Raw genomic sequence first — 58232 nt, forward strand, 5'->3', positions numbered from 1 at the left:
CACATCTCGTGAGAGTAATGTTTACTCGCCTCCATCAACGTCTCAGAGAAAGTGGAAGTTTTAAAAAACTTACAGTCGACAATGGACGACCCCGCACAGTTGCAACCGCAGAAGCTGAAGAAGCAGTGCTCCACGAAATCGAGGATAATCCTTCAACGAGTACAAGACAGATTGCTGCCACTTTAAACATTAGTCAGCCAACAGTGTTTAGAATACTGAAAAATCAGCTTTTGTACCCGTATCACATCCAGCGGGTACAAGCACTTTTGCCAGACGACTATCCTCATAGAGTGGCTTTCTGTCGATGGTTACAACAAAACATTGTAGAAAATCCTCCTTTTTTATCAAAAATACTTTTCACGGACGAAGCTAATTTCTCCAGGAATTCGATAATGAATTTCCATAATAATCACATTTGGGCAGATGAAAATCCACATGGAATAAGTGAAAGTCGCCATCAACACCAATTTTCACTGAATGTTTGGGTTGGAATCATTGAAGACCACTTAATTGGTCCTTTCTTTTTGCAACAAAGGTTAAGTGGAGAAGTGTATCGGCGTTTTCTTCAAGAGGAGTTGCCAACACTATTAGAAAACGTCCCGCTTGACTTAAGGTACCAAATGTTTTTCATGCATGATGGCGCTCCGGCGCATTTCAGCTTAATTGCTCGACAGTATTTAGATAGAGTATATCCCAATCGTTGGATAGGTCGTGGAGGTATACAACCCTGGCCTGCGCGATCTCCCGATCTAAATCCAATAGACTTTTTCCTCTGGGGCCACCTCAAGCAATTAGTTTATACCACCCCCATCGAAAATGTTGAAGAATTAAGAAATCGTATTATTGCAAATTGCGATATTATTCGAAACACGCCAGGGATCTTTGAACGTGTTCGCCAGTCAATGCGTCGCAGGACAGACGCATGCATTGCAGTTGGAGGAACTCATTTTGAACAACTCTTATAGCGTACGTTTCTTAGTCCATAGCTTTTCATTACCTTCATCAATTTACTAATGTTTATTCTAAGAATTTAATTAATGTACCTAAGTTTAATTAAAACTATTTTTCAACAGGTAGTACAGTTAATGTCATGTCAAAATTCCAAATTACCGTATTTACTATTCTTCACCCTGTAAATCGATAAGTAGGCATTTTATTATGTTTATTCAAGTTTTTTCAAACGTTTGCATTAAACTAATTTTTTTATCGAAAACGGAGGGAGATACGAAAAACACCCAAGAGTTGAAACAATTCCATCTTTAGTTGCGTCATCCAAAAAATGTACAGGAGGTTCAAAAAATCTACTAGGTGCTATTTTTTGTACAAAAAACCTAACCCGCTTACCCCGTGGGCACGTCCCTGGAATAACAAATCAACTGTCATATGTCAAAAAGATACATCATTAAGATATCCAGAAATGGTGTGAATGACATTGCAAACAGCAAAGGCATTTCTTAGATATTAATAAAAAATCGATTTTTTAAGAAAATTTGAACACCCTGTATCTCGGAAACGAAGCACTTTCGGACATATGTTTATAGGAACTTTTCCCAAAAAATCCGGCATTTCATTTTCGTGCAATATTAATGAATCACCCTGTATATATATAGTATATATATACACATATATATACATATATATATATATCTATATATATATATATCTATATATATATATATATCTATATATATATATATATATATATATATATATGTAGTTCTAGAGCATCAAAGTTTATTTCCTCTATTTATACTTTTATCACCTGCTTAAAGACATTAGTCATGCTGGTCTGATGGATCTCGTCTTAGTCGTAATATACTTTAGAAAACGCTGGCAACTAAAAATAATAATTTATGTCCCTATATATTGCAAATCATCAAGTTCAAGACAAAGCTCATTTTCTAATGCCCCATAAAAATCCGCGCCTGCAGTTAAAAAATAATTCATCAACGTTGCCGCGATTGACGGATCTAGTCTTACTAGTATATATATATATATAATCTTATAAATATATCTAGTCTTACTAGTTATATATACTGTATATATGTATATATCTATATATATATATACTATGTCTTACTAGTTATATATATATATATATATATATATATATATATATATATAACTAGTAAGACTAGATCCGTCAATCGCGGCAACGTTGATGAATTATTTTTTAACTGCAGGCGCGGATTTTTATGGGGCATTAGAAAATGAGCTTTGTCTTGAACTTGATGATTTGCAATATATAGGGACATAAATTATTATTTTAAGTTGCCAGCGTTTTCTAAAGTATATTACGACTAAGACGAGATCCATCAGACCAGCATGACTAATGTCTTTAAGCAGGTGATAAAAGTATAAATAGAGGAAATAAACTTTGATGCTCTAGAACTAGAACTTCTTTGCATAACGTCAAAAAAATTAACTGTTAAAACATTTTTAACTTATACGCTGCAGCTTTTATTAGAATCCGCCAACAAATAACTGCAGAGAAAGAAAATAACAAAATTTGAAATGTCAAATTGTATGTAGGTACTGACCCAAATTTAACATTTTTAGCTTATTTATAGCGCTCTTTTCCAAAATTAAAAATTTATTTTTTTTATGGTATGTTTAAAATTAGAAAATTTAAATAAAACAAAGTCAATTTACCACTAGATGGGTTGTGATAGAAATCAAGTAAATACGTCAAAAAATGAACACTTATGTTAGAATATTCTCGTTTTCTTTTTAACACATCTTTAAAAAATAACACACATCAATCTTGATATAGAGGGTTGTCGTTTAATTTTATATTTGACAAAGTTCTGTCAATTACCTCCTCACCTCCAGCTAACCTCCCTTTGATACATCAATAATATATTTAAAGGATATATTGTATTTTCAAAAAAATGGACTATTTGGACTTAATGAACAGTTTATTATCATACATTTTTACTAGTAAATCGCTTCAACTTGCATCCAATTTTTTTTTTTGGTGAAATAAAATGGAAAAGTTTTTGCCATTTAAAATAATGTGTGACATAATGAGAGTAACCATTTGGCCTACTAAAGTTTAAGTTGATAAAATGTCTTTTATTACCACACATTTTTTTTGGACACTGTTGAATAAACATTTTACATGCTGCTTACAACGATGTGTCACACGATGGAGGTTCCCATATCATGGGGAGTATGACATATCAAAGTGAGGTTAACTGGAAGTGAGGTGTTTGACAGAGTTTAGCAATTCTTGAAGTTTAAAATATTTCTTGAAGCAATCTAAAATGTTGCCTATTGACCACTACGCTGACTCATCACAGTGGAAATTTAAAATGAGTATATTTTCTCCACAAGCTGAGATCTCGAATCTGTTTGTTTGCCCAGTTGCATTTCTGACGATATTCGATTCTCACGATATTTGTATACGTAGCAAGAAAGAGATAAGTCCTTTTAAAATAAAGATATTAAGTCTTTTAAAAAATACAAAACATAAACATCAATATCCATCTGATTCAACTTATTATTAAGTTTTTAAGTTGATAAACAAAAATATAAAAATCCTATAATTCTTTTAGGTAACGTGAATTATATTTTGGAATCAGACATATTTTGAACAAGTTTGAGATATTTTTTTTCTTAAATGAAACCTCTTGTATATTTTTGCATTTTCAAATTCACGGAATAATTTTGTACATATTTTATAAATAATATCCTTTACCTATCTTCAACTGTTTACGAAATAATTATGTTTAACTAATAATTATAATACTTTATTGCAATAGAAATTAATAAATTATATTGCACATTCTTAAAATTTATTTTATCAAATGCTGGAAGTGACCGCTATTAAGATAATTTTAAACCAATTATATAGTTCATTCACGATGAAAAGGCCAAAATCATTTAAAATTCAGGTATTTTTTCTTTATTTTATTTTTCGGACACGTTGATTAGCATTGTCGCTTGCGCGTTTTTTACAATAAAAATTTTCTATACAGGGTACCTCAAGTAGAAACTATGGCGTCAACATTAATTTTTTTAAATGGATTACCCTGTATATGATATTTTACAATTCTACGATATACCCTGAATACTTTTTGCATAGCACACCATAAAAGTCAGCGGTTTGTGAAATTTGACGTAATAGACTGGTGAAACATACCTATTAAAAAATAAAACTTTATACAATATTTATTTCAACTGATGTTCAATTTTTTGTCAATTCAATGCATTTTTGATCGACAAGTTTAATTTCTTGTTAAATTCTTGGCTTTAAATCATCAATATTATTTGGTCTATTCACATCAAGTTGGGATTTCAAATATCTCTATTAAAAAAATATAATGGGGTTACATCGGGTGGCCACCATTTGTTAGAAAAAGTTGCATCCAGAAATTGTCGAACAGCAATGGCAAAGTGAGGAGGTCTGTTAAAACCATATCTCGCTCGTTACTAGGTATGTCAGGCTCTTGTGGATCAAGGAATAAAACAACTAAAGCAGGGATAAGTCCAAATTATAGAAAGTCTAAATAGCGCTTTCCGTTGTGTTGTATCTTCGAAAAAAAACGGTCCAAAGATTCGATATTTCACAATACTTGCCCACATATTAAATTTATGATGTGGTATTGTTGGGTCAAATGAGGACTTTCGGTTGCCCAATATCTGCAATTTTCCCTGTTAACGTGAGTTGGATTAACGTGTTAACTTGAGACCCCTGTAACTAACATTTTCATTGCAAAGGACGTATTGAATCAAATGGACAACAAATTAAATATTACAATACAAATCGTTTATTTGTCAAAAGAAAAAAAAGAATACACTTTATGAAAACAGAAGACAGCATGACAAAAAGGACGGTTCATCGATTATAAAAAAAAACCGCTTCACATGCTCCTTATATTAAGGAAAGCATATGTAAACTATCCTATACATAACAAACAAAACAGCTAAATATTTCTAAATAATTCTAAATAATCATTAGTATTTAGTCTATGAAAGATTTATAACGAGCAGTAGTCGCAATAAATCTAGAATTAATTTTTATTTTCTAATGTCTTATGTTTCTTTAGATATATGGTATGCTATACAAAAAGTATTCAAAATATATCATAGAATTGTAAAATATCATGATATTCCATTTAGAAAAATGAAGGGTAACGCCTTAGTTTCTACTTGGCACCTTGTATAAAATTTCATTTATTTCCTTAAAATTTTTATTTAAAAAATGCCCAAGTGACAATACTAATCGATGTATCCAAATAAAAAAAGAAGAAAAAAATATCTTAATATAAAATTAATATGTTTTTTTCATCGTAAATGCACTATATAACCAATCATTTTAATTACCTGTCTCTGTAAATATTTGTATATATAATCTTTAAATAAGTGTTAATTATTTAAAAGTTTCAAGTGGATTGTTAATTTAAAATATTTACAATACACTAAACTCAGACTTAGAGAATCGAAACAATAGCTATCCTGTGATGAGGAAACTAGAACACACAACGAAGTTTGAATAATCTTGATGTCTAAATATTTGAATAGAGAACCTGTAAGTCAGTAGCAATGTAATTAATATGAATATCTTTCTTGTATTTTGTAATTTAATTAAAAATAACAACCTCCATTTTGCTCGGCCGGCAGAAGGTAGTCTTTCAAAGAACACATAGTATAAATCCATTGAAAATAAGTAGACTGAAGTTTTGAAATAAAAAATTGATTTAAAAAACTCTTAAGTGTTAAAATTAATTAAAATAATAAAAATACAAACATTTGAAAGGAACTCATTCAGATTATTGTAAACACTTCCAAGGAGAAAATTGCAGACCTTCTCCCGAAATAGCTTAAAGAAAAGAGAAAAGCGCTGTTCAATGTGTTCCAGTAAACGATTACAGATTTTAATTTTATACATTATTGATTTGTTAATTAACGTAGAATGGGGCATTTGCAATACTAAATTAGCAGCATTATACAAAATCTTCTCCTTAAAACTAACACACTTTTGAAAAGCCAAGAAGAGAGTGCTGACTACACAAACCCCAAAATCTTATGCCGTTTAATAATCTCGACTCGACCGGACTGAAAATACACCTAAGTCGACAATCTCAAATTGCATTCTGTGACGTCATCAAAATCGTGACAAAATACTTCTTCAAATGACTTAAATGTTGAATAACGCCTATTATTATAATGTTATGAATTAATCAGAAAAGTACATATTTTCTCGAAGACGGTGGGATAATAAAAGACCAACTTCAATTTTAATTCGATAATTCGAAAACGTGTAAAAAAGTATTGTTAGAGTAGAACATTGATCGCCCTGAATCCCGGCTATTACTTAAAATGCAAACATTTCAAACGATTGTGACAATTCCTTTTTTCTATTACTTTAAAATTAATAGATATTTTTATATTTTGCACATGTAATTATCAAAACATTTAATAACTAATATCAGCAATAATTAAAATATTTAAACTTCCAGTACGTAATTTCCAATATATAACATTTCTAAAACAAGAGTACTCATGATTCGATATCTTTTACTCTGATTGATCAATTTTTTTTGTGAGAAAAATATTATTTTTAGAGTAAATTTTTTTTTAAAATTAATCTAAAATCTTGCAAATAACTTATTACCAGAAAAAAATTCTAAAGAAGTCAATTTACGAGTAATAAATACAATGAAAAATCAAGCTACGTCAATAAATGAGTCGCCATATAAATTTACTTCATATTTAAGCCAATAATATTCCTTATTTTCACGGTAATCCTTAATTACCATAAAGAATTATACCTAATATTCTATGAAAGAAATGAACCAATAACCAAATTATCACAGATTTACGAGATTAATATATTTAACTAATTTAAAAAAAAAAAAAGAAATTAGTAGTTTGTTTAGTTCGCCTTCATTAAGAAAAAAAATTCATCAATCCGAACACATAGACTTTTATGGGATCCGACCTCTTCCCTTAATATTGTGGCACACCTATCTGATACATATAGCCGTAATGAAATATAAAATATTAGCGGAAGATTTTAAAAATATAGCCCTATTTTCTGTTTAAATTACTTAATTATCGTCAGCTGCATTATCGTCACAGTATAGACCTCTTTGATTACTTCTTAATTTTTTGTTGTTACTCTACGTTCTTCTATAGTTTCCATTTGTATTAATACAGAAATAGTTTATAGGTAAACATAAAAGATTAACAAAACCTAATTTTGTTTTGCAAAATGGCAATATTTGATCTGGCAACATCGGTGGATCTCGCGTTATGCGGTGACTTTAATTATATACAAGGTCGGATCTCGAGTTTCACCATATATTTAGTGGATCTCGGGTTGATATATATACATGGTATATATAAAGGGGTTGAAAAAATCTACCCCCCTCATGATCCCATTAATTGAACCACTTTGTTAAATATATAAACAAATTATTGCTTCCATATATTAAGGGCTTCAGGTGGATCTCAGGTAGTCCACGATATGATCGGATCTCGACTTGATAGAAAGAAGATATATATATATATATATATATATATATATATATATATATATATATATATATATATATGTATATGTATATATATATATATATACCTTAAGGTTCACCTTAAGGTCAAAAGAAAGAGAGTAAGAGTCTCAAATTTGAAAGATTACCTCAAACTTCTTTGGCTGGCTTGCTGGCTGGTGCACCGCTAATAATATGGTCTTGAATACTAGTAAATGTAAATGCATACTTTTCTCTGGGAGTGTTTTCTGGTGTAAAAGGCCTTGGTATAACTTTGGACGCGCAGTTAAATTTTTCTCTTCATGTCACAACAACTGTATTAAAGGCTATGCAAATGCTGGGTTTTATTGAGAGGTGCACCAGAGATTGCTTCTATTAAGCTTCTCTACTGTGCACTAGTTCATCCTTACCTAGAGTATAGTTCATGTATTTGGTCACCTCATTATAACAACCACATTCAGATGACTGAACAGGTTAAGCACAAATTCTTAAGATACATTGCGTTTAAAAGGAATGTTCTACTTTCTATTATCTACCACACTCTCCAAACACGTCGGAAACATCGTGAGCTGTCAGTCTTCTATGACATTCTCATTTTAAGACCGTTGAAAGCCAATGGTTCTGTGAATTTATTCTGTGATGTCAAAATATTTAAGTCCAATTGTACCCTATCTATTTTTAAGGTTTTTATCAGGTAATATTATGATTCTTGTGCAATGTGTAGTGTAGGTTAGGTTTTTCTTCTCTTGTTTTATATGTGTTGTTAATTGGGCGATTGCTTGTTGGAAGAGAAATAAATAAATAAACAAATAAATATGCTACCGCAACATCATTTCTTAACATATTATATCGCAACAATATCAATAGTAACTAACAACACCTCTCATACGTTCGCAAATGTACCAAACAAGCTACGATAAACTGCTGTACCAAACAGCTCTCTCACAAAGTTACCGCAGCAACGTAAACAAAAGATTACCACAGCAATCTTTTGCCATCATAAACATTACACATAACAATAACTCTACTAACCTAGGATAACTCAGCAACCTCAACTACAGATAACTGCAGTTATCTCTATTTTTCTTTCCGACATTGGCTCACTGCACTCGTCCTTATCATCTTTTTCACTAAAATCAAACATCTCTTTTTCCTGACAGGAACAGCCCATAACTGATCGAAAAACGCATGTTTTTTAATTAAATTTTCGGTATTGTATAATGAGAATTCATCAGAGAGATAAGCAGAATATTTTTTAAGAGTCCTGTAAATACTATGCTCTACTGTTGGTGGTCCCAGAAAGTGGTTCTGATTTAAAATGTTTCGTGACCTCCAGGGGATACGTGCTTTGTTGATTTTCTTTAAACGATTTTAATGAAACAAAATTATAAGTTTAGTTTTGTTGTGGAACAAAGTGATTTGTATTTGAATTAGTATAAAATTTTTTAAAGATGTTTAATATATTATTGTAGGTTCTCAGTACACCATGGATGTAGCAGCGCTTCAAAAAATGCTAGCGGATGACACTGTAACAGGGAAAGTGCCTTTAGTAGTAATAGCAGACGCAGGGACTCCGGTTACTGGACACGTAGACAATATCGTAAGAATTAAAGAACTGTGCAAGGCGCACGATTGCTGGTTGCATGTCAGAGGCCATAATTTAGCTGCTCTTACTTTGCCCAACCACTCAAGAAACGCACCGGTAAGTTTGACTCTAAATTTACAGGATTTCTCATAATAATAATAATAATACAAACGTTTATTAGTCACTCAAAGAGCATTTTTCAAAAAGCATATTTCAATGCAAATAAGAAAAATAAGAATATTATTCATTACCCTTAACAATATACAGTGGACCACAAAAGTGATGGTACAATAGACAATTTATATATAAATTTTATTTATAATTTTTATATGAAATAAAAATCAATTTTTACTTTTATGTATTTATTTTTTCCAATGCCCAACATCATAACATAAACCTATTTGCATAATATATCTAACACACAATAAACAAAAAAATAAAATAAAATTTTCTATAAAAATTTAATCCACAAAAGTCAAGGTACTCTTAATTTGTGTAAATCAAAATATGCAAGTATCTTTTAAATTTATTGTTATTTTGTTATTTGCTAATAAGAACATTCCTCTAATACTATTCTGGCATTCGTTTTCAGTATTCACTAAAATATTTCTTCTTAACTTTGACTGGTAAATACAGTGATAATCATGGGAAGAACCGAATTAAGTGTCAGTGAGCGGAAAATTATTATTAATTTGCATAGAGAGGGAAAATCATACACCAAAATTGCAGAAGTGATTAAAAGAAGCAGGTCCACTATACAAAAAGTAGTAAATCGTTTTCAAAATGAAAACAGAATTGAAAATAAAACGCGAACAGGGCGTCCTCGGAAGCTGTCAGAGCGCGAATCCCGGTACATATTAAATGAAATTAAGAAGGACCCAAAGAAAAGTGCCATACAAATATCATCAGAGTTAAGAGAAATGTTTGGAGTATCTGTTCATGAAGAAACTGTTCGCCGGAAACTTAACCAGGGTGGATACAAATCCTGTAGTGCACGTAAGAAGCCCCATGTTAGCCATATTAATAGAAAAAAGAGACTGGAATTCGCTGAAAAGTACAAGTCTATTGAACTTGATTTCTGGGATAAAGTTATCTGGTCAGATGAAAGTAAATTTAACATTTTTGGGTCCGATGGTCGTGTCAAGGTGTGGAGGAAACCCGGTGAAGCTCTTAATCCGAAAAATACAATCAAAACAGTGAAACATGGAGGAGGTGGAGTAAAGGTTTGGGGTTGCATGGCAACTTCAGGTGTAGGAAATATTGTTTTTATCGACGAAACAATGGATTAAAAAGTATACTTAAATATTTTAAAAGAAAATTTACGTGCCAGTGCTGAAAAATTAGGGTTGCATGAGAACTATTACTTTCAACAGGATAACGACCCTAAGCACAAAGCTTATACAGTACGTCAGTGGTTGGTTTTTAATACTCCCCATCTGCTGGAAACTCCTCCCCAAAGTCCCGATCTTAATCCTATAGAACATTTATGGGATGTTTTGGGGAGAAAAATTCGGCAACATGTGATTCATAATAAATCAGACTTAAAACAGGTAATTTTAGAAGAGTGGCCAAAAATATCCAACGATGTGACGAAAAAACTAGTTCATTCAATGCCAAATCGCTTAAAAGAGGTTATTAAACTGAAGGGTTTTCCCACGCGTTATTGACAGAACTTTATTAGCCCATAGTCTGAAATGTACCTTGACTTTTGTGGATTAAATTTTTGTAAGAAATTTTATTTTATTTTTTTATTTATTGTATGTTAGATATATTATGGAAATAGGTTTATGTTATGATGTAGGGCATTAGAAAAAATAAATACATAAAAGTAAAAATTTATTTTTATTTCATAAAAAAATTATAAATAAAATTTGTATTGTAATTCTCTATTGTACCATGACTTTTCTGGGCCACTGTAATTTTGTAGAAACATAGTCATAATTAATTAAATAAGAAAATCTCATCCATTTTTCACAATGAGACCGACGTATACAACAGACGAAAAACAATGAAAAACACAAAGTCACGGTCTCACAACATTTACTTAAAGCTACACGTGTTTCGCTCTATTCAGAGCATCATCAGGCCTTAAAAAGCCACTAATGTTGGCAAAACAGTAAAAAAATCAAATAATAAAAAATAGTCATAATTTATACCTACATACATAGTAATAAAGGAAGTGAGTAACCAATAGGCCATTATATTCAGAGGTGACTTTTAAGAAGTTCCGCCAAATTCTGTTGATGCCTTAGAATTAAAAATCGTATGCAAACAAAAATAAACAGGAACATATACCTAAAGAAAGAATGGGATAGAAAGAGGAAAGGGAAAGGTTAAATTATAATATCATTTTTTAATTCCGGATGAATTTTTCCTGGAGAAAGATCTTATAATCTCAAGTGTTTCACCTTCAGTGAGAGGGAATAGAAAAAGAGATTGGGATAAACTGTTGAAAGGCACATTCATACCCATGCATGCCTGAAAATTATCTGTGATCTTTCGCACTGACTGTACAAAAAAATTATTAAAGGTATTAACAAAATTGAGGTTGTCAGTAACTTTCTTTCTATTATCAGTAACCATTATTAGGAACACACTTTGTTCTGCGACTTGAGAAGTTTGTGATTGAGTTAATAATTTTCCATGAGGCTCGAGTTATATTGTTAGAAGTAAGCGACTATGTTGAATTATAGGCTTTTTTAGCATTTACGATATTTTCTCTATGTACATCTAATCTCCTTCTATAGGATGGGTCTTAAGTTGAGTATGAAGTAGTCTCAACTGTTTACCCTCATCAAATGATGTTTTCCACTGATGATACTTTCTGTGATATGGCTTCGATTTGTTTACATAAGGAAAGCTCATATTAAATAAACTGGAGAACGTGTCAAAGAAGTAAGAAAATTTACTTTCAAAATCCAGAGTCTCAGTAACTAACAGCCAATGTTCTTTGGACAACAACAACTGTACCGAAGACAATCTGATTACGACAACTTTTCAAATTTACGCAAAACAGTAAAGATTAATATACACAATGATTACAAAGATTATATTTATAAAACATAAATAAACATTGTCAAAGACGTTAGCTATTTCTGGTCAGTTTTTCACAACAAAAGAAACACTAAAAGCTTACCAATAAAAATGAAATCTAAGATCAGGAAGCTTCGAATTGTGTTGACATTAGTGAACTTTTTTCTAAGTATTTTAGTGAAGTATTTGAACCTTCTGATACACCAACTTTAATTAAGCCTACTCAATATCAAGAATGTTTTGTAGTTAACAAGATTGATATAAATGACATTAAATCCGCACTTATATCTATGAATTCTAAAAAGGGACCTGGCCCAGATGGGTTTCCTTCAATTTTTGTTGAAGTCTTATCCTAGCTTGTGCCAGCCTTTTCATATTTTGTAAAATCAATGTTTATCAAGCGGCATTTTTCCCAATATTTGGAAAACAGCTTGCATTGTGCCAGTATTTAAGTCTTGCGAAAAAACTTCTGTACAGAATTACAGGCCTATTTCCCTACTTAGTCACTTTGGTAAATTATTTGAATCTTTGCTGTTAAAACAATTATTCTTTAAGGTCAAAGAAGCTATTGATGTTAACCAACATGGCTTTGTCCAAAAAAGATCGATAATAACCAACTTAACACTTTTCTTGAATTAGTTGATTAAGTTGGAGAATTTCGGTGTGCACGGGGCCCTACTCAAACTCATTAAAAGTTATCTAATGAATCGTTCTCAGTACGTTGTCATAAATGGAGTAAAGTCTTCTTGTACAACCATTAGTTCTGGGGCCGTATTTTTGAAAACATTCGACTTTGATTCGCATACGAAATTAGAGGATTTCGCAAGAAAAATCGATATTCGTATTTTCGACCACTTCGTATGCGAACTTTTTCGCATGCGGTGTCTCGAATGGGTATATACCATTCGAATTTCAAAGTTCGTGTGCGATTCTGCCACTTGTCTTGTTTTGATGTTAAACGAGCTTTGTTTTTTTTTGTGAGTTGGTTAAGTATTTTCGTAGTGTTTTTTTGTTTGGCAAGATTAAACAATCTTGTGCAAAGAAACGACGTCGATGCACTGGAAGAGACTGAAACTCTGGCAGATAGAAGGAAGAGGATGTACTCTCCATTTCTTGACCCATTTGAAATGTATTCTGATGCTCAATTTAATAAATTATATAGATTAAGCAAGCCTATTACGATAGAATTGATATATTTTTTATGTGCTCCGGAGACTGTGTAATCTGTCCGCTACTTTTATCCACAAGGTTTGTGCAGTTTTAGCCGAAAAATTGTGGGTGAATTTGCCCGACTTTAATTCCGGGTGCTCTTCCATAAATGAAATTAATACTTTCTTTTTCTCACTCGACACAAAACCGCAATATTTTGTTTATTTTTTTAATTCATTTAAGAAAAAAATCAATTCGCAAAATCCCAAGAAACGCCATGAAAAAACCTCAAAATTCCCTGATGTTTTTAAACTTAAATTTTAGGTTAGGTTAAAAAAATGTTTATCGTCTTCATCCCAGTTGACATGGCCTCCAATAGCACTCGACTTTGCTACGTTGCCACTACATTTCATGTTCGCATGCGAATGAAATTTCGAATGCTGTTCAAAAATGCACTTTTTAATTCGTGTGCGAATTTTGCCGCTCGACTTTGTTCGCATACGAAGATTCTCGCATGGTTTCGAAAATACGACCCCAGGAGTACCGCAAGGTTCTCATTTGGGACCGATTTTGTTCTCAATCTTTTTAAACGACATTGGTCAATGTTTCTCTATCTGTAAATATCTTGCATATACAGATAACCTAAAAATCTTTACAAAAATTAAGGAGGTATCAGATTTTCGTGCCCTGCAATCTGATCTTGCAAATTTAGTACAAATTTAGTTGCAAGTACTGCACCTTAAATTCAATGTCATTCTATACTTTTTAGCAGAAAACCATCACAAAACAAATGTGATGTCTATCTCGGGGGCACTATCTTGACGCATGTAGAGTTTATTAAGGATTTAAGTGTGACGTTGGATTCTAGACTGCTATTCGATGTTCATATAGAAAACATTGTTCAGAAAGCTCTAAAAAATCTTGGTTTTATATCTCGAATTACAACGGGTTTTAGTAATCAAACATCATTAATATTATTATATAATGCATTTGTTAAACCTACTATAGAATATGCGACAGTAGCTTGGAATCCGATGTATCACAAATATATTGACCGAATTGAAAGGGTACAACGCAAGTTTGTAAATATAGTAAATTTCCGCTTTAATAGACAAATAAATTCTTTTACTTACTATGATAACTTAAAGTTTTATGGTATGAAGCCCTTAGAGAGTCATAAGAACAATTTTGATTTATAAAATTAATAATTTAATAGACTGCCCTTTCTGTCTGGAAAAGCAAAATTAATCCTTATATTTTGCTTAATAGATCGACCTTTAGCATCTCAGGATATTCTTTAAAGAGTTATTTATATCAAGCAACCTATCAGTTATTGTTTGGTTATTTACATTTGTGGTTGGTGTTTTTGATTGTTAACTTGTCACAATTTGTTGACATCAAATAATTTTGAGTGAATTTAATTTGATTTAGATGCCTAAGCAAAATTTTGCTTGTGTTAAGTTTATCAAAAGATAAAATTAAAATTTCAAAAAATGGTACGTCTTAGTGAGCGAGAGCGAATAGAGATTTTGATGATGATTGGTTATGGAAACAGGATGCGCACTCAGATGGAAGTCTGTGAAATTTATCATGCCAAGTATCTTGATAGGCCACGTATATCTCAAAGTACTGTCAGTAAAATAGAACAGAAATATCGGGATTTGGGTCATGTCAGGGATAATTATACGAAAGGTCGGTCAAGTATATCAGAAGAGAAGCAACTAAATGTTTTGCTGGCAGTTGAAGAAGATTGCCATAAAACGACTCGCAATATTGCGTTAGAAAATCAGATATCCCAGACATCCGTCGTTAAGTATTTAGGTATAAATAAATGGCACCCTTACAAAGTTCAATTGGTTCATGAACTAAATGAAGATGACCCAGATAGGCGTTTAGAATTTTGTGAGAGACTTATGGACTTGTGCCATGCTAATCCAAAAAAAAATGTATTTTCTGATGAGGCAACGTTTTGTCTTCATGGTAGTGTAAACCGGCAAAACTGCCGATATTGGGCTACTGAAAATCCGCACTGGATGATGGAGTGCCACAGCCAAGTCCCTCAAAAAGTAAATGTTTGAGCGGGGGTGATTGAAAACAGGGTTATAGGGCCCTTTTTCTTTGAAGGATACTTGAATGGTGAGAGGTATTTAGAGTTTTTAGAAAATGACTTGGTTCCATGCCTTGCCACTTTATACCCCGATCCAGAAGACCCGGATATATTAGATAATTCCTTATGGTATCAGCAAGATGGAGCTCCAGCCCATTACACTCGTCCCGTGCGCCAGTACCTGGATACCGTTTTCCCTGGACGTTGGATTGGTCGGAGGGGTGCAATTGAATGGCCGGCCAGATCGCCGGATCTGACTCCTTTAGATTTTTTTGTGGGGGTATCTTAAGTCCAACGTTTATGTTAATCGGCTAAACAACATTGAAGACTTAAAAATTAGAATAACGGAAGAAATAAAATTAGAACCTTCTGTTATCGATAACGTTTTACAAGAATTTCAGCATCGACTGGGATATTGCCAAGAGGTTCGTGGCAGCCATTTTCAACACTTAATAAATTAATTAAAATATTTTTATGTATTCTTGCTTGATATAAATAACTCTTCCAAAAATAGCCTTTTATTGTGTTCAATCGTCAACGGTCGAGTTTAGGGATAGGACATGGTACATGAAATATACTTAGAATTTGATGTAGAACCTAAATCTAAAATAAAAAATAGGTGTTTACATTTAAAAAAATTACGTTGATGACCGTAACTTATTTTTGGGCCACCCTATATACATAAAATTATAGTAAGAAAACCCGCAGTTAAAAATAAAAATCGACATGTCCGAGCGTTTTTTTTTTTGAACATACCCCTGAATTTTAAATGAATTTATTCCAACCTTTACGTTCGCACTGTATACTTCTTTATTGTTTATAAGAGATACTATTAAATAAGTTAGTTAGGTTTATATTACTTGGTATATTTGTTAGGTTTGGTGAAAATGAAATGTTTAGCAAATCGTTTATTTGTATTTAAATTCATAAGATATTTTGGTGCTTTCCTGTTATTAGATTGCTTAGTCTATCTGTAGGAGAGCCTTCTACTTAAATAAACAAGTTGTTAAAATAGTATATGTTTTCATCAGAAAAGGATCTAGAACTCATAGAAAAATTGCTTAAATCGTGACTAATTGGGAATTCCATGTCAAAACTTAGTATCTGAGCACAATGATCAGAAAACGCCACAAAGGTTTCAGTTGAAAACAATGCAGCGCTAGTAATATATTATTAATCGAGTAACGAATAGTAACGAATATATTATTAATCAAAGTACAGGATGAGCCTTGAGTTCTAGAAGGTTCAGAAAAAACTAGTTTAAGCCCATATGAGCTAAATGCGTCCACAATATATACTGCTTCTTTACATCTGGAAATAAAATCATAATTAAAATCACCACAAAAACACATTAAAATATTAGGTTTATACAGGGTGTTGGCGGAGGGTTAGCCAAACTTGGTGAGCATATAGATAGGTTCAGATAGAAGATATTTTCTTAATAAACTTGTGTTCTAAAAGTCTCGGGTTTGAAATAATTACATAAAATTTAAAAAATATTTTTTTTTACTTTATTGTCCTTTAAAGCCATGAATTGTGGCAAGTTAGTCGGCTTTGTGTTACACATCGTATATCATTGAAAAGAGTATTAACTGGAGATGTTTTTAAAACTACCTGAACATCTTGATAGATTTTAGTTTTTTTTTTTTGCGTCAAGTTAAAGTTACCTTTCATAACTTTTTTTGCTACTTGTATTAACTTTTTGAGCTCAAAACGAATTATTTCGGTATTATTTGTATTTGATATTGATTTTTTTAGATTCAGGATACATTTACAGACTAAATACAAATGTAAAAAAAACCTGAAAAATATGCTGAAAAAATTTAAAGATGTCAAAAGGCATAATTTTTTGAAAATCCTGAAAATAATACAAAATCAATGATATAAAAAAACTTGAGACTTTTAGAACACAAGTTTATTAAGAAAATATCTTCTATCTGAGCCTATCTATATGCCCACCAAGTTTGGCTAACCCTCCGCCAAACACCCTGTATAAAAGCTTTATACTCTATTTCAGAAGTGTGTAGAGCAATAAAACCTCATTAGGTATGCAAAAGTGGTACCTGGTGATCCACCGATATTTTATGCCACTACCTTAGTTGGGTATTAGTTTCAATGTAAAATTCTTTCTTTTCGTTGATTGCAGGTAGTGCCACCCGGTTTTGGGTCAATTTATGAGTTTTGCCCATTGTTACCCACTGATAAACATTGAAAACGGTTCGCCAAAGGCGTGCAACTGGGACTTGTTTTTTACCTTATAATTAATGTACTTAAATGCTATTTTATTTTAGAAAGTTACTTTTGTTTAAATAGAATAATATATTTTTTTCACAAATTTATTGAACATAATATGTAGAGTAAAACAGTTGAAAATGTCACTTTTGGATCTGGCACTTTTTGAACAGTGTATAACAATTTTAAATTATAATAGATTGTAGTCTTGTTATATTTTTTTTTTTCAAGTGCAATAAAATGGAATGATGGTGATGCGATGAATACCAAGTTAATCAAAAGAAAAAGAAGTACTAAAAATAGTGAAAGGTTTATGGCCTTAAGAGGGTCTCCAAAAGTTGTTTGATGCCCGGAGGAACTTAACCCCTCTTACCTGAAACGCCCAGAGAAGGAATCCTTCACAATGCTGCTAGCTCAAGCCGATGTGGGTTCTAGCTTCTTTCTCAACCAAATGAACCAAAATTTCTTAGGTAGTAACTACCCAAGAGTTACCCAACTAAATGTCAAAATCAGTATGGCGCCACCAAGTTTTGGATTTTATATAATCCCAAAGGACGCCCAATATTTATCAAAATTTATTTAGGCAAGTTCAAAACGAAACTTGGAAAACAAAATCAAAGTCAAATCAGTATACACTATTGTTTCCAAATTACCTATGATATTCCAACCTACTCAACTCAAGTGAAAAACAAATTAACAACAGAAAATAACAATTTATTTAAGTCTTGATTATCACAGAGAATTATGTTATGTTATTTATCGTTAAGAGGAATAATTATTTAAGTTGGTAATAAGGAACCACAACATCACACAAAAAATACACAATCAAAGTGTGGTTGTCAAAATAAAATAAATTATGTTACACCCAAACCTTTTGGGGAATGAAGCTTCAATTCAATTAAACTAATAACTTACATGGCCCGGTATATCCCGCCACGGACATTGACCTAAGCAAAAAAAAACTGACAACTGTTGAAGCTTCCCCACTTAAAATTACCCTTTATATTAGTTTACTCTAATATTTACTAGCTAATCTGAGAAAATTTGACATCTTAGGAGTAATCTGAAAATAAATAATATAACCCAAGTATATACTCGTAGTACTACGAAGCCGGCTGCGTCTTACCTCACAGGAGTCACTTGTCACATATATATGTACTCATATCAGTAATATTCAATAATAAAATAGCATCGGTTAAATAATGTCAATAAAATTTTAAATAGGCTTATGTATGTATCTCAACTCAAAAGATAAAAGTTGTGATAATAAAAATAAAATAAGTGAATAAAAAAAATGTTATGTTGTGTCACCTAGCTCCACACACAGCAGACTACTTCAGATTCGAGACTCTCCCAGACATCCAAATCCCAGTCAAAGAAAAACTGCAGGCTTCCAAGCTTCACCTCTTCCACTTCACAATACGCCAAGCTCTGGTAGTGGTCTAGGTTAGACGTTAGCTCACAGTTGCTTAAAATCTCCTTCTAGATTAGAGCCAGTAGAGTACATAACCCCAAAACGAAAGCACCATGTGACATGAAGAAATCAGGTCCGTACAAAAAAAAATCCGTCCAAAATCCATGTTATGTAGCTCTAGTAGCCAAAAGAAAAGAAAAAAACCTATACTATCAGTATAAACGATAAATTCAAGAATACCTACTTGCTAATTAAATTGTCCCCTGCCAATGCCAATCAGAACCGCTATTTTGCCGATGTTCGAGGGCACGTGAAAAATTATTAGGTTTTAAATCGCCATAAAGGCCAGTAAATTCAACAAAACAACAAATTATAGCATTACGCCCAAAAAGTTGATTTACTATCACCACATTTAGTCAATTATATCCCCATATGGGTAAAATTCACACGAATTTCAAAAAGAACTAAAGCACTCTTCACTTCATGACGGCGGTCTGGGAAAAGGAACGACCGCAGAGGTCAAACCCGTATTTAAGCAATCACGCACAAAGTGTATTGCCAATCGAAATATATAACAAAATAACTTAACTTTTTTTATAAGTACCATAAAACCTTTTATAAAAAATAAATAACAAAATTTGTGGCCCAAGGAAGTTGGCAATGAAAATATGTGTCACTATGACAATCAATTTCGATTTTGCCTAGACCAGCAACTTCTTGCTATCTTCCAAGAAAACTAATATTTACATTAGATAAAAAGAGACAAAAATTAGATAGGTCAGTCCGAGTAAAATCAACCAGCATATCTGGTATGGTCAAGCCAAAATCAGATATTGTACTATGAACAGTACAACATACACAATAATTGTACATGCCCAATTAATCATTATTCGTTATAAAATAATTAAATAATCAATATGGGATATAATTTAAATTCTAAAATATTTCTTTAGTCCAGAACCGGGTTTTATAAGAGTATAAATAAAATTTCATTAACAACCAGTACAATATGAAGCTGAAATGTACAAAACTAAATGTGTCCTTAAAAAAAAGAATACTGTAATTTGAAATGGCTAGAGAACAGAACTATGGGTTACTTGGGAGGCTATTACAGAGAGGGCATTACTAGTATCAATCATTAATATTTGTAAAATATCTATTTTGAAAATATAACTGTAATCAGTGCTTTTAATAAAGAGTATAAAATGCCAATTTTAACCTGTAACAGTCTTCTTCGTCATCTGACGTCATCTGACGAACTGTCATCACCTCTTGACATTATAATTAAAGGATCGACTGTCTGATCGATGAGGTTGTCAAGATCCCACATTTTGTCCTCTTGTTTAATTACATGCTGGACTGCTTTTCGCCAATTTTCTGGTGTCGCTTCCGTAATGGCTTGATCAAACAGTAGCTTAACATCTTTCATTTTAAAAGTCGTGTTTTGTCTTGCTACAAATCCTTTTACCTGCGCCCATATCAGTTCTATAGGATTTAGTTCGCAATGATATGGCGGTAAGCGCAGTACAGTTATATTATATTTTTCGGCTATATCTTCCACGGCGTATTTCATGAAACGAGTTTTGTGTAAGTTTGCTATTGCCAGCAGTTCTTTTTTTATCAAATTTGCTTCAAACGCAATACCTTTTGCAGTCAGCCAATCGATAATTTCTTGCTTTCTCCAACTTGAAGTTGGCGTCTTCTCTATTCGCCGTGAATGATAGCTTGTGTAAAATAAGACGTCCCTTGTTGCTGCTATCAATCACATTTTATTAATACCCCATTATATTACATATATTGTTTAATTCACTTCCTAATTAATTATTCAGCAAAATACATAATGTCATTGGACTGGTATATTATAATATATGGAATAATACCTAATGCTTACTAAGCTATTTAAGGTTAATGTACCCATGGTAACAATACCAGATATTATTTAGATTGCACCATTTCCTATAACTAGAATATAATATAATTTGCTTATAAAATATTTTGAAGGTTATTGATCCTTTACACCTCCCTTTCCTAGAGAATGACCTTCACTATGGCCACTTGTGAAGGGCATTATCTAAAGACAAAAGTGTATACCTGTACTCTATATAAACAAAATAAAATTTAAAAAAAAAAACATAAAATTGCTTACCCTAATAGCTACCTAGATACCAGTTTATATTTTACAATATTATATTATTTAAAATAATTAATGCTATACATGTTAATAATAATTATTATTGTTTAACTATACTGCCTTTCAAAATTATTTTAAAGCTTTTCGCATTTGAACTATTTCCGCGCACAAATCACTTTTGTAGAAAAATGCCAAAATACACTGTGTTTGCTTTTATACTTGTTTCACTTTTTTTTTCACTGCTTATGCTCAATAACTTAAATCTAATCTTAAAATTATTACAATGAAATTATATTTTACATTTGGTTTACATATTTCTTAAGCCTATTTTTATGAATTATAGACTCTTTGCCTTTATTATCCTTTATAACACAATTTGGACCTTGTACAGCTATGATGGTCGAAGGGCCATCATACCAAGGATCTAGTTTATGACGATCTTCATTCGTGATTAGTACTAAATCTCCTGGTTTAAGTAACAATTGAGTTGAATTCAGGTCAACATATGCTTTACGATTACATTTTGCTTTGTCAAGAAATTCCCTAGCTCTCTTATGAGCCGCTTGTAATCTGAAACGTATTTCTTTATCATACGCATCTAAATTATATAATGGATCTACCTGACCATTGAGAAATTCTGGAAGGTCCGCTTGTTTAGCAAAAATTAATTCATATGGGGTATAATTATGATATGCGCTTGGTGTTGTATTATAGCAGAATGCAAAATATTTAGTCCATATATCCCAATCTAAACGCGTTTCGTTTACATACATTCGCATAAACTCATTAAGAACCCGGTGATTACGTTCGCAACCACCTATTGTTTGGCTATGATAAGGAGTAGACGTTTTATGGGTAATTTTTATTAAATTTGTAAGGTTTTTAAAAAGTTCATTCTTATATTCAGTTCCCATGTCCGTTCTGACTTCTTTCATGGAACCGTATATAAGGATAAAATTCTCAAAAATAGCCTTAGCCACTGTTGACGCTTCTTTATTGGGGATTGGAATTATCACGACATATTTTGTTAGTTCACACTGGATCGTAACAGCATAAGAATTACCCTGATTTGATTTTTGAAAAGGACCAATTGTGTCAATGCAAACAATATCGAAAGCTTTTTGGGGTGTAGGTGTCAATGTTAATGGTTCAATGTGTTTATAACCAGGCTTATTAACTTGACACTTATGACATTTCTTAACATAATGAGCGACATCGCGAGACATATTTTTCCAACGATAAAATGATTTTAACTTCTTTAAGACTCTTTTTTGTCCACAATGACCTCCTAGTAAAGGGTCATTATGAAATCTTTCAATAAGTTTAAGCTGTTCTTTTTTATCGTTTATTTCCTTTGGGGGAGAAAATAGTACAATTTTTAATTTTTCTAATATTTCTTGCCCTTTATATTTAAAATTATTTACGGTGCACCTCGTAAAAATTTTATCACTTATACTTAGTCTCATATTTTTAAAATTGCAGTCATCAGCTATTTTTTCAAGCTTAGACAATAATTGCGCTAACGCAAAATCATCATTAATGACAGGCATATTAACATTTACATTTATTTTATTTCTGAAATAGACTAATATTTTTACATAATTGCGTTCGAGCTCGAATTTTAATAAGGGCATTTTTAATATATCATAATTATTTAATGTCTCGTAAATTTTAGGTTCTGTTATTGAATTTGGGATTTTAGTTGGATTTTTTGCTGCGTCACTAACTAGTTGTTTTGTTCGTGACCTAGTTAAAACAAAAATTTGTGAGCTTGTTTCTGTAATACTCTTTACATTTTCAAAGTCAATTCTTGACAACGCGTCAGCAGCAACATTTTCACTACCCTTAATATATTCTATCTCAAAGTCAAACTCCTCTAAATCTAAACGCATTCTGGTGAGTTTAGAAGAAGGATCTTTCATTGAGAACAAATAAACCAAGGGTCGATGATCCGATTTAACTAAAAATTTTTGTCCATATAAATAACAACGAAAATATTTAATTGCCCAATGGATTGCCGTTAATTCCTTTAAGATAGTTGGTTTGTGTGATTCTCCTTTAGTAAACGTACGAGAAGCATATGCAATAGGTAGGTCATTACCATTACTGTTTTGCGAGAGAACTGCTCCACACGCGATATTTGATGCGTCAATCGTAAGAATAAATTGTTTACTAAAATCGGGATACTGTAAAATTTGGGGACTTATTAAGACATTTTTTAGTAAAGAAAAAGAATTTTGACAATCCATTGACCACACAAATTCGGTATTTTTCCTTGTTAATTTATTTAGAGGATGTGTAATTTCAGCAAAATTTGGTATAAATCTGCGGTAGTAATTGCAAAATGCTACAAATCGTTTTACTTCATCACCAGATTTCGGAATGGGATAGTTTTTTATGGTATTATATTTAGATTCATCTGGTAAAATGCCTTTGTCTGTAATTTTATGACCTAGAAAGGTAACTTCTTTTCTAAAAAAATCACATTTTTGTGGATTTAGTTTCAAGTTAAATTTTCTACATGTTTCAAAAACATTTTTTAAATTTCCTAAATGATGTTGTTCTGAACAACCTATAACGATTAAATCATCTATATAGAGAAATGCTTTCTCCGGTGTGATACCCGAAAATGCAAAGGACATCATTCGTTGAAAACTATTAGGGCTGACTGATAACCCAAAAGGTAATCTAGTAAATCTAAAAGACCCTTTCTCGACACTAAATGAGGTTATATCACGAGAAGATTCGTCAAGAGGTATTTGATGAAAACCTGACATGAGATCGACTACTGAAAACCACTTAGCCCTACCTAATTGATCTAAAATATCATCCATTCGACTAATCGGATATTTATCTGCAATAAGCGATTTATTCACTGCTCGAAAATCAATACATAATCTCCAAGTTTTCTGTCCATTTATGGATTTTTTAGGAACTAATAGTACCGGACTATTATAATTTGAAGTTGATGGTTCTATTATGTTATGATCAAGCATTTTTTCGACTTGTCGATTAATTTCATCTTTTAAAACTCGGGGTGTTCTATAGTTTTTAATATACACTGGTTTAGGGTCACTTAATTTTAATTGTTGAGTGTAAAAATTGTTAACAGATAATTTGTCAGTTTTTAAAGCAAAAATATCGGAAAATTCTTTACATAAATTTAAAACATCTTGCTTTACAAATTGCGGTATATTATTTTGATTAAGTTCGTTTACTAATTGGATTTCACGATTTTTGGGTTCTATGTCAATCTTATATATATTAAAATGACTAAGGTCAGTGACTTCTAATTTAGAAAGGTCTATATCTACGCTTTCAGATGTCGTATTAATTATTCTTACAAGGGGATTTTTCCCATTAATAATAGATCGAGCAACAAAAACACCTGGGTGTAACTCTTTATTTGAAACTACTGAATCCTGTGATAGGTTTTTTAGGCTATCGACTTGTCTTATGACTTCGCACCGAGGGGAAATGTGAACTGTATTTTTCTCTGGACCACTAAATATAGGAACTACATATTTGAAGCCCCGAATCTGCATACTTAGGGTCCAATTTGAATAGTCAATAACTGCCTGATATTTAGCTAAAAAATCACGTCCGAGAATACCATCCCCTGGAATAGGAAAATCGGAATCTACTATATGAAAATTATGAGGTAACCCTTGATCTTCGAGCCAAATTACAGTTTCCGTATCACCCAATGACTTAGTTAACCCGTCTGTTACGCCCTTAATTTTGCTGCTATTAGCTATGTTAATAATCTGATTATTATCAACTTTTGTGCGTTTAAAAATGGAAATATCAGCCCCTGTATCGACTAGCAGTACATTTTTAGATTTAGTCATATCTATATCAAGTAATACGAAATTTGAAAGTGTAAGATCTAGATGAAATATATTAGTTAATTTTCCATTTCCCCCAATCGAACCGGTTGGGGGCTCGATTGGTTTTCCGGAATTTCTGCGCTAGTATATCTTATTGAAGATCTATTGTTATTATAATAGTTTTGCTGGTTATTATTAAAATTTTGTCGGTAATTATTGTCATAGTTACAGTTATAGTTATAGTTACCACGCCCTCTTCGAGAACCCCTGAAATTAAATCTTCCGCGATTATTATTAAAGACTTGTTGATGGTCGCTGTTTCTATATCCATTTTGACCACCTCTACCGCGATAGTTTCGACGATTAGTTTGATGCAAACGAAATACGTTAGATTGGTTAGGGTCAGAGCTAACATTCATAAATTTAGTCAAACAATCATTTATTGTTCTAAAAGTGCCGGCTTGCATAATTAAACGTGTTTTTTCGTTACTTGCATTTTGAGTGAGAGATTTTACCGTAGTTTCTACGGTGTAATTTTGTGCAACTTGTGCTGGAACGCCTTCTGAAATAAAAGATTTTTGCAATTTGTCTGCCAAAGATTCAATTTCGACTGCGTACGAAGTTGCATCCTTGTGATTTTGTTTGTAATTTAAAAGTTTAGCTGTTAATAATCGAGAACTTTCACCCTTAATATTATTTTTAAGTTTATCTATAATTTGGTCAATTGATTGTTCGTTTGTTATTAAGCTACGAGCTTTCCCAGTTAAACGAGTTTTAATGAAAGCTAAAGCATTATTTTCGTGACCTGCTGAATTTGCTTTAAGCAGTTCTAAACAATCTAAAAATGATTGAAAATTTTCAAATGTTCCATCAAATTGAGTGGGAACTAATTTACTTGCAAGATTAAAGAAATCTGTTGCAGTCACCATTGTTAAAATATTAGTCTCAGTTTCCTCGTCGTAGTCGCTTTCGTCTTCACTGTCTAAGACGTTAATATTTATTTTTGAAAAAATTGACTGTGGTATTATAATCCTCAGTTTTAATGCTAGAAAAGATTTTATTATTTTATCCCTAATATAATTAAAATATTGTCTACAAATATTTTTCTCCAAAAGATCCAAAGACTCCCATGACTCCCTGACTATGCTTGTAAATTGATTATATAGTATTATAAGTTGATCCCTGACTTCAACTCGAACTATTTCACTACTAGGAATATTTTTCTTTAAAACCCTTTTTGATTCTTTAATTACGTCAGCCTTAATTGCTGCTAACTGTAAATTTAAATCTTCGTGTAGCATTTAACGTTAATAATGGCCAAAGTTTTAGGACTACTTGATAGTCAGATTCCATTTAAAGACTAACTCAAATATTTAAATAAAATATAATGACAAATTCCTAAAATTATTAAACTAACAACTAAAGAACATAAGATAGATCTAAATATAAACTTACGTACTTATTTCTAGTGAACATTTCTTTACTGAACCCTTTTGACATTTCACAGCACTTTTAACACCTTTAACACACCTTATTGTTTACTTTTACTGGGACTAACACTGCAAACACTGCCGAAAATACTATAGGACACAACTGTATCTTTTCTAAACAGCAGCAACGCTCGCTACTGAAGCGGCTAAATCTCTTCGGAGTTGTTTTTTCATGTTTCTTCTGCACGTCTTGTATATCTTCGAAGCAAACACGGCTACCAATATGCACAGGATAAGGTATAACACAACCTTAACATCCTTTGTGATATTATATTCTGCCTCTTGGACTATGAAGTTAGAATTAACTACTCCATTTTCTTCCACTTTTTGATCCGTTGACTGTGAAGTGCCCATTTTACCTTGCTGATTTTCGGTTTTCCACTTTTTAGGCACTTACTATTTAAAACATAAACGTTACTTTTTTAACTAAAAGTTCAATTTTTTTTTGTCTGGCAGGATCGCCATGTAAAATAAGACGTCCCTTGTTGCTGCTATCAATCACATTTTATTAATACCCCATTATATTACATATATTGTTTAATTCACTTCCTAATTAATTATTCAGCAAAATACATAATGTCATTGGACTGGTATATTATAATATATGGAATAATACCTAATGCTTACTAAGCTATTTAAGGTTAATGTACCCATGGTAACAATACCAGATATTATTTAGATTGCACCATTTCCTATAACTAGAATATAATATAATTTGCTTATAAAATATTTTGAAGGTTATTGATCCTTTACATAACCACCACCGAATTAGCCGGAAGAAATTTTATCATTTCACCAAAATAGTCCTCGAAAACGTCTGAACTCAGACGTGAGTTCATGTCTTCATGGTAATCTCCTGTGCGAGTCGACTCAAAGGTTAGCAGACCTTCTTTTAAAAATCCTTCTTCGCTTCCAATATGTGTGATTATAAGTCTTTTTCCTTTTCCCGAAGGTACTTTAATACCCGTAGACAGGCCTTCTATGAAAGCTTGGCGAGCACTGGTTATATTTTGTCTTGCCACATTTTTTGGACTATATAACCTTCGTTAATCCACGTCTCATCAAGATAAAAAACTTTCTTTTCCGGTACCTCTCCCTGCGGTACTGCTTGATACTTCTCAAGTATTGTCGTCTCCAATAAACAATTTCGTCGCTCTCCAGTAAAAGTGCTTTGCGGTTATGCTTTTCCCAGGCAAAATCCATATTTTTTAAAGTTTTCCATAAAAGTTTTCTACTTATCAACGGAATACTGTCATCTCGGCCAAGCTCCATTAAAATTTTGTCTAGGGTGGGTATTTCCTTTTTAAAATAGAAAGAGTGAACTTTTCTTCGAATTATACATTTAGCATTTTCATCAAGGACTTTTGTAGGTCGTCCTGGCTTTTGCTTGGGAGATTCCACTTGACCTGCTACTTTTCTTTCCCGCAACAATTTGAAAATGGTGGACTTTCCAATTCCACTCATTCGAGAACATTTTTCAACAATTTCTTGCACAGTAAAACTAGGGTAATCGTGTTTTATGCAATCATGTACATTTAAAATATTAACTTTTTCACTCAGCGATAGTGGAGAATTTTTAGTACATCTTTTCGTTGGACTGAATACATCCATTTTTTAAATATTGGGATAATATAATTGTGATTACACTACAGCGTAGCAGTGACTACTAACGTTTAAAATATGATTTAAAAGTATTTATAGTCTGTATATATTACCTGACCCCATTTTTGCATGTTACAAAGCGTTAAAAGATAGGTACCTATACAAAAGGATTAAAAGTATTTATTTAGTATTTAATCTCTTTCAAAATAAAGGCATTTAATCTGTGAAAATTAAATTCAAAAATATTATAAGTACCTGCGCCTATGAACTACCACGAAATGTAGCCAAACAGAACGGAATTCCCCAGTTTATTGCTCTATACACTTCTGAAATAGAGTATAGCTTTTTTAAGTATTCACTAAAAGTTTTAAAATCAATCTAAGGTCACGAAAACTAGTGAGATCTGGGCTTTTAGTTTTTACGTTTCTTTTAAGTTTTACGTGCTTTAATGTTTCGGTTTCTAATCTGTTAAGCAAATTTAAACATTTTAAAAAAGAAAACAGGTTCGTATTAGAAATGATTTCAAATCATAATTTGAATGACTTCAAATTGAAACGCCAGATTTTAAATTTTACAATACTGCCTTGTAGAGGGCAAAAGGTTGCTGATTAAATTTTTTAGTATTTGGTAATTAACTTTCAATTTTTTCCACAGGTTACCCCAGTAGCAGATAGTTTTACTTTAACGATTGGAAGCTGGCTGGGTATACCAGGTCTCCCTAATATTGTATCCTTTTTATTAAATTAATTAAGATTTAGTGCGTTATGTATATATACAGACAGCCTCTAAAAAGTCTTAAGAAATGGAGTGTTCCATTTAGAAAATGGAACACGGCTTAAGGCTTTTTTAGAAAACTAGTAACTTAGAGCTTTCTCAAATAAATTATTGCATTTAAATATGGATTGGACTTTTTTAATCAGATAATCAAAAATATTGTTAATAGAGTTCCTAATTCTCTCAAATACGTAAATGCGCAAATGAAATTCAATTTTTGAAATGAAGTTTTGAATGATTTTAATAGTATCTCAATTAAATATATAATATAATAAAATAATTATTAACAAATATTTCAAATTATGAAATTTTATCACCGGCATCAAACCACCATCCTGCGTATGAAATAAGTATTCTTATTAATTGTAGTTTAAATCTTAAGTATGATGTTTATTATTATGATTTTGTAAACTGTGATTTTGTTGCCATTAATAATTACATTGCTAGCATGAATTGGGATACTGCTTTTAATCAGAAAGATATTAATAAATGCATTGATGTTTTCATTGATGCATTGATGTTCTATTTTGCGATTGAGATGTTTGTTCCAATTAAACATTTTAAATCATCTAATTTTCCCACTAGGTTTAGTAAAAAATTACAGAATCTTGTTATTCAAAAAAAGATTGCTCACACAAAATTCAACAATATTAAGGATTCCATGGATTTGTAAATTTTTCAAATTTGAAAAATAAATATAAAACTCTTCGTGATGAATGTTTTAGGTAATATATTGAAAGATTAAATACTGAAACTTCTCACGATCCTTCTTCACTTTGAATACACGTCAATAGATTACGTAGGTCTGATTCATACTCCAATAGCAAGCATATGGAAGCTAAGGTTGCTGGTAAGGGTCAAGATATTGTAAACTTATTTGCTAGGTATTTTGAAACTACGTACAGGCAACCTGTCAGCAAGGCTCCTGACTATAAATTTGAGTACAGTCTGGATTTAAATCTCATCTCTTTGTTGGACATATTTGATAAAATCTTACGCCTTCCTAACAAAAATTCTTTTGGCCCTGATGGTATCCCATCTGTTTTGCTTAAAAACTGTGTGTGCACTCTGAGTAAGCTTCTGCATCACCTTTTCAATCTTTGCTTGACATCAGGCAAATTTCCTGATTATTGGAAGGTAAGCTTTTTAACACCAATTCATAAAAATGGCGATAGAACTGATATTTGTAACTATAGAGATGTGTGTATTCAGTCTGTAGTTCCTAAGCTGTTTGACAGGTTGTTTTCTGTGCGATTTTCATGGCACTGTAGGCAGTTGCTTAGTGATCATCAGCATGGTTTTTGTCAGGGTAGATCTACCGTGACTAACCTGTTGACTTACCAATTTGATTTGATTGGTGCTTTTGAGAGGTCTGTACAGGTCGATAGTGTGTATACAGACTTCTCGAAGGCCTTTGATAGGGTTGGTCATGAACATCTGGTTCGGAAGTTTGGGCCTATGGGCCTTGGAAGGACTTTGGTAGAATTTTGTCACAGTTTTTTGACTGGTCGCACACAGTTGGTCAGGATAAGTAATTATATTTCTAATGGTATTGAAGTATCTTCAGGCGTGCCTCAAGGTTCGCATATTGGACCGGTCTTTTATAACTTGTTCATAGTGATGTAATTGTTCTTTCAAAGCATCTTGCTTTTGCTGATGATTTTAAACTGTATAAAGCCATTGAGTCGTATCTTCATGCTGAGCTACTTCAATTGGATTTAAATACTGTTGCTGAGTGATGTAATAGCAATAGTCTGGAACTGAATGTAAAGATGTGTGTATGTATTTCGTTTGGTCGTTCTAATAAAATTATTAATTATCAATACACAATCAACAATAACGAACTCAAGTCAGTTGATACAGTTGAAGATTTAGGTGTTCTTCTCGATACCAAGCTAATTTTTTTGCCGCGCATTTTAGATATTATTAACAGGAAAAATGCGTAGTCTTGGTTTTATCACTAGAAATAGTGTACATCTTTCACCTTACTATTTCAAATTACTTTATTACTCTTTGGTACGTTCCTTGCTTGAGTATGCGTCTGCAATTTGGTCCCCTTATTATGATTCTCATATTGATCGCCTTGAGGCTGTACAAAGAAGATTCTTAAGATCCCTTGCTTATAGAGCTGAAGTTTTTCGTAATTATTACATCGACTATAATGCTATCAGTGTCCAATTTAATATCCCTAATCTTGAAGTCAGGCGGCATTATAATGATGCTTTAAAGTTTTATAAGATCTGAAATGGTTTAGATCATTGTCCTACCGTCTTGGAAGCAATTCCTTTTAACTCCTGTCAAAGAAGGATCAACTCTCCTATGTTTCGTTTACCCTTTGATTCGGCCAACTATGGGTTTTTTTTCTCCACTGACCAGGACTTTGCGTTTCTCTAATGAAAATAGTTTAGATCCATTTTCCAGCGACTTACGGTCATTCAAATAAAAAATAAATAATCTTAGACTTTAACCTACGTTCCTTCGATAGTGTTAAGTTTTTAGCCTTGTTGATGATTGTTTTTTCAGAGGTTTTATCTTGGTATATTTTTTTTGTAATTCTAGTATTACATTTATATTGTTATATTATCTATTTTGTTTTTGTAAACTGGCTCTGCCGTATATTGAAATAAATAAATAAATAAATTTCATATAAAAGAAACTTTGTAAACATTTTCCTATTAGAATAAATGTAGACCCTGTACAGGCTGTGGGATCAAACTAATCCGTTAAGAAGCAAACAAGTTGGCACCTCAAGGGAAAGTACCCTTCCCTTATTAGCCGGTTTACATACGGATCATCAAAGTAGGCGTATTATGACCCTTCCCCTTTGGGCTGCACTCCAAAGCTTAGGGAAGGAAGGAATATTGAGCAGAATTAGGGAAAACTTTTTGGCTAGTGAAAGATTGTATGCCGCTTTGGACGTCTTCAGGCACGTTCGAGTTCTGGTAAGTTTTAAAATTTATTTTTTTTACGTAATATATTCAACAAAACAGTATAAACCAAAAGTAAACACACATCACGGTTTCAAGGATATGTAATAGAGGTACACGCGTTTCGCCCTTAACGGAGAATCATCAGAATTAAGGTGTTATGGTATAAATAATATTCCGGCAAGACTAACCGGTTTACAGGGACCATTTCTAGGGAGTTGAGTTTGTTCGACAGTCTTGATTTAAAAGTTCTAAACAACAAGAACAACTCCCTAGATCTGATAGGTCTCATAAACCCTGTTAAATTAAATGATAAAAAAAAAAAGAACCTATCAGGCCGGCTTCGTGGGTTCTCTGTATGGTCAGTTGTCTCAGTCACCCTCACTCACTCAGTAGTAAAACACCTTAATTCAATTTAACTAGGGTGTTTATTAAAGTTAATATCTACATGGTAAGTACATAAATATTATTATGCTGTTAGGGGTTCTTCATTGTATGACAATTATATGTTAATATAATTTTAATTTGCATGATAAATTATCCTGTTCTTGTATATGTCAGGTTTATTTCAATACTTCATGATAAATTAAAAAAAAAATTTGATTGTTTATTAGTAGCGATTTCAATTTTAAGTCAAGTTTTATTATTATTATTTTTGTTATTATTATTATTATTATTATTGAATTGAGCGGGTTTAATTATGGTAATTAGGATAAGGATAAATTTTAACAAGTTTTATAACGAAAGTTCTTGAGCAATATGTTTATAATAAATTAAAAAAATAAATAATATCTTTTGGGGGCATATAATATAATATGGAATACTTTTGGAATATTATTATTTTGTTTACATCTGGTTTTTTGCGCGGTAGGAAGTGGATAAAACTTAGAGACCATCAGGCCACATTTTTTTCTTATTATATGTTTGCATATTACCATATAGTCGACTGTTTTTTTTGTGCACTTTTTTGTGGAATGACATGGAATTTGGAGGGATGGGGCGGTGGGGCGGTTTGGCACGGGTTGGGGTGGCGAAGGGTTGACGTATACAATGGGGGATAGTTTTGAAATCCTGCAGGATCGGCAATCTGAGGCCAATTTCAGTGTTGCTCATTTAAATCTTCGCTACATAAAAACCGGTTTCGATGAATTTCTAAATTATGCCAGTGAATATGACTTTGATATTTTGGGAGTTACAGAGACTTGGCTTACACCAGATGATGATAGCTTGATTTTTAACATACCTAATTATAATTTTATAAGGAAAGATCGGAATGGGCGGGGTGGCGGGGTTGGTATTTATACAAAGAAAGTCATTAAGTTCTCTTTAGTAACATTTCCCCATATAACTGATGAGTTTGAGTATTTAAGTATAAGGTTTATTGCAAATAAAAGAAATATTTTATTAGTAAATATATATAGGCCACCCTCTTCTAGCATGCCTACATTTCTTGAACTTGTTGAAGAAATTTTTACTATATCTGTTCCATGCTATGATAGTATAATTTTTATGGGGGACTTAAATATAGATTTACTTAGACCAACTGCAGCAACTCAAAACTTTAAGTATCTTTTGGAAGTATTCGATCTTCGGCAACTGATTAATAACCCTACTAGAATCAACAATCGGTCTAATACCCTTATTGACGTCATTGTAGCTAGCAGTAACATCGAGTGTCTTAGCTCTCAATCTACCTGTATATCGGAGTCCATATCTGATCATAATCTAGTTCAAGCGATTTTAAACTTACCAAAATCTAAATTATGTAAAAAAGTTGTTAGGTCCAGGGACTACAATAGTATTAACATGACTTCATTTGGGGAGGAAGCCCAGCAGCTACAGTAGCATAATATTTATTATATTTCTGACATTAATCAAAAAGTGTCATTACTTAGCAATAATATTTCCTATTTAATAAATAAATACGCTCCGTTTAAAACAAGACTATATAAGGATAGACATTTTCGCCGTGGATAACGAGTAATATTAAACATCTAATTAAATTAAGAGACAAAGCTCGGAAAAAATATACTCGACAAAAAACTCTCGTGAATTTGTCATATTACAGGCAATTAAAGAATTATACTAAACACGCAATTAATCGCGAAAAAATTACTTTTTTCAAGCAAATGTCTACAGAAAATGGTAAAGAATTTTGGAACAAAGCAAAAAAACTTAATTTTACTAAAAAAAAGATTGACTCTATTCCTGAAAATCTCAATTTACCCGAGGACTTAAATAATTTTTTTTCGAACACCGTGGGCCCTACTAATTCAACATCATTAGAAAAACCTATCTTTTATAATTCAAATACATTTAGTCTTATAACTGAAAATAAAACAGTCGATATTATAAATAAAATAGGGTCAAATGCAATAGATGGTGATGGAATTTCCATAAGAGATCTTAAACTATGTCTTCCTTTTTGTCTTAAGCCATTAGTCAATATTTTAAATTCCTGCATCTTAGAAAACCAATTCCCCGATGATTGGAAAAAAGCGATACTCATTCCCTTACCAAAAATACCTTGTCCAACAGATTATAGGCCAATAAGTATTCTGCCTGTCATTTCAAAAATCTTAGAACGTCACGTATATAACGAAATAGCTGACTATGTTTATAATTTAAAAATTATTCCTGATTGCCAGTCAGGATTTCGTAAATCTTATAGTACTATAACAAGTCTTATCAGTATTGTTAATGATATCAGGTTTAAAGAGGATTCAAAGGAAATAACTTGCCTAACTCTTTTAGATCTAAGTAAAGCATTGGATACCATAGATCACCAAATGCTTTTGGCAAAACTGCACTATTATGGTTTTTCGGCAAATGCCATAAATTTTTTTAGCTCTTATCTTAAAGATCGGTTACATTGTGTCCGAACGGTGAATGATGGTGAATTTAAATTTTCAAGGTTTTTGTCATTTAAAAAAGGGGTGCCTCAGGGTTCCATATTAGGCCCCTTACTTTTCTCTTTATATGTTGCTGATATGAATCAGTGCATCGAAAATTCTAAGCTGCACCAATTTGCTGACGACTCCCAAATTTATAATTCTTTTAAAATATCAGACGCTCAGGTGGCACAGAATAAAATGAACGCCGACTTAAATCAGATTGCTTTGTTTGCTGAAAACCATAACCTCAAATTAAATGCTTCAAAGTCATGTGCAATGTTTTTTTCACAAAATAAAAGTCATCTTCTAGATTGCATGGAAAATTTTAAAATTAATATTAATGGAACAGCTATACCAACCGTTGCGGAAAAACGTAATCTAGGGGTTATATTCGATTCAAATCTCAGCTTTGCCTCCCACATTAAGAACAAAATTAAAATTGCTTACGGTCGTTTAAAAAACTTATATCAATACAAAAATCAGTTACCATCAAACACCAAATATTTGCTTTGCAATTCGCTTGTACTGTCTTTGGTGGATTATGCGGACATTGTGTATGGCGACTCACTAACCGTATCTCTGTCAAGGACGGTGCAAAAACTGCAAAATAGTTGTATGCGTTTTTCCTTTAATATATCGTATAGAGACCACATTACTCCTTATCTAAATTCACATTTTATATTAAATATGAGAAATAGAAGGAAGTGTCATATGTATAATTTAATTTACAAAATAATTAAATCAGGTCAGCCGCCATATTTAAGAGACTTATTTTTTCACCATGATTATATACACAATGTAAGAAATCCAAACTTAATTAGAATTCCATTTCATCGAACATCAGGTTTTAAAAAATCATTCCAGTATGTAGGCATTCATATGTGGAACAGGTTACCGGATTACATTAAAAATAGTTTACCAAAGAAATTTATTGCATATGTTAAAGAAATTCTTCTTGATTCTCAACTAACATAGGCATTTTAACAAATTCACGCCATCAAATTTTTATTAAAAATATAATTTAATTATTTTTATTTTATTGCAACCATATTATTTTTGAATTCTTACTTTTTAAATCAACACTGGTCTTGTTGATCTTGCAGGCATAAAAATAAAATTTTAAATGGTTCATTTTGGAATATCTATTCATTTTTGCGTCGTGTTGCCCTGGTTTTCCAGCCTCGGCTCGTGTTTTTTGCCGCCCTTCCTCCTCTCTGTCTATTGCACAGATGGTACCTATATTAATGTAATTGATATAGTAAATTATTACACTATATTTTTTTTTTGTTTTTATCTTTTATATGTTTTTAGGGTTTAATGACTTATTTTCTTAATAATTATAATTGGGAAAGTCTTTATTCTTCTTTTAGTTGTAATTAGGTTAGTATGTTTTAACGGTCTGAGCAGCACATGCGCGCTAGCTCGTGTATGTGTTATCGGTTGTTTTTATAATCGCAGTTCAGTCCGCATTACTCTTAGCATTGTGTAAATTCTTGTAATAAAAAAATGTAATTTTCTATGTACAATGTTTAAGTGGTAATAAAAGTCTTTTGAATTTGAATAAATACAAGGAAATAAGTATACCTGATGATCTTAAAAAGGTAAACAAAACTAAATAAATAAAAGATATATATATATATATATATATATATATATATATATATATATATATATATATATATATATATATATGTTTATACCCAAAGGTATCTTAATTCGTCAGTGATCACTTCGGAAGCATTACATAATAAGGCGTAACATTGAAGTGTTTTAATTTACATAATTATAAAATAAATATAGTTTTAAGGATAAAAATGAGAAGATGATAATAAATAATAATAATAAATTCATGTTAAATCATACAGAGAAATCAAAAGAATATGGTTAAGATCAAAAATAAAAAGACTAGCAAGCTTAGTCTTCAAGTCCCATGCTGTTGTTCTTTGGGGGGCGAGAGCCCGCGATGGGCTATTTTGCACCACATAGGGCCTAAGGCATGATGTGGGTTGACGGGGCTAAGGGTGGCGAAATTTGCTGTTAGGCTTCAGGGCGAAATCCTCCACTGCTGGGTCATGACTGGCGGTTTACGTACTCATTTTCAAGGAGCCCTAAGAAAGATTTCTTAATGGAAACACGGAACACCAAATAAAATGTCACCAACGGTGAAAAAGTAGTTACGAAGTTTCGAGAGGCATCAAACCACTAAAAACCATCACCCTCAAAAAAATATTTGCTTGAAAATGCAGAAACACTAATGAAGTTTAGTTTCTAGTATTAATTTAGATAAAAATGTGCTGGCGGAGAGAGATGATACTAGATTTATTTCACTACACCATTAATCTCTCTCCGTCACAGCGGACAGCACGGTTCACCTTTGACAGACGCAGGAGCTGGAAAGACCCCCAGATGCGTCGCGGAACTGCTTAAATAGTAGTCCAAAAGACGTCTGGGCGCAAGACCGGAGATTGAGGAACTTCGCTCGTTACTTTATGGGTTTAGCCGCTATGGGCCCAACCAAAGCCCATACGTAGATCACTAATAAGCAAACCATAGAGTGGCTGGTAGAAAGTACAAATACGGGCCAAATCGTAATAATTCGACACGCGGCGCCACTGGCGTCCGTTTTAGTAAACCGGTTGACCAATTCAATTGCCGTGAAATCTTCTCCATGCACAGCATATTGTAAACAATAACAAAGAATTAAAATGGTGATAATATTGATAGTGGTTCAATGAAAAATATTGGCGAATTCCATTAAGAGTCGAAGGCAATTGTAATTATTATGGTGGGTCTCAGTCAGCAGTCTCGTACTTATAAAGTTTCGAAAGAAAAATTTAGAACAAAGTCATTTTTAAATACTTTAACCAAATGAATAAAAGTTAGATGAAATGAATAAAAGATAATAAAAACAGGGTGGTTCGGGAGGAAAGGGAAATATTTTGGGAACGTGTTCAAAGGTCAAAATAAGATAAATTAACCCATACGTTTTAATCCGATTCTCAGCCGTTTCTGAAATAATCGCTTCTGAAGTTTTTTTGTAAGATTTTTTATTTTAAAAGCAACACAAATAAATACTAGTAAAAAACAAAATTCCACTAATTTAAAATGTCTTCAAAAATACCCCCACTAACTTCAAGGCAAGCTGCAGGACGTTCGTTAAGCGCTCGTGTTGCACGTTTAATTGCTTGGAGATTGTTTTTAATAATATTTGAAGCGTTCAAAATTTGATTGTAAAATCCTTATACGGTTTCTACTGGTGTTTCGTACACTAGAGCTTTCATCCACCACCAGAGGCAATAATCCAGTGGATTTAAGTCTGGTGTCTTTGGTGGCCAAACATGAGGTTCTTCCCTGCGAATCCAACGATCAGGAAAACGATTGTCGAAGAAATTACGCACTCGATGACTAAAATGAAGTGGGGCTCCATCGTGTTGAAAATACATTCGATGTCGACAATTAGCGGAACATCATCCAGCATGTGTATTTAAAGGCGGAAACACATTATAGTCACGTCACGTGAGCTCACGTGCTATCATGTTAATTAACCGTTGCGTGATATTACACTAGGAGACACACTTGGGTACACTCACATTGGACACGTTGCAGTTCATGTTTGTACTTAGCGTAGTGATGAAGCGAAATAGAGATTCTTCTTCGTCAAGTTCATCAGACTGGGAAGAAGATATAGAAAACGCAGCTGCTTTTATAGTAGCTAATGATGGTATACAGCGAAGTGATTGGATTCACCAAATAAATCAGCGTAGAGAAGAAGTCAGGGAATTTCATTAATTAGTCCACGAATTATTTAATGAACATCCAGACCAATTTCACATGTATTTTATAATGACCAAAGAAGAATTTAATTATTTGCATGGACTTATTAAAAAGCAAAATACTCAGCTTAGAAGAGCGATTAGTACCGAAGAAAGATTGGCGGTGTGTTTAAGGTAAGCACTTACCAATAATTAAAATAAATATTTTATTTTGCAAAAATGTTTGGCTACACACGTTAAATAACAATAGAAAAGTTTCATGATATTATTTAGCTAAGTCGACCAGAGACACAGAGTTTATATCTAGTAACGTCGGTCTCCATTCCTCGCGAGTTGTCTCTGCTGTAGGGTAGTTGCTTGTTTGTGAAACATTTGTAAATTGCCCATGTCCAGCTTTATCATACTCCTGCGGAGAGAGAGCCTATTGCATGTTAGAGGATTCTGATGATAGAATATTCATGAGGTGACGGCAAGGGTTGCACAGAATATGACGATGATGACGTAGACTGTCTAGAATTGTCGTGAGGTCAAAACAATGGTTGCAAAGCATATGACGAAGATGGTGCAGGTATTGGAGCACTTTGTGCTTGTGCGCTTCTCAATTCAGCTTGAAGGATTGCAGTGCTCACTGTTATTTTAACTACAGCTTGTTCGGCTTTTGGTAATTGTTTCGTCATTCTCGCCAAACTTTTTGCAGCATTTTGTTCCATTATTGCCGTTATTTTCTCGGCTGCAGTATTTTTTTTTTGTGAACACGTTTTGTTTCTCTTCATGTGCTCTAATGTTTTAGTATTTTCGGCGAGCAATATATCGTCTTGCGAAGGTGTTTGTTGTTGTATAACTGCAATATGTTTTTGGTCCCCTTCATCAGCTATATCCTCAGCGTCTGTACTGTTTTCTTGTATTTGCTATTCGTCTGCGTCAACGTCATCGTCGTTAATTTCTCTTTCGTCGGGAACGCAAATTTTATGTTCATTTTGAGACTTCTGCAAATTGCCGCGCGTCCTAAAAACACTTACATAGAATTGTAATTAAAACTCAAAAGTTATTTACCTTCGACCTTCTAAATACGGCAGCAAAAATGTCATCTGCTGTTCAAATTTCCATGGCGTAATTTTTTTTGGTAGCACGGCCACTTTGTGTAGACAGGCGTCTATTTCTTGCATTACAGAAACATCGTCTAAGTTTGTCCCATTTTGTCTTGACGTTGTTTGCTAGAAGTAAAACCAACCAAATACATATTACACTTTGTTTCAGATTTCTGGCAACTGGAAATTCGTTTAGGAGTATGGGATTTAATTACAGAATGGGATTCAGTACAGTTCGTGAAATAGTAATCGTAGTGTGTGATGATGGAAAAATTTGAGGCCTATTGTACTGCCAAAACCAATGGAAGAGTTATGGAAAAAGTCGTCAGCTAGATTTAACCAACTGTGGAATTTTCCTAATTGCATTGCTGCCATAGACGGCAAACACGTTAATATTTAGTGCCCTATTAATGTGTAATAACTCAGGTCTTAGGTTCGTTTTTAGAGGCCATTAATAATAGTCAAAATTCAACCTTTCTACATAGTTTATTGAACTATATCTAATCACAATATGGGTCGTATATTGACGGGACATCGCACTTGCTTACTTTGCAGAATTGCATAAAACTATAACGATAACAATTACCCTAGCATATTAATTAATTCTAATAATATACCGGATGATTTTATTTATATTAAAATTACTTCATACTACATTACACCTCCCCCCGATATTTAAAAGAATTTTTAGTCACCGAATAACAATTCTTTCAAATTCGATTGGAGTTACTTATTTATTTATTATTATTAACCTAAGAAGAAGAAAAAAAAATTAAATACTCATATTATGATATACATTATTACTAAAATACCAATAGCACTATTAAAATACAATCCATAACTTAGTACTTACTAAATAGTCAGGGGCCCCTTAATAATTATTATTATTATACATAATATATTATTAAATATATGTATATATCCTAAAAATTTAAACTACACAAAGTAAAGTTTTGTTCTATTTTTATGTACGATCGTCTCTTTATTATTTCTTATAATTTTTACATTTGGAGACATATCCTCTATTACTAAATATGGACCCAAAAAACAAGGGTTAGAGAGTTTATCCCCGGTCTCGTTTTTAAGTAAAATTTTATCTCCTTTCTTATACGTTATGGGATTTTTATTTTTATCATACACTTCTTTCCGCTTTGACTTGAAAATATTTAAGTTTTTTCTTGCATCTTCGTATGCTTTTTGAAGCCTGTATTTTAGTTCTATGGGGTAGTTGTCAAAATTATAAATAGGGTCGATTTCGTTATTTAAGTTACTTGGTATGTGACATTTTCTTCCAAATACCAATTCAAATGGGGTATACTTAGTTTCCGAATGTACAGTCGTGTTATAAGAGAAACACCAGTATGGAATCCATTCATTCCAAGCAGTGGTATTATCGATTGTTTGTGTTCTAAGATATGCCCCCAAAACTTTATGTGAATTTTCCAACGGGCCTATACTCTCATGGTGATAAGCCGTCGACTGAATTTGATTAATTTTTAAAAGATTAGTAATTTCAGTCATTATGGATGAGATAAACTCGGTACCTCGGTCAGTAGCAATTTCTGTCGGTATACCGTACCTAAGAATAAAATTATTTACAAAACTTTTAGCAACACTTATTGCGTCTTTAGATTTTAATGGATATGCCTCAACAAATTTTGTCAAATCGCATTGAAGAGTCAAAATATATGAGAATCCATTAATATCTGTTGGCAATGGGCCTACCAAATTTAAAAATATCTTTTGAAATGCAAAATTAGCAGTAGTCGTGATTACCATAGGCTCTTTAATATAGTGATTAGAATGTTTCATTTTTTGACAACTATCGCATCTTTTTACAAAAGTTTGAACATCTTTATACATACCTGACCAGTAGTAGTATCTTTTTAAATTATTTACCATTCTATTAATACCTGCATGACCGCTCGTGGGAAGTAAATGAAAGTCATTTAGTATTATTCGTTTTTCATCATTGTCGACAATTTTTCTTACGCCTCGAATTACATATATACGGGGACCGGTCCAACTTTTATCTTTTACTTTCTTTAGTATGTCTTCTATTATAAGCGCATTATTTTTATTCTTTATTATAACTAATTCGCGAATATCTGATTTATTACTAATATTAATCAAATCTCTCAACATTTCGTCTCGCGCAAATGTCGATCGAGTATTTTGATTAAGATAAATAGCAGCGTGCGTAGGAACAAAATAAAATTCCCCTGAGCTTAGTGTTATATGATTTCTAAGCTGATTTATATTTTGTAAGGACGTCGGTATTAATTCAATACTATTTTCAGGTCTTTTTAAAACTCCTACAATATCTGGTTGATCAGGCCAATTATTTGTAGTCGTATCTAATTCATTATTATTGAAATTATGGGAATTTGGATTTGCTCTTGCGCATTGTGCTCTCGTTATAACAGAAATGACCTTTTCATTCATACTTTTTAAATCTTCAGAAGTTAAAATTATTCTTGACAAAGCGTCAGCCGTAACGTTTTCTGCGCCTTTAACATACTCTATATAAAAATTATATTCTTCTAATCCCAATCTAAACTTTGTTAAACGGCTCGAGGGATTAGTCATATTAAAAAGATATACTAAGGGTCTATGATCTGTTAAAATTTTAAAACGTCGACCAAATAAATACGGTCTAAAATATTTTATAGCCCAGTAAATAGCTAGCAGTTCTTTTTCTATCGTAGGATAATTCAGTTCAGCCTTATTTAAACTTCTACTGGCATATGCAACCGGTTTATTATTTACATTTGAAAGAGTTGCTCCTATTGCTATATTAGAAGCATCGGTTCGAAGTATATACTCGCTGTTTCCTGAAAAATCCGGATAGTCTAAAACTGGCGGACAGCTAAGAGCGTCCTTGAGAAACAAAAATTATTTCTCACATTCATTAGACCAGTCAAAAGTAGCGTATTTTCTACACATTTTATTTAAAGGTATAGTTTTTTCAGCAAAATGCGGAATAAATTTTCTATAATAATTTGCGAAAGCTACAAATCTTTTAACTTCATTTGTATTAGTGGGTCTGGGATATTCTTTAAGAGCTTTAACTTTATCATTATCAGGAAAAATTCCTTTTTCAGAAATAATATGTCCAAGGTATAGAATTTCTTTTTTTAGGAATTCACATTTTAAGGGATTAAGTTTTAAATTAGTTTTACGAAGCCTATTAAAAACAGCAATTAGATTTTTATTATGATCTACAAGATTTCTCCCAAAAACTATTAGGTCATCTAAATAGATAAAACAGCTTTCATAATTCAAACCTGACATAGCAACTGTCATGAGTCTTGAAAATACGCTTGGACTAATTTTTAATCCCATCGGTAATCTTTTCATCTGCCATTGCCCCCGATCAGTAGTAAAAGCTGTATATTTCCTACTTTTCTTATCTAACTTTACCTGGTAGTAACCTTGACTAAGATCCAAGTGGGAAAAATAAACAGCTCCTCCTAATGAATCAAAAATGTCAGTAATATTTGGAAGGGGATGTTTTTGGTCTTGAATTTGCTGATTTACTAACCTATAGTCTACAACTAGCCTAGTTGAATCTTCATTTAACCCTTTTTTTGGAACCAATAAAACTGGAGCATTCCATTCACTTTGTGCCCTTTCAACTATACCATCTTGGCACATTTTAGTTACCTTTTTATGTATTTCATCTTTTTGTGAAAAAGGTAATCTATATGGTTTAACATAAGAAGGTGTGGCATTATTTTTTAAGTGAATCGATTCTTTATAAACATTTGTGACAGTTAACTTATCGCCTGGCATGTGAAAAATATCTGCATATTTAGCACAAATACTTTCTATTGCATTTTGATCATTTGGATCTAAATAACTTAATTTTAGCAAGTCGAACAGTTTTTTCACACGATTCACCGATATGTCATCTGTTGAAAATTTGCAAAATTCATAGTTGCTTAACTTTTTTACTCTAGGAACACAATTTTTTAGAGAAACCTCAGTTTCCCTAGTGTTTAAAATTTTTACAGGTATTTTTCCATCTTTAGGTTTTACAATCATGCCCGCTATAAAAACACCTTGACACAATTCTCCAGGTAAAACCACATATTCTTCTGTAAAACCAACAGATACATAAGAAATTGTTTCACATCGTGGAGACAGGGTCAAAACATTATCATAACACGTAGCCTTGAAGGGTAAGACAACGTTAGTATTATATTTTGTTAAAGTTAATGTATTCTTTTCGTAGTCTAAAATACTCTTATATTTTCTTAGAAAATTTTCTCCTATAATTGCATCACTAGAGCAAGTAAGAGAATCAAAAACGTAAAATTTTTCTTCGAATGTAATACCGCCTGCATGTAATTTAAGATAAACATAGCCTGTTGACGTAATTTTTCCACCAACTCCTTTAATTTCTATACTATCGCTATGTAAGTGTAATTGTGAATTTAAAAGCTCCGATTTTATGGCACACAATGTCGCGCCTGAATCGATTAAAAAGTTTACGTTTTTATTAAATATTGTAAAATTAACGATGTTTGTATAAGAATTAGAATAAGTAAATATTTCATCATTTTCCGTATTAGGAACGAAAAAAATTATTTGTCGGTGCTGATTCTAATTTACTAGTGGAGCAAGGTTGCACATTTTCTTGACCTAAGTTACTCTGATGAAAAGTGTTAATATTATGGTGTCTACCTGACGGCGAAAAACGCGAACCATGGTTTCCTCGGTTATTAAACCGTCCGCGAGAATTCCGCTGAAACCGCTGATTGTTTTGAAAATTTCTGTTGTTGGAATTACTATTATGATGATAATTATTATTTTGATTTGAAAAATAGTTGTTTCTATAATTATTGTTTAATCGAGAACCCCTATTGTGAGAAGAACTTCTCAAAAATCTTCCTCTTCCTCTAAAGGCGTTAAAGATTTGGGGATTACCTCTAAAAAAAGTCGTTTCTTCGTCTTGAGCTACTCTAATAGCATCTTTTAATTTAGAAAAATTTCGAGAAGCTAATATTGCACCTAATCTTGGATTACGCAACCCGTCTGTGAAGCGTTTTATAGCTAATCTTTCGTTAATTGGCTTTAAAACAGCGTAAGCATTTTCATCACTTCTAGCCTGCGATATTGTTAAATTAACAAAAAGGTCTTCCAATTCTTTTCCAAAATCTTCAATGGACTTATCGCCTTGTTTAGAATTAAAAAGCTTCATTTGTAAAGCACTGTCAGATTTTACTGTTAAAAAATTCAATTTAATGTCAGATATTAGATCCCTTATGGAGTTATAACTGGTATTGAATCTTAGTTTTGCGCTATTTGACAACCTAGTTTTAAGAACAAATGTTATTAACAAGGATTTACCCTCTGCATTTAACATAGAATCATAGAGTTCAATGGCATCGATTAATTTTAACGTGGTACCTTCGGTTTCATTCATTATAGGTAGCAAACTTACAGCAACTTTAAGGTCAAAGGAAGCCATTGGTATTCATTTTATTTGTGTTCAATTTAATTTCACAATATACCCTCTAATTGTTTCTAAGGCATTTAAGTGTTCCTGTAACTTATTATCCCACATTAAGTATTACCCCAAAAATAGGAAGTTGTAAATTTATCATATAAAATAATTTTTAAATGATACCTAGTTCTTGGTTTAAGGGTCCATATCTTCCTTAAAGTATACATAAAGCAACTAACAAAACAAACAATGAAAATATAAATTTAAACAGTTACTTACAGCGCTTATTCTTCATATTTATATGTATGTATATATTTTTACGACCTTATTATTATACTTTTAACTTCTAGTCACATCAGTTTATCCACAATTTTATGTCCTTTTTATACAATTTTTAACCAGCAATAACCTAAAAAAGAAAAAAAAACCTAAAACAAAAAAATTATTGGTCCTCTTCCATAATATTATTTCTTGAGCGTCTCACTTCTTCTTTTGCAATTTCTCTTCTGATGGTTCTTCTCATATTTTTCTTGTACTTTTTAATAATAAAATACAACAGTACTGTTAGAGCTACAACAACAAGTACGATTAATAAGGTGTCTATCAAAGAGAATGCCTGGCTCGAGTTTTTAGTAGTGGCATCACCAGATGCGGATTGGGCAATTACAACTGTCTCATCAACTTTCGACTGTGATTTTCCCATCTTCTTTACTAATTATTCTTCAGTAGGTATTTTAATTTAAAATATTGTAGTAATTTGGCCTTTTAAGCAGGGTCGCCATGTAATAACTCAGGTCTCGTTTTTAGAGGCCATTAATAATAGTCAAAATTCAACCTTTCTACATAGTTTATTGAACTATATCTAATCACAATATGGGTCGTATATTGACCGGACATCGCATTTGCTTACTTTGCACAATTGCATAAAACTATAACGATAACAATTACCCTAGCATATTAATTAATTCTAATCATCCGGTAGATTTTATTTATATTAAAATTACTTCATACTACATTACAAATGCAAGATGCACATACTACAACTACAAGGGAAGTCATTCGATAGTTCTGTTAGCGCTGGTTGATGCAGACTACAAGTTTATTGCCATTGACGTTGGCTCCTACGGCAGGAATAGCGATGGCGGCATATTAGAAAAGTCCGATATTGGAAAAATTTTTAAGAACAGAACACTGAACATGCCAGCACACTCTCCACTGGAACCAAATGGACCACATCAGCCTCATGTCATCGTGGGTGATGAAACATTCCCACTGAAAATATACTTGCTTCGTCCATACAGCAAATATCACTTACAAGGAAATGAAGCTCATAAAATATTTAACAACAGGTTATCAAGAGCTCGACGCGTTGTGGAAAATCCGTTTGGTATTTTGGTAGCGCGATGGAGAGTGTTTCCTAGATATTTGGAAGTACAACCAGAATTGGTGGATAAAATTGTTCTTGCTTGTTGCTGCCTCCATAACATGTTGTGTTCCGATGCATACGAACCTGATAATGTCACTTTGAATATACCTGATGCTGTCTTTCAGTATCTTGACGGACTGAGACGGAAGTGCACTAATGAAGCTTTTAGAGTTCGAGAAGCTTATACAGAATTTTTCAATTCACCTTCGGGTAGCGTACCTTGGCAGATAGATAATACTAATATAAATAATACCGTGATAACAATTAAATAATATCTACAGTATGGGACTTTCTAATAGAATAAATTGGTAAAAAATTAAGGACTAATACGTGATCAAAATTCATTCATTTCATTAGAAAGTTCCACTCTGTATATACTGCGTATGTCGTCTGCTAATGCGTTTATAGATATTAATAATAAAAGAACAAAATCACTGAATTTACCTGTTATTTGTAAGTGTCTACCAATTTCCTCCCAACCTTCTTGCCGAATCGTCTGGTCCCTGCACTCGGCTGATGAGTGATTGTATAGCACTTCATGATTTCTTACAAGTTCAATTAACTTCTCGTCCATTTTTCATATTCTTATATGATTTTTTTACACCAAAACCTGTGTCAAAACACTAAACGTAATGTCACGTTCCACTACAAAATGTAAATTAGCGGGATAACAGGCATGCTATCATGTGAGAGCAGACGAACGCGCCGTGAATACGTGAGGTGACATCAGTATAATTCTGATACATAAAATTCTACGCGTAAGTGGACTTGCACATACTGTGCAAGTCACGTGAGCTCACGTGACTATAATGTGTTTCCGCCTTAATGGTCTTCCAAAAAGCGTTAATATCCTTCTCCAGTAAGACGCTCATCTAATACAAAAGGACCAAACAACTGGTCATTCAGCATTCCACACCACACGTTAACACTGAATCGATGTTAAAAGTTTCGTTCAAACGTGGCATGAGGATTTTCATCTGACCACCGATGTTCATTGTGTCGGTTATTAATTTCATTGCGGGTAAAATGAGCTTCATCGCTAAGTAAAATGTATTTATGTAGGCCTCGATTTTCCTGGATTCATTTGCAAAATTGAACCCTTAAGTCATAATCACCCTCTTGAAGATGTTGAACCGGTTGAATATGGAAAGGCTTAAAACTGTTTTTCTTCCAAGTGTCTTCCATGTGATGCTAATCGAGGTTCTTTTGTAATCCGCCTCGTACTAACACCCGGGTTCTCTTCAGCCATATAATAATAATAATAATAATAATAATAAAAATAATAATAATAATAATAATAATAATAATAATAATAATATATGCCTTTATATTACGAAAATAGTTACAAAAGTTATTAACCAAAAATGCGGCGAGATCTAGCCTGGGGCTACTCTATCTAACCGCACTGCTAACTTAACATACGAAAGCATAACAATGTAAATAATAAATAAATTGAATAAGTTTTAAACATTATGAAAAACATACAGAAAAAAAATAAGAAGAGAAGCCTAAAATTATAAGAAACCTAAAATAGAATCTTGCTTACATCACATCACGTAATTAGTTATTAAAATAATTATAATTATATCTAGTTTATAAAAGAAAGAAAAAAAAAGAAAAAAGTAATTAGTGATATAACTTAAAATTAAATGAAATATATTTTTTATATTTTAGTTATTGGTTCGCAGTGTTAGAAAAGTAAGATTTGACAGCTTTTCAAAATGAGACAGCCGAGGTTTTACCTTTAAGGTTATTTGGCAAATAATTATATACCTTAACCGTACTATAACTGAAAGACCCTTGGAATTTGGAAGTTCTATGATTTGGTATCAAAAGGTTTGCAGAGTGGCGCATTTCAGGGCCATGTATGCTGTAATGACTGGATAATCTGTCATATAGATATTGGGGAAGTTTATTATGGAGTACCTTATAAACAAGAACAGCCATATTGATTTTATCACGTTCATCCAAATTCAACCAGCCAGAGGCAAGAAATAACGGGGTGACGTGATCAAATTTTCTTCTATCGTAGCAAAACTTTAGGCAAGCATTTTGTAGCTTTTGTACGCTTAACTTGTCCATTTGAGCAAGAGCTGGCCAGCAGGCAAGAGAGTACACTACCATAGCTAATTAAAGAGAGAACCAACGAATCACTTATTTTGAGTTTAACATCAGAAGATAAAATATCTTTATGCATGTATAGAATTTTCAATTTATAATAGGCTTGTTGTAAAATACTGGAAATATGTTTTACAAAATTAAGCTGATTATCAAGAAGAATGCCTAGGTTTCTTTCGCAGTCAGATGGTTGTATAATATTTCCATCGATAATAACATTTAAATTCAAATGATAAGATTTAGGCATTCCAAAAGTAATAGTTTAGATTTAGTACCGTTGAGAGCCAGCCCATGAAAATTAGACACCTGTACAATTTGATTTAAATCGGTGTTAATGCGTGTTAAGCCAGTATTCAGTTCATTTATCGGAAAAGCTGAGTAGAGTTGGACGTCATCTGCATATTGGTGATAGTAGACTTGCAGTTATGCAGGAATTCAGAAAAATCACAAGTATAAATCCGATGAGAAAATTCCGTAGGGGTATTATTTTTGGGATGGGCAGTAAATCAGCATTCTTTCATTCAGATGGAAATTTTGATAATACAAGTGCTTTATTAATTATAAAAGTTATATAGGGTGTTAAATAAGGAACTAAAAGTGAAATCATTTTAATGCCCATGCCATCAGAACCAGTTGCAGTAGATTTTATACTACAAATTATTTTTTCAACTTGCTTTTCAGAAATTTTTTAAATTGAAATAGTTTCTTAACATTAGGGTGTACTTTATGGTATACTTAGTTTTAAGGTCATTATTAGTGCATACCGTATTTACCTTGGGAATGCTTTTAATAAAAAAAGAATTAAGTTTATCAGGTGCGTTTCGAGAATCGCTAATAATTGTGGAAGGAGAAACTTTAGATGTTATGTTAAGAGAATTCAATGTTTTCCAAAAACAAGTAGGGTTTGATTTAAATTGTTCATTCAAGTAGGCTTTCTTTTCGCTACGTACTGCACCCGTTACAAAATTCCTAATTTGTTTGTATTTATTAAGCGCAGCATCAGTTTTTAGTTTTTTATACTTCGTGAGGGCTTTTTGTGTAAGTTTCATCATAAATCGTATATTGTCAGTAATCCATGGAACTTTACTTTTAGTGAACTTGGAGGTTTTAAAGGGCGCATGAATGAAATGAAATGAAACTATAGAATTTTCCAAATCGTCCAAACAAGAACCAAGATTAATAGATGGTGGTCGGTAAAGTGAACAAAAGATTATAACTTTGCCATTAATTTTTGCGCGGAACCATATTTGCTCTAAAGCACTAATTGGTGGTGGGGCGTCTAAAACTTCAAATTTTAGAGAACTACGTATATAAAAAGCGACACCACCGCCACGTCCATTTCTATCTTTACGAATAATATTGTAATTAGAAAGATTAATGCCACCATTTTTAATCGAATCGTTTAACCAAGTTTCGGATAGTCCAATTATATCATATTCCTCGGCCTCCACAAACTCGTAAAAGCTGTCAAACTGTGAACAAAGTGAACGTACATTAAAGTGAGAAAAATAATAATTATTTTTTTGTTGCATGCTTAGATATCCAGAACATTTTCTTCATTTTCCACATTTAGTCCCGTTTCTCATTTAGAATGAATTCTTACGCTTAGAAATATTCCTATTTCCTGAGCATTTGCAAAAACTGCCTGAAAAACTTTTCGATTAGGAATTCTTCGATTTGGAAAACGACGTCGGTATTCATCACCCGCACGTAATGCGCTACCATTACAGAAACCATACACGCATATCATGTCAGCATACTCCTATGGGTGAATATGTGAGGTATTACGTAATGGAAACTTTTCTCTGCATGGTTGTCAAAACTACCAGTCAATTAAAATAGGTATTAACAAACAATGGCGAAATACCTGCAACGTGAGCTAGAAATACAGAGAACGTAATTATTCCAAAAAAATACAAAAAAAAACTTTAGAGCCGATTATTTCAGAAACGGTTAAGAATCGGGTTGAAACATATGGGTTCATTTATCTTATTTTGACCTTCTGAGTATGTTCCCAAAATATTTCCCTTTCCTCCCGAAACACCCTGTATATCTCAAAAATTCTTGACCTAAGCCAATTTCAATGCAAAAAAATTCGTAGCGAAAATGGCAACGAGGAATCGTCCAAAAACATTTTTAACTTTGCAAAGTGGCCGTACCAAACTGTCAAATATACAAATTTAAAATTTGGCCAAAATTACTAAATTAAGATATAAGTTTGATAACGCTATTGGAAAGTTGAGTAAATTTTCTAAGAATTCGGTTTAAGCCAAATTTTTATTCGATCAATAATAAGGGTGGGGGAAACGATGCTTTCATATTTGAATCGCTATATCTTGTACACATTTTAACCAATTTTAATCAACAAGGTGTCATATGAAAGATAATTTTCATCTCTCTGAATGGATTTTTGCAGTGACATAAGTTAGTTTTAAAAAATAGATCAGATAGCGCTGTTTAATGCTTCTAATATTTTGAACTTTTTCTAATATTTCAAATGCTTTACCTTACAAATTAAAATTGTTTTATAAAATCTATATTTTGACGAAAAACTGCATATTGATATCTTTATTCGTTTTGGAGTTATTGTCAAATAACTGGCAATAATAGAGTTATATGTAGCTAGTATCACAAATAAATGAAATATGGCATTAATTAGTCATATTTCATGTAAGGGGTGTAGTTCATTCTATGTATATTGATTTAAAAAAAATTACATGTGAATCACTTTTAAAATTTTTGTTCGAATGTATTCAATTTTTTCTAGAGTCCTAAACCAGGTGGTGAAAGCGGGGCCTATACTATTACCGAATTAATATCCAAGCCTGCTAGTATATCGGTACGTTTTCACGCAGTGTATTTTATTTATTTATATTAAAATATCAATTTACCACTTTTAGATGTTATTAGAGTCGACTGCGTGCTGCGTGGTGTTTCAGTTTATACCAGAATTGGCAGAAAATGAAGTTCTCACCAAAGTGCCTGTTTACTATGATAAGTTGAATTCATGGTTGGGTCAAGTGCTGCAATTGGATGCTCCCCAGGTAATAGACACTTTTAATTTCTTTAACTGATAAATGGGCGTCATCTTAAGCTGCTTCTTGCTACGCTACAATACCATTGTTATGGTATCGTTTGATTTAAAATTATTTATTACAAATATTATAATTACTATTCTCTTTCTATTAAACTGACTATTCTTTTAGTTCATTTCGTTGGGTAAAACTCAAATGATTAAAATACATTACCTCTCATTTCATTATTTCAAGCTTAATTAATAAATTTATATAAGACACAATATCAAATGCACAAGAAAGGGCGATAAACAATCCCACAGTAAAAAAGAATATATTTCAAAAATGGAAAAAAAAAGTGGTTTGTGACCTTTATGTTATGAAAAACATATGCTATATTTTTGCAATAAAAATACATAGAACCACATCTTAATAGCAATAAAATATTTTAAGTAGCCACAAATAACACATTTGGATTCTGATTTAAAAAATAAAAAAAAACTTTATTTCTAAAACTCTTCGTCAAAATCTAGATTATTGGGTTCACCATCAACACATCCACGTCATTTTCTTCTGTTCCTGCATCCACATTAGCAGAATTAGAAGCTGTTTTCAAAATATTCAGGTAGAAGGTTTGGTTCACGGGAGGGATATATTGCATGAGTTTCTTCAAGTCTTCTACTTTCTTACTTTGTAGCTCTACAGGCTTATCATATTTTTTTTCCAAGTTTTTTAAAATTCCGTAGGCCTGTTGGCAAAGCCTATTTTCGCGTTTTCCGATATTTACTGGTTTAAAATTACCGTTTAGTTCATGTTTCACCAACATTACATTCGGATTTTGAGACTCGAAGCGGAAATATAGTACCCTATTAAAATGTAAAGGTTCTTTATCATCAATAACATTTTTCTTTGCTATAGAGATGCTTCCAAAAAAAAAATCACTTTGTCCCATAACGACTACTTCGAATGGATTTACCCTTTTGCTTCTTTGCACAGCTTTAAACCAGTCTTCTGGAGAATAAATTTGGCCCAAGTATCTTTTATGCTTCTCTGTAAGCGCAAAGTCACGATCACATAGTAGATGAGTGTGCCGGAAATAAGAAATCTATGCTCGATGCTTCTAAATTTATTTTCTCTCACGAGTTGCGACCAGAGTGATATGATTTGCCAATTTTTTATTCTGGCCCCCGCAATTATCTTTAAAAATCACAAGATCTTTTTGGCCAATTATGTTTTTGGAAGAAAATTATTTTAGCAGAATACTAGCGATTTCTTCACTACCTCGCTTTGCCGTTGTTTCCGGCCACATGAACATGGCTGCTTTTCAACTTACGCAGTCATGGACACCAAGATTGTAGGTCCAAGCCTTTCGCAGATAAAAGGCAGGACCAACAGTTAGGTTTGGTGTAAGTCAAAAGTAATCACAATTTTGTCTTTACTAATTTGTATGGCGGCTGCTCGCTTATGATGAAGTTCTAGTTGAGTTTTTAATTTTTTAACTTCTTCATCGTTTTTATTAGTTTCTTTGGTCTTAATCGAAATGTTTAGAGAGTCACATGTGTGACAAGTATCGCTTTTTGGCAGTTTAAAGCCTATATTGTATTCATTACAGAATATCCTTCGATACATATCTTCTTTTACTGGTGTAATGTTTTTATCTTGACACCAGTCAATGTAAAAATCTTTGTACAGAGATGAGATAGAAATGTCGTGACCTAAATATACTCTGTTGGGATTCTTTTTCCTGCTGTAGTGGCTAACATACTTTGGAAAAGCTTTGATGTGGTCATGAGCAGATTGTACTTGCTCATATGGAATCCTATTGGGTCTGTTGTGGTGCTTCCCACGTTCGTCATTTTTGGGAACACTTCTTCCCTCTGCAATCTGTTTGCAAATAAGTCGTACCCTTTTAGAGGAGTTTTGTAATCCATGTACTGATAAAAAACTCTTCCTTACAGAGTTGCAGATTTAAGCCATTTAATTTTATAAAATATTGATAATTAATTTTTCTGGAGGATTCTTGTCTTTTTGTTTTTTTTTCTATACGAGCGTTTTTTCGGCACAGCTTTAATACATCCAAATAAATAAGTGTTTCGTCCTTTATAAGAACCCAAATTCAAAAAATCGTTAAAAATTTGGTTTTTCTTTCCAACCATCTTTTCTCTGCACTTCTTCTGACATTTACAGGGAGGACCAATTATTCTATCGTCAACTTTCTTTTCTCTACTGCTCTCATAGCAGTGTCCCAGGTTACGCTTGGTTTTGGCTTTTTCCTTTTTTCTTTGAATATTTTGTTTTCGCCTTCGTGACGGAGTAGCTTTATCAGGTGTTTCTAGGACGCCTCTTGATACATCTGCTTCATTATTTTGGGAATGGGACTGTAAAAAAATTTTTTTTTTCAGAAAAGTTTTTTTGTCATGTGTTGATTAATATACGTACCTTTTTAAACATTAAAATGGGAAAAACATTTAACATGACAAATACTGATATTTTCGACTCAAAAAAGTCATAAGCCACATAAAATGGGTAATGCATTTTTTAAGAAATAGGCCTAGCTCAATAAGGGTTAAGGTGTTCTAAAATTTTATTTCATAGTTACTTTATTATTTTCTGATAGAAATAAATTACTAGAATTGGCTAAATCCAGAAACACTAAGTTTATGACAATATCGTAGTAAAAAGGCACATGCCACAACAAAAAAGAGCAAGACGGTCATAAGCCACAATATTGTTTACTTACCGATAAATCGTCGTCCGTGAAAGAACCGGTGCTACTTATCATCGGGATTATAATTTCTAGATAAAGAGGCATATGACTTTGTTGACCAAAAAAATGCCTGATATTTTAATTTGGCAACAAGAAACTACACGTTTGGTGACGCCATCTCTTAGCGTATGTTAGAGATATTTTCATTGTGGGTTGTGACCTTCTTAAGAAAGCATTCTATAAACATATCTCATTTTTGTAAAAAATGTGGCTTATAGTTGAATCAATGGATCTTTGCGTTTACGTCATCACATGTTCAAGGTCGATGTTTATATGAATTAATCAATTGTCAAACCAGCATCAGTGGCGGCGGCATTTAATTTTTAAACTTAAAAAAAATAATAGGGTTTTATGTCCAATTTCCGTGGCGGCGATTTTCGCCAGAGATGAAATCTGCAATTCTTTGAAATTTGTTTTTAGTATATTGTCACTTTTAGGGCAGCTAATTTATTTATAGCTATTTGCTGTCTATTTCAACCTGCTTCAAATCTTCTTTATTACTGGTAGAATATTTCTTTAAATTACTCACGTCTTTTCTACTTATAAATGCAATAGGTACTTCATAGAATTTTTTGAGATACATATTTATTTTTAATTCCAATTTTTTGACATGAGGTACTTCATACACAGTGTCTTTTAGGACCTCATAAAAGTTATCATAAGATTTTTTTTTACTTCACAATAAAATATTAATAACAATTTCTAGAAAGATTTTCATCGAAAATAGACAGTATACATATTATATAACGATAAATTTCCATGAACTTTATTCCTTTAAAGCTCATGAAAAGCTTTAACACTTTGTATAAAGGTTTGAGACATAATTATAATGTATTCATGAGCGTTTTAAACCATTATTATTTATTTTATTGCAGTCCTATTTCTAAAAACAAGTTATTGACAAAAAAAAACAAAAAATGAATCATTTGTACCTCCATTCAAATTTTTCTTTTTTTTTTTACAAACAAGAGATTTAGTTAATAAGAGATACTTATTATTGTAATATGCTAAAAGAAATGGAGCAACCCGTATATTATACCGTAACCCAAATATTCTTACACCAAAACATTTTTTTCAAAACAAGTTTTTTCTCATTGAACAAAAAAATATCAAAGTTTAAGATAGAAAATTCAGTTATGAATAATCACTGTCACTATCTTCTGAGCTAGTTTCACTGTTTAAACTAATCAGAATTTGGGGTATCTCTTCAATAATGACTTCCCTATCATACCAGTCCTTGATTATTTTTTCAGTGTGGCAAACCTTAGCGTTCCATACTTATGGTGTACATTTCTCTAATGATTTTTTCCACATATCCAGTACATTTTCATCTTTATGCCCATTTTCACCAATATGGGTATTGTAAAAATTTTTGGCATCTGCCCAAATCATCTCAATCGCATTAAATTGACAATGATAGGGTGGCAATCTTAAAACTTCATGTCCATTTTCTTGCAATATTGTATCTATTTTATATTGCTTTGGCCTTTTGTACATTTTTGCTATGCTTAATAACTCAGGCTTAAACATTTGTCTATTGTATGGTATATTATTTTTCACTAACCACTCAGCAATTTATTGTTTTTTCCATGAGGATGAAGGTTGCTTTTCTAGCTGGACAGAATGGTACGGAGCATTATGCATTATAATTAATGAAGGTTCCTCTAGATTTGGGATCAACTGATTTTCAACCCACTTCGTAAATAGTTCGTGGTTCATTTCTCCATGATAATCCAATGTTTTAGATTTAGAGGCAAAAATTAAACTGGCATTTTTAATAAATCCTCCACTATGTCCAGCATGCAACACAATAAAACATTTTCCATCAAAACCACCTGCTTACGAACACTCTTAACACTATTGTCTTGCCTCTTCATCTCATCTGCCTTTAGAAAAGATCCAAGTTTCATCCAAAAACACAAGTTGACGTGCAAATGGTGAGTTTTTGTTTCCCATATATTTTCTGAAGAAAGCTGCCCTCATTGAAGATATATTGGTTGTCTCCATTAATGCACGTCTGTTATCATCCTTAAGGTATTTAAATCCCAGGTTAAAGAGTAGTGTTCGAAGGCTTCCATAACTAATGTGAAGAATTTCTTTTCGATGTAGCTCTTCCTTTAGCATATGAATTGTAACTTGTTTTTCTGAAAAGATAAAATAAAATGTTTAGCTATAAAATGATGCAGTGTAATAATGTTGTACTTACTTTGTGCATACATGTCATACAATGTACTACGAACATCCATTTTTGTAAATTCATTAAGATATTGAGTCTTTTCCTTCCTCCGTGGCCGGTCCTTGCCTGGTGTTGAGGGCAACTCATTTCGGTCTTTGGAAATTTTTATGCTTGATACTGTTCGAAGGCTTATCTTCAAAGCATCAGCAACTCTCTGCAAAGTTCAAATATTTATTTACTAAAATAAAAAAATTTAACTATATTTATCATGTTCATTATTACTATAACTTATATTTTTTATTATAAGGCTATGTCTACCCATCCTCATTATAGCATATTTCATAATAATTAAATTTTTTAAGTCTATTTAGTATATTGAAATTCTAGGATTTTTTGCAATTCAGTTTTAGGTTTAAAATTCACATGTTTATCAAATTTAATTCCACAATGAATGGTGTGGTAGACATTTCCTAATTATTAATCAAAAATTAAAATAATATTTACCTCTTGGATAGCATTCAAGGAAATTAGGGGTCCCTTATTATCTCTTTCAGACGTAAAGTACGCGATTAAATTTCCAACAAGCATACGAGCTTGAGAATTCAAGCGTTTTCCAGGCATTCGAATGTTAGGTTAAATACCGAATGGCACAAAATGAGTTCTCAAAAGAACTGTTTGTAATACAGAAAAAGGTTTGGCAAAAAACTATTTCAATAGAGCTTCAACCAAACACAAAACACAACGATGAACAATAAATAAGAAAACAAAACAAATCAAATTTCTCTAAAACTCTTTGGCAAGGCAAAGCAAAGTCGAGAACATAAACAAACATGGTTGCTTGTGGTTGCATACGAAGATCTAAGATGTACAAAGAACTTTCCACAAAATGTACTAAACATGAGATGTTATTACAGAAAATTCTAAATTAAAACTTGTTTTATTTACAAACCGTGGTGTCCTTTCTTCATTAGAAGAAAACAAGTTATTTTTTTAATATCTAAACATAAAACATATATTATACCAGTATACTTCTATATAAAAAATGTATTATATTTAATACATTTTTGCGAAAACGGTCACCCTCCCGAAAGGAAATAATCGATTTTAAAACCCGACGGCGAGCCAATGATGTTGGAAGTTTATCATAGACATGCGATCGGATGTTTGTCCTTGTCTAACTCATAACTGTCGCTCCGACCGTAGGTCGAGTATTTTGAAGACTTACGTTCTGTGCTCTTTCTCATTTGATTTGTCTAAATTAGAAAGAGAGCGGATGAGAAACAATTGTATTGAGTTGAATAATAGTAAACTATTGACGTGAACGCAAAGATCCATTGATCCAACTATATGTACCTTGTTCCCCCGAGCGTTTCAATTGCAATCGTTCTGTAATAATTTATCTTCAGCTTTAAAAACGGGCTTACGTATTTTTGAGCATTTAATAAATATCTATGATTATCTTATTATTTTTAAGTTACTTTAGTAAAAGGTTTTTATAGAGCTTATAATACAAATCAATTGGTTTTCTAGTTTTGAAGGCGGTAGACATTGGTACAGTAGTACAGAATTGGCTAGATTTATTATTTCTTAAACCTATAATAATGCTTAGTCAAAATCTCAGAACAAGATCATTTAAGACTTAATCCCACAAAAACTAAGATACTAATTTTAGTTTTTGTGGCAAGAATAAAACCGATATAGAAAACCAACTTAAACTAAAATTAAATAATTCACACTCTCACGAGATGTGT

The 58232-nt window shown here is 32.3% G+C and overlaps 1 protein-coding gene and 2 long non-coding RNA genes across 3 annotated transcripts; 1 reads left to right on the plus strand and 2 right to left on the minus strand.

The window, feature by feature from the left end:
- Nucleotides 1-8971: 8971 nt before the first annotated feature.
- On the plus strand, nucleotides 8972-51568 carry LOC126749720 (pyridoxal-dependent decarboxylase domain-containing protein 1-like; the record flags this gene model as incomplete). Its single annotated transcript, XM_050459406.1, has 5 exons — nucleotides 8972-9201; nucleotides 28727-28798; nucleotides 31537-31788; nucleotides 51292-51363; nucleotides 51425-51568. Coding segments are annotated over 5 exons (770 nt in total), but the record flags the coding sequence as incomplete, so codon positions are not given.
- LOC126749721 (uncharacterized) lies at nucleotides 18299-20241 on the minus strand. The gene is made up of 2 exons (XR_007665271.1): nucleotides 19264-20241; nucleotides 18299-19196 (listed from the first exon to the last, which is right to left on the minus strand). It is a non-coding gene; the product is annotated as an uncharacterized LOC126749721 (long non-coding RNA).
- Nucleotides 38531-47021, minus strand: LOC126749722 (uncharacterized). The gene is made up of 3 exons (XR_007665272.1): nucleotides 46851-47021; nucleotides 39494-39654; nucleotides 38531-39445 (listed from the first exon to the last, which is right to left on the minus strand). It is a non-coding gene; the product is annotated as an uncharacterized LOC126749722 (long non-coding RNA).
- Nucleotides 51569-58232: the final 6664 nt, after the last annotated feature.

This window comes from Anthonomus grandis, unplaced genomic scaffold, assembly GCF_022605725.1.
Source record: "Anthonomus grandis grandis unplaced genomic scaffold, icAntGran1.3 ctg00000552.1, whole genome shotgun sequence".
Taxonomy (NCBI): Eukaryota; Metazoa; Arthropoda; class Insecta; order Coleoptera; family Curculionidae; genus Anthonomus; species Anthonomus grandis.